The sequence below is a fragment of the Leopardus geoffroyi genome, chromosome D4 (genome assembly GCF_018350155.1).
Source record: "Leopardus geoffroyi isolate Oge1 chromosome D4, O.geoffroyi_Oge1_pat1.0, whole genome shotgun sequence".
Lineage (NCBI taxonomy): Eukaryota > Metazoa > Chordata > Mammalia > Carnivora > Felidae > Leopardus > Leopardus geoffroyi.
Genome location: NC_059342.1, coordinates 1,679,855 through 1,750,877, shown reverse-complemented (window position 1 = coordinate 1,750,877; position 71,023 = coordinate 1,679,855). Strand labels below are relative to the sequence as shown.

The following is a 71,023-nucleotide window of genomic DNA, read 5'->3' as shown; positions in this document are numbered from 1 at the left end:
GCATTTTCGAGAACCTGCAGAGGATTAGCTTGTGGGGTGCAAAGGTGGGTGGGGGCCGCCCCGCCTGCCTCAGCTCCCGCCCACCCAGCAGCCCCTCGGGCTCCTGCCCTGTGGCTGCAGTGGTGGCTCGCTGGGATTTTAATTTCCATTCGTGCCTTCTCCTGGGATTATTGCTGCGTGGACATCCTCTTCTGTGAAATGATCATGCAGGACTTCTGTTCTGCTTCCTTTAGGGTGGCCTTGTTTTGTTTCTTCTTATTAAATTGTAGGAGACCAAGGGTGTTCTAGATAGGATCCTTGGTGACAGGATCCAGGAGGACCTGGTCTGAGAAGTGCTGCACCCCTCCCTCCTCCCATCCTCAGGCTGCCCCTCGGGCAGGATGCACAGAAATGTGCCCCCACCTGGGTGGTGCAGTCGGTTAAGCGTCCGACTTCAGCCAGGTCACGATCTCGCGGTCCGTGAGTTCGAGCCCCGCGTCAGGCTCTGGACTGATGGCTCAGAGCCTGGAGCCTGTTTCCGATTCTGTGTCTCCCTCTCTCTCTGCTCCTCCCCCATTCATGCTCTGTCTCTCTCTGTCCTAAAAATAAATAATCGTTGAAAAAAAAAATTAAAAAAAAAAAATTAAAAGAAATGTGCCCCCAGACTTGCTGCCTCCTTCTCCCATCTTTTTGCCATCATCAATGGTAACATCAACGTAGCGCCTTGCAAATGTCCTTTCTACGGAGGCATTTTAGCAAATGTGCTCAGGAGCATGGGTCCCCCACTGCGGCCCACCCCTTAACCCTCCCTATCTAGCCATGTCCTGGACACTTGGCGGGAATGCTCCCCTGACCCCCTGGTCTGGTGAACTCCTGCTTCTCTTTCAGATTCAGTTAAGAAGCTGCCTCCCCCAGAAAGCCCTCCAGGATCTTCCTACCTGTATTCTCACAGCTTACTCTGTTGCACCGTCCTTGCTCACATACATGCCTGCCTCCGTGGCCAAGTGGGAAACGTGATTCCCTGACCCTCAGAAACTGCTGCCTGCACATGACAGGCCCAGCGCGCAGTAGGTGCTCATGTGTGACGTTTCATGTGCTGAAGAAGCCCGTGGATTTGGATCTTGGGGCCGTGTCCTCCCCCTGGTTGGGGAGCACAGGCTGAGTGAGGTCACTCATGTCCTCCCATGTTGGTAGATCTTTTCATTTATTAAAAAAAAATCATAAATTCTTGTTTCCATACTTCAGAAATTTTCAATATCTTCTTACAAAATAAACATTATTTTTAGGGCACTGTTAGCTTTACAGCAAATTGAAAAGGTACTGAAATGTCCCATATGCACCCTGTGCCCTGCCCCCCACCCCCGGCACAGCCTCCCCACCATCAGCACCCCACCAGGCGCGCGTTTGCTACAATGACAAACCTATATGGACGCGTCCTCATCACCCAGAGTCCACGTTCCCGTTCAGGCTCACCTGGTGGTGCATTCTGTGGGTTTTGACAAATTCCCAGCGTCACGCCTCCCCCACTGTAGTGTCGTCCACAGTGTTTCACTCCCTAAAAATCCTCTGTGCTGCACCTGTTCACCACCCCAAACCCCTGGCAAACGCTGATCTTTTTACCGCGTCCAAGGTTGTGCCTTTTCCGTGTGTCGCATAAGCGGAATCACACAGCATGGAGGCTTCCCGGGTTGGCTGCCCTGGTGGCGTGCACTCAAGGCTCCTCCACATCTTCATGGCTTGGCGACCCATTTCTTCTTAGTGCCGGGTTATGTCCCAGCGTCTGCATGGCCCACAGTTCTTTTATCCGTCCACCTGCTGAAGGGCGTCCTGGATGCTCCCAGGTTTTGGCAATTATGAGCAGAGCTGCTGTAAACATCCGTGGAAACGTGCAGGTTTTCGGGCGGACGTCAGTGCCCAGCTCCTTTGGGTACATACCGGGGAGTGCGACTGCCGGACGTCCCAGTTCTAGTACCCTCCAGATGGGACTATGTTTGGAGAGGGGTCTTTACAGAGGTGATTAAGTTGAAATGAGGCTGTCAGGTGGGCCCGGATCCAACACGGCCAGTGTCCCCGTGAAGAAGAGATCAGGACACAGACACGTATGGAGGGACGACCCTGTGAGGACACAGGGAGAGGACGGCTGTCTGCACACCAGGAGGCCTCAGGGGAAAGCAGCCCAGCCCGCGCCTGCCTCCCGGACTTCCCGCCTCCGGGAAGGGGGCGGAATGATGCCCCGTCTGTGGTGCTCTGTGATGGCAGCCCCAGCAAGGTTACAAATCCCCTGACGGTTCTTTTGTTTGTATAGTACTGTGGTTCAGAACTTGAAGAACTCTCCTAGCGGTTCTAGAAACAATTAAACACAAGTCTGGACGCTCACATCCGACAGCCAGCGCTCCATTTGCTGCGTGCTCATGCCCCGTGTGGCCCGGACCCTGCGGGCGGGTCACGGAAGCTTGAGAGGCTCCATTCGGCCTCCAGGGGAGCAGCCCCGAGGCCTGTCCCTCCACGCCTGCTTGGGGCCAGGCTCCGCAGGCGCCTGGGAGGTGAGAGTCCCAGCCAGGCCCTCAAGGGGGGGCACAGGGCAGCAGGAGCCAGGATGCACACCCAGCCCCTCACCCACCCACTCACTCTTTGGGCAAACGTCAGTCCCTACCTCGCGCGGTGTTAAACACACGGTAGAAAGTGGGTAGCCAGGCTGGTTCTCCGTCCCTCTGACCCCTTCCCCCCGCCTATGCGCCAGAGCACGGGCTCGTCCCGGGCACGGGGGGGGGGGGGTGTGTGGAATAGACCGGGCGTCAGGGGCTGCCTCTTCCCGAGGCCAGAGGGGTTGACAACCACACCAGCGGTCGCACCAACACCAGGGCAAGCTCGAGGTCTCTGCCTCGGCCAGGAGGAGGCAGGCACTGTTGGGAACCTGTGTCCCAGCCCCGGGTCACCTCACCAGCATTCCTAAGTCACTGGCACGCAGGGGCCCATCTCCTCCACAGGCTTTCCCGTCGTGAGAAGCAGTTGCGCTGAGCCGGTTTGAGGGTTTCTTACGCAGCTGTGGCTAGCTGCTGCGCCCCTGCCATTCAGGCCCCAGCCCCCCTCCCCCCGTCTCTCAGGGGAGACCCTGGCTTCCTGCGGGGCAGGGAAGCCAAGCTCCTCCTCCTCCCCATGCCCTCCTCATATTCACCCTGCTCCTGCCTGCTTCTCCTTAGGGAGGGGATGCTCCTGAACCATCCAGCCTCTGTCCTAATTGCCGGGCCTTCCTGACCTCCTCCCCAGGGGCGTCAGCTTCCCGGGGCGGCCACGACAAAGCACCACGCTGGGCACCTTAAACAACAGAAAGTCACCGTCCCTCAGTCTGAAGCCCAGAGGCCCAAGGTCCAGTGTGCTCCAGGCCTCCGTCCGAGCTACTGCTGGTTTGGTGGCTGTCCTCGGCTTGGAGAAGTGTCACCGGGATCTCTGCCTCCATCTGCATGTGGCGTTGTCTGTGTATCTCTCTGTGTCTGAGTTTCCCCTTTGTGTGCGGACATCAGTCATGCTGGATCAGGGCTCATCTGACTCCAGGAGGACCTCATCTTAACTAATGGCATCGACAACGACCCTATTTCAAATAAGGTCACATTCTGCTATCAGGACTTGAAGGTATGGGTTTGGGGGGACCCCCGTCACGCGGGGCAGTGAGTGTGGCGGTCAGGGATGTGACAGAGCCAGAGGCCTCTTGGCTTTGCCGGAAACCCAGCTCAGTGCAGAACGCTGAGGCCCCTGTGTCATTGGCACACCGACAGAAAGGGTGCGGCGCGGACTTCCCCGCATGTCTCCAAGGCACCTCAGACCAGCCGTTCCACAGCCGACTCACCGACTGCTCCCTCAAACCCCCCCTGCAGGAAGTGACAGCGCCATCCCCCAGGCCCGAGTGCCTTCGCCTGAGCTGCCATCACCTCCACGGGGACCCCGGCCTCCCCGGGGACTTCCCACGGCCCTTCCTTCGTCCCCCCATCTGCTTCCCAAACACCATACGGGCGGGATCTTCCCCAGGCACAGAACTCTTGTTCCCTGGCCCTGCTTACAGACCTCCAGCCACACCCTCCACATCTGCATGGACTCTGGGCTCACCAGCCCCGTTTTAGCCCCAGACCTGCAGGCTTTCCCACCCCAGGGCCTTTGTACAGGTTGCCCCACTCTGCCTGGAAGGCCTTCTCCTCTTCCCCCGCTTGGGTGATTCTTCTGTATCCTTCTACACTCTGCTGGAAGAGCACTTTCTGCAGCAGCCCTGCCACGCAGGGACACGGCGCCCTGCCCGTCTCCTCTCTGCACCCTGCCCGCCTCTGCGCCCTGTCCCAGGGCACTTACCTGTCAATTGTCAGAAGCTGACTCATCAGGCCTCGAGTTGTTCAGTGGTGCCTCCCACGCAGGGTGCCGTGGCCACACTGTCACATTCCCGCGTGTCCTCAGAGTGCAGCACAGTGCCTGGCACACAGTAGGAGTGCAGTGAGGACCTGGGGAATCTGGTGAGGAAGAGAGGCCCCATGGGGAGGACTGAGTGGGGGCGGGCAGAGCAGAGGAGCCCGATCAGGGAGGACAGGTGATGGCTGAGACTTGTGCAGGTGCCCTGGGGTCTCCTGCTGCTTTCTCCCCAGGGCCTCCTCCTCCTCCCTGTCCCACCCCACACCTCTCCCCACGGTCCCTGTCGGTGGGCGGAGGCCCGGAGCTTTCCACCAAACCCCCTGCGCCCGTTTGGTCACTGTTCTCCCAACCACGTCAGTATTGAACAAACAGATGTTTATAGTTAATCCCTAATTTTGCCATCAAAAAATATACAATCTTGGGTAGAAACTGAAGAGGAAAGAATTTTTTAATTTACAGTGTCTCCCCACTGCCCCACTCCTGAAATTTGAAATTGCTGAACTGCCTCCAAATTCAATATTCCAAGTCAAACAAATCTATGTGTTCTCCAGAAGGAAGTATTGAATGTCTGACCAAGATGGAGGGGGCGGGAAGTCAGGAGAGGAGGGAGAGGCCGCCTGCTCCTCCCGCTCCACAGCCCCGGAGCAGCTCCCAGGACGCCTCTTTTCCGGTGTTTGTTCGGTCTTCCTTCTGAAATGCCTCTGGCGGTTGGCTGCCCTTCCCCCCAAGGGGCTGATTGCAGTCTAAGAGGGCCAGAGGGCCAGAGGGCAGTCAGGCTGACCAGATCTGGGCAGTGCGGTGCTGGGACTTGGGCGTGTGTGTGGTGTGGCTGGTGCAGCCTGTGCCCTCGGGGCATGGTGGGAGGGGGAACAGGCAGATGGTGCTGCCCCTAGTCATGTCTGGGGACAGCAGGTGGCCCAGGTAGGGATGCACTCAGGGCGGTGGGACGTGCTGGGGCTCGCTGCTCTCACACACTTGGGCACAGGAGGGCACGTCCAGGAGTGGACTGCAGTCAAGACCCCACCCTGGAGCCTTCCCCACTCCGCAGGGGGAGCTGGCTTTGCCCCTTCCTTGTTCCGGGGCAGCGGTTTCTGCCGGAAGAGAAAATGCCCTGTATGCTCCTTCTGGAGACCCTCAGAGGCTTGGGCCAGGCAGGGTGCAGGTGATCGACTGCAGGTGACACGTCCCCGACTCCTAGGCATTGTCCTGCCCCCCTCTCCCTGACCCCCCTTTCCTGCTCAGCCTTGTTCTTGGGCAGCTGTGTGGCTCCTGGCCTCAGATCTGGGCCATCCGTGCAGCCGCCTCCCTAGCCTCTCGTCCGGGCCATCCAAAGGGCCGCCGTGAGTTGAAGCACGTAGGTGGCAGTGTGCGTGCCCCTAGCGCCTCTTGTAGAAGTCAGGGCAGCCTCCGTTTTAATCGATGGGGGTTAACATTAGTCCAGGCTCTCCTGGTTGCAGGTGACAGGAACCAACCCCAGTGGGTTTGAACACAGAAGGGAATTTGTTGGTTCATCCATGACTGAGAAGCCCAGAGGCTCAGGGGATCAGGGAAGGGAACAGTGCCCTCTGCAGAAATGTCCCCTGTGTTCTTGCTGGTCCCCTGTCATGGGGGGCGGGGCAAGCTGGCACCAGGCTTCAGGCTGTCCTCCCAGTCCAGCCACCACCTTACGGGAAAACATGCCTTTTTCCAACAGTACACGGGAATGCAGGGACCAGCTGTCCTGGAGTCCTGTGCTCCTCTAACAGTCACCATGGTGACTGGGGTGGGGCCTGGGCCATGGATCCACTCCCGAATCCCAGGTCCTGACCAGCCCATCAGACCACAGAGACCGGGGGCCAGGATCCCAAGCAGAGTCAGCGGATGCATCTGAAGAAGGACCGTGGAGGGAGGGGACCGCTGACCGGCTCCACTACAGCTGCCCAACCAGGGTGGCGGGACGCCGTATGCTCTGTCTTGAGCTCCAAGCGGGGCGCAGGCATGCGGTGCTGCAGGGGCCATTCCGTCCGACACCTTCGTACTGCCTCTTCCGAATGCGTGTCAGCATTCCCGTGGGGTTCTCCAGGCTGGAATGGAGGAGTGGGCAGAAGAGTCCCCTGAGGAATGCAGGCTGCACCCGTGGGATGGTCAGGCACCATATGCCAGCAGGGCCTTGGACAGGGATACCCCGCTGACCCACAGGGTGGTTCTCAGGGTTTACATGGTAGCAGCAGAGCTCTGCTGACAAGATGGTTTTTGGAGTCCCGAGGATGCATCTCAAAATTCACTCAGCAAATGTCTGCCAGGCACCACTGTCGTAGGCAGGATAGGAGCCAGGGAGGGCGTGCCGCAGGGGACCAGCTACCACAGTTCACAGAGGCGTGTGGATGTTGCAGAAACGCCAGGCGTGGAGCAGACCAGGGTGTGCATGAGCTGAATGGGTTAAAGCATTGGCTTCTTTCTACAAACAGAAGTTCCTCCAACGCTTTACTGAGCACGCAATCAGACTCAGATGCTGTGGGGTTTGCAGTCGGGAGTTGGTGTGCAGGCCAAGGGCCTGAACCAATGTGAGTGTGACCAGGCCCCGAGCTGCCCACTCACCCCTCGTGTATATTTGACCCAAGGTCCCGTGTCAGGCGCACGTGCTTTATTAGCACTGTTCCCGAGGCTGCAGCCATAGAGCCAGAGTTTGGGAGGTGAGGCTGGTGCCGGGCCTGAGCCCAGCATGGGGGTCTTCACGTAGCCCTGCAGAGGGGACAGAGGCAGACTTTCTGTTCAGAAAGGCCACCGTGGCCCAGAGCAGCCGGCGGTATGAGGACAGGAAGGCCTGCTACCCGGGTCCAGGAGGGGGCTCTGTCCAGGGAGTGTGTGTGAGCGCACGTGCCTGTAAGAGGAGGAAAGTCCGCTCCCCAAGGGCTGCTGGGGGCTGGGTGTGCCGCTCTCCTGGGCAGGATGGGGGTGCCGAAGTCCCTGCAGTTCTCTTGTTGGCTCAGGGCTTCACCTTCTGTGAAGGGCATGGTGCTATCGGCTTCACCTTCTGTGAAGGGCATGGTGCTATCCGTCCACCTGGCACAGGCCCAGGGACCCTGTGGGGGTCAGGATGTTTGTCTGAGTCTAGTCCGGGTCCCTCGTGTACAGAGATGAACCGGGAATGTCCTGAGGTGCCCTGTCCACCACCCTCGTCACCCCACGCCCCCCAGTATCTGCCCCCAACATGCCTCTCCCCATCATCAGTGCCCCATCCGCAGGTCCTGGCAGCAGCCTGGCCTCACTGCTGCATGTGCCTAATTACCACAAAACCCAATTCTTCCAGGCTGCGTGCTCTGCTCATGGGGACTCCTCTGTGTTTTCCTTGGCTGTCTTGTGACAACAGGGTTGGGGAAGAGAGAAGCAACTGGGGGAGGTTTGCTGTGGACAGTGAGGGCCCCAGCCTTGGCTCCACTCAGCAGACCCCGAGTGCCCAGGTCTGGGGCCAAACTGTCCCCTGCTGTGGGGGTGCCAGGGTGCTGGGCACATCCCTGCCTCCACCCACCAGATAACGGCATGACCCCCTCCCCCTGTGCTGTGTTGTCAAGTGTCCCCTGGGGCAGATGCTGACCTGGAGTCAGAGGGGCAGGAGAGACAGACCCAAGGGAGGGGGAAGGTGCATGCCAAAGGGCCAGGTGGCCCAGGGCAGGAAGGATGACCTTGCAGTTAGGGGGTGGGGAGTTCTACTAGAAACTGGGCAGGAGAAAGTCAGAAATTCTGGGGAGGGCAGGGAAGGGCATGAGGGGAGAAGGCCAGGCCCGAACCTGTCTGTGGGCTGGGGTCTCCGCGGTGGGGCGTGTACACCCGAGGGGCCAGGACGGGCCAGGCAGAAACAGAACCACTGCACTTTCAAATCTAATCCTGTGGGAGGCTGGGGTCCCCTCTCTGTCTCACCATCGGGCAGGTCCAGGGGGTGGCGGGGGCTCCACTGCTCGGAGGCTGAGGGTCGGCCTTTGTCTTCAGTCCTCTGCTTTGGGGGTGCGGCGACATGGCGCAGCGGGCCCATGCCCCGTGGGGAATTTCTGGGTGGCACGTCCCACAGCACGGTGTGCCTGCCACGGGGGAGGGGGTGGAGACCACGCAGGTCAAGTTCCCGCACAGCCAGGCAACCCCCCTCTCTGGGCTTCTGTCACTAGTCCATTGCCTTCTGTGAAAATCAATCACCGGAAACCTCATTTAGTGTCGAGCGGTGAGCTCTCGTGCAGTACGCCCTGTTGCTGCTGGCTTAAAGTTTTCTTTACCAGCGCGGCAGGATGAAGGAAGGTTTTCTCCACCCTGGCAACAGCCCAGCCAATGACAGAGGGTACAGCCAGCCAATGAGAGACCAACACAACCCAGCCAATGAGAGACCTCACAGCCCAGCCAATAGGAAGCCGCCACCACCCCGAACCCTGGCTGCCGTCTGTTTTGTTTCTATTTACTGAAGCTTCTTGGTACCTCACCATCCTACTCAAAATGGATAAAACATGTGATTCCCAGTGATTTGGAACAGCTGTTGGCAGACAGCGACCCTCATAGTTGAGACATTTTAGGGAATCCAAAGGCAAGATAGGTTCCACCTGGTCTTTGGACCAGGCTTTTGTGCTTTTCCGGAAAAATAGGTGAAACTTCCAATAATTTGTAATTGTAATGGGCATTCTAGGGAAACTTTGATTTAGATAAGTCCACCTTAAGGGGCACCCTCTAAAGAGAGGATCCCAAACCTCTCTGGGACAATTGAATGCATGGGTTTGATTGGTAGGCAGAAGCTTCTAAAAAACAAAATGACTTCAAAAACAATCCTAAAAGGATCTTTACAGCATGCAAATAAAGAGTCTTTGCATTGAGTAATGACTAGAATTGTTGAATCAGTATGTTGTACATCTGAAACTAATATAACATTGTATGTTAATTGTACCTCAATAAAAAAAACACTTTGGTAAAAATGTTGGCCATCCGAGCAAGTAACCTTAACTTAGTTCATCTGCCAGAAACACAATTTTGATCTAACTATTCTTTTGAGTTTTGTAGCTGAGACATGCCTAAGAAATCTATAAGATTTCTGTGTCTGTCTATATGCTTATGTAAGTCTGTGTATGTGTATGATATTTTTTTACCCTCCCTCCCATGGTATCACCAAAATTAACTTGTAAAGAGTTCTCTTTAGTTGGCTTAAAGAAAGTCTTATATAAATTAAGTAAACTAACCCAAATGTTTTTCAAGTTCATATGATCTGGGATGATCTTTGATAATTAAATGCTAGTTTAAATTTCTTGATTTCAGTAATACAGGCATGTCTTAGGATTATCAACTTTGAATATAGTGCAAACACAAAACTTTGATTTTACCTGGGTTTATTACTCACCTAAGTGCATGTTATCAATGTTGCAAAATTTGTCAGCAAGAAAATTTGCTTGAGATGATGCTAACTTGGTCTAGCATCACGTCAAGTTTTTGTGAATAATCTAAACATAATTGTTGGGAACGGTGTGATTTAGGTGGATGAATGGAAATGGGATAAGAGTTTTAGGGGCAATAATTATAGTATGTTTGCTTAAAACAAGTAGTTAGCCTAAATCTTTTTGTGGTGGCTCAAAACTTCAGAGTTTTTCTAAATTAAATTAAATGATGGAATTTCATTAAATATCTGGATTTTCTAAACAAGATAAAATACTAAAACATTAATTACTGAACATAGGTTTATCCACCTTTGACTTCTTATTTCAGAAAAACTAAAGATATTTGAGTCTATTACTCAACATGTTTTATGCCACATTGAGAAAATTTTCTGTTTCTACAAATTATGAAATGTATTTATAAACTTGCCAGTGCACAATAGCTTACTCCTTAGTTTTCACTAGGAATTAAGGATTTTGATTGATATATGTGAAAAATAAAACTACTAAAAACAATAAGGATGAAAGAAAATGGCAATATGTGAAAAGCAGACAAGATGTTTTTAGTAAAAGAAGGTATGAAGAGTGGAAATGCATTTTGTTGAGGCAAATAAATGTGATTTTGTCCCAAAGTAGAGCTGGTTGTTTTGGAAAGGGAAAGAGAACAAGAGACAAACTAAAATGGACATAAAAAGTTATAGAAGATTTGTAGGAAAAGAAACTTGGGAAGGGAATTTTATGTGTGATCAAGCTGGCTAAGATTAAAATAAATTTACTTAAAATGAATTTTAATATTAAAAAGTACAAAATTACAGTAAAGTACAGTGCAAAATTAGAATTTAGTTTTGTCATGTTACTTTCAATTCTATTTTGTATAATTATTTTTAGGTTTTGCATTTTATTGCCGGTCAAACTTTTGTAAAACAATGTACCCAATAAGGTCATTCTAGCACATGCTTCAAGGTGACTTCCAACACTTAACAACCTTGAGAAGACAGAGACTTTAGTCCTTAGATCAATTTCTTGTGTGTTCAGAATGAGTTGATATCTATCTAGCTGGGGATGAGGCAGGCTTAGGGTCCTCCTACTCCTAGCCATCTTAACTCCAAAACATTTCCCTTTTGTTAGCAGATGCAAAAGATATTAAAACAAATGTCTGGGAGAGGAGGGTGTTAGCCTGAGCCCAGCAAGGGGTACAAAGAGCACCCTGATTAATCCTGGGGTGTGCTTGGAGGGTGCACCCTAGGGGAAGTTTTTTAAGACAGAGACTTTAGTCAGAAAGCACCCGAAGGTCTCTCCTTCCTAACCTTCCTCGTTACTCAAACGTGGCCTGAAGTGGTTTCCAACTGCTATGCATTTTCCCTCCGATGAAGGACATGACAACCAGCAAAGGTCCTCCCTGCCACTGAGGGACTAAACCACTAAATACAGAAAACCTGACTCGGGACAGGTGCTGCTTTTGGGGAAAGCTCTTGATTAAAAAGGGGAATGTGAAAATGAGTAAAGGAAACCTTACTTAGAGTGGAGTTGGGGGTCAGACGGGGTGGGGGGGGTACTCTCATGCCCCCACCCCCACTCCTTGCAGCCTTTGAAGATGCAACAGGAAGAGCCCTACCTTGCATTCAGTCAGGACCAAGTTCGCTTTACCACCCCTGCAGGAGGAAGAAAGATTTTCTTCTGACCTGGCAACAGCCCAGCCAATGACAGAGGGCACAGCCAGCCAATGAGAGATGGTCACCACCCTGAACTCTCGCTTTCATCCAATGGACTTTTGTTCAAAGCAGCCCCTCACAACTTCCTCCTTTTTCTCTATAAAGAGACATTTCTCTGCTTTGTTTTCCAGACTTGCCCATGGGTTGACATAGTTTGTGTGTCCCCAATTGCAGTTTCTCTGCTATTCCTGAATAAACCCATTTTGCTTGTGAAATAGCTGGCTATCTGGTTTTTAAGGTTGATACCAGAGCAGCTCGGGGAGGCAGGTCTGATCATGAGCATCCTGCCACATAGATGGGGAACTGAGCACAGACTGGTTAAGCAACTCGCAGAAGGTCTCGAGTAAACTTATGCGAGGAGGAGGCATCCAGGTGCAGAGTGAGGGGGTGGGTGGGCCTATATGACAGGGAGTGGCCTGTGGTGGGGCTGGGCCGAGGTGGGGAGGGGCCACAGTGGGCGGTGCCTCGGAGGGGGTGGGCGGGGCCTGGGGATGGGGCTGCTGGGGTGGCACCTGTGGTCGGGGAGCCTGTTTTGCAATGGCCATGAGGGACTATGGGCCCGTCGTCGTCGTCAGAGGCTGGTCACGAACAAACCTGCTGGTCCAGGAGGTGACAGGCCAAACCCAGCAGAGCAGCCCATTCCCAGCCAGGTCGTTTGTTACCTGGCATGGCCGCAGTGGTTCCTAGAGATGGGTCTCGTCAAGGACCCCCCCCTGGAGCCACCTTTAAATAATACCATTTATCCCCTTGCGCTGAGGACCCCCGTGTGCCAGGTCCCGCTGTGCGGAGGAGCAGGCTGTCCCCAGAGAGAGGCGAGGCCACTTGGCCCAGCCCACACCGGGGGAGGAGGCCTGTCCGATCCCAAAGTCTCTGCACTTCCCCACCTCCCTGGGATTCTGGGGTGTGCGCCAGACCCTCCGGAGCTCTGAGGTGGCCTCCTAGGGCTGCCACAACAAAGCAGCACAGGCTAGGGGCTTCACCTGCAGAAGCGTGTCCCCCACTGTTCCCGGGGCAGAGGTCCCAGCTCCAGGTGTCTGCAGGGCTCACTCCTCCTGGGGGCCTGAGGGAGGTCCAGGGGCCCCCTGGCTCTCATGGGTCCTTGGCTTGCAGATGCATCCCAGCCTCTGCCTTCATCATACTCCAGGCTGACCTCATCTGGACTAATTACCCCTGCAATATCCCAGTTTCCAAAGAGGTACCGGGGGTTAAGGCTTCGACAGGCGAGTTTGGGAGGGACATAACTCAACCCGTAGCAGCCTCTCAACGTGGACGTCAGTGCTGTGGCTCTAGCCCTGGCTGCTTGTTGGCCACCAGAGGAGTGGGGGGGACCGCTTGGTGTCCCCAAGAAGCCAGAGCCGCTCCCATGTCTGCTGAGGGCTGAGCTCGGGTGTGGCTCTCAAGGAGAAAGGGAGGGACAGTGCTGTGTGTGCACACGCTTTCCTGTAATGACCCCCTGGAACTGCAGAAATCCCTGTTTCTGGGGCAGGGACTCTATCAGGAGTGGGGGGAGACCTGCTCCTGATCACCCACCCACGTGTAAAGTTCCATTGTGGATCACGGAAAGGAATTGCAAAAACGATTTTTAAAAATCTTATTAAAAATGGCTCTAAACCTTAAAAAACTGGACCTACCTGGTAGGCATGGGAAGGAGCCAGTGAGCTAATGGATGGAAACAAGGAGAGCCGTGCTATTATTAGCTCCAAAGCCCGCGTTGGCCTCTGAGCTGGTTCCAGCCTCGGCTGCCTTGGCTGAGCAGAAACAACTGGGTCCTTCCAGCCCCGCCCCGGGGGAGCCCTCTGAGCCCGCCTGGCCTGGCCTGGCCCGATGAGGATGGACTCGGGGCACAGGCCCGATTCAGAGGCCTCCAGATGGGCGGCCCCGTCCCCGCCTGGGGCTGCTCCGGCCGCCTCTGGACAGGTGTGAAAGCCCCAAGGCCTCCCGCCTCCAGGCAGCCTTTTCCGGCCCTGCCAGCCCGCAGTGAGGCCAGGCCGCCCTTGGGCCTTGGCAGCCGGGCCAAGCCTCCAGCTGGGCGGATGATGGATGGGGCGGCGTCAGCGCTCGCCAGAGAGTGGATTTTGTGTGTGTTTGACATTTATTTACTGTCCGTATAAACACTAACACCTATGAAGCATGCTCCCCGTGTGATAGCTTGGCCGAAGGCAGCTCTTAAATACATAAATTATGCACACCTCGCTAATGAAGGGCCTGACAGCCGGGAAGGTCTATTTACCGCGGCCCAGTTTCCATATAAAATCCGGGCCCCAGCGAGCCGGGATTTGCGCATGATCACAGCCCTGCCTGTTCAGACTCCAACTCGTTTCTTTCTTCTTTCTAAAAAGTTTCTCCTCGGTCTTCTTTTTTATTTCCCCTTTTAAAGGTTTGACATAAACCTGAAGCCGCTGTGTAACCGTGCTGCCTGGAGCACACGTGGGGAGCCGGCCCATCTGGCGCGGGCTTTGCCGACGGGCGTGTGCGCGAACAATATGTGGTTTGACAAATTTCAAGGCAGGCTTATGAAAAAATAACAGCGGCGCTGCCGTCGCGGCGAGCGCCCGTCCACCTGTGGGCGCGGCGGGGGTGCCCGGCCGCGTGAGTCAGGATGCCCGGCGGGGATTAGGAGGCCCGCGTCAATCACCGTCGTCCGCACGTGTTGACACAGCAGTGTCTCGGCCGCGGAGACCTGGGTCGTGGCCATCCTCTGGGGGTGGGGGGGACGCACACTCCCTCAGGAGCCTCAAGACCCTCTAGGCAGGTGGTCCTCTGGTGACTCAGTCTGCTCAGCTGAGAAAGGGGTGTGTGCGGGGCCGCCGGCCTCAGATGAGCTCCACGGCAGAGCCTGGCCTGCGTGCCCAGTGCCAGGGCGTAGGGGTTCGGTCCTCAGGCAATCCTGCCCCGCAGGCCCTGGCCGGCTGCTCAAACATGGCCTGGGGCCATGCGGCCTGCTGCGGGTGGGGCTCTTGCCGTCTCTGTGCCTTGGCTCCCTCACAGGAAAAGCGGAGGCTCTGAGGGGCCAGGCAGAGGGTTGCCAGAGGTTCTGGATGCTTCCTGTGGGCTGGGGGTGGGGGGGTGGGGGGGGCTCTGCCCGCAGTGTGACCAGCCTCTGTGGGGGCCTTGCGTGTGTGGGGCAGGGCTCCAGGCTCCTGGTGCCAGCTGACCCTGTCTTTATGGACGGCACAGGCCATCCTGAGCATCCCAGGAGGAGATGCAGGTGGTCCTACGGCTCTGGGACTCCTGGCCACTTAATACCCCCTGGACTGGTCCACAGCCTCAGACACACCTTTCCACCACATGCATCAGCTGTGTCTGGGCCCCTACCAGGGCAGGGACTGGTCTGCTTCTGTCTGGTCTCTGGCCTTGTATACAGAAGGTGCTTACTAAATGCATCAGGCGGGGGTGGGGGGGAGGAGGCAGGAGGTGTATTGTGAGCAGGTGTGGGGGCACGGGGGTTCCCTCGCTTCCTGTGGGATAGGGCTGCCCTGCCTGGGACTCTCCTCTCCCGGGGGTGAGCTGCTTTCTTCCAGAGTCCCGGGCTCACCCTCTACCTGGCGCGGGGCAACAAGGCTCCCCCTGGAGGACCGCCTGGCCCAGGGCGGGTGTGAGAGGCTGTGGGCCAAAGTCATGGAGGGCTTCCGGGGGAGGGGACATGCTGGTCGTAGACCAGAGGATGTGGGTGGGAGGGGAGACCCAGGAGGGACACTCCAGGGGGAGGGGGTGGTGTGAGCAAAGCCTCAGAGCCCAGCGGCCTTGAGTGGTGGCGGCCTTGGTGGTGGCTCTGGGGCTCTGGGGCAGGCTGTGGCGGGCCCACAGCTCCAGACTTGCCTGCAGAGAGTCCGCAGACCGCTCTGAGGCTTGGAGGGGATGCGAGTCGCTCAGGTCACAGAGCAAGTCAGTGGTGGGGCCGCCCAGCCCTGCTCCGAGTGGCCCCGGCTGCTGGGACACTGACTCTGAGGCCCACGGAGCAGGGCCACGTGCCGCCAGCTTCATTAAATTCATATTTCCACCTCCGTTCTGCACAAATATCTGTATTTACCATCAAGTTCGGCAGTATTTATTTTCTAAAGTAGTTCTGTTTAAACAAGGAGTTTCTCTCTTAAATTCATCGACTCCAATTTCCTGTGGACCCCGGCCCTCCAAGGAGCTGACATTAATCATTTGCATGACTGCAGGTCCTGTGGTCTCAGGGGGCCTCCGGCAGGCGGCGGCCATGACGCCAGGCTCCACCGTGGCTTCTCCTGACTCTTCCAATTAGAGGGGGGGATCGGGCACTGGGCCCCCACCCTGTCCAGGTCCCCACTGTGCTGGTCACACCCGGGGTGACCAGAGGTGGACCGTGGCTGGGCAGCGCGGGGCCCCCCTGGGCTGAGTGGCTCCAGTGAGCTCCTTCCCTACAGGGGCCTTGGCTTGGACCTCAGGCATCGAGACCTAGTGCCCGGACAGTTGTCTGCCTCCGATGCTGACCCCGTGTGCCTCTGTTTGCTTATCTGCGAAGTGGGACGCTACCCACCCCTCCCACTCCCGGCGTGACCCGGGTGAAGTACTGGGGTGGCTTGTGCTATGACTTCGTTGTTGTGGCTGGCGGGACCCGAAGGCACAGGGCTGGCACAGGGAGGATGCTCGGTGGGGGGTCATTCCCGTGCCTTGCCATTCTCTCCACAAGACTTCCTGCAGATGGAAGTTCTGGCCTCTTCCTCCCCAGGGGTGGGTGGTGCACGGGCACTGGGAGTCCTGCACCCCTGGAGCTCGGCTGCCAGCCGCAGCAGGGAGGGCACGCGCGGGAGGCTCGCGGGTGAAGGGAGGCCCCGAGCGCTGGGCTTGGAAGGAGACAGTAAGTAGGTCAGCCCCGAGGGATCTCAAAGGTTCCACAACAGCTACAGGGCTCAGGCTTGACCAGCGCTCGCAGTCTGCTAAGCACCCTGTGCTGTGTGTCGATCCTCTGACAGCCCTGTACAGTTGGGGAAATTGAGGCACATCGTGGGCAAGCAGATAAGTTGCCCAGCTGGTGAGTGGGGGAGCTGGGTGCCCTGACCCCAGACTAGGCAGCTGGCTCTGCCCCTGCCAGCTGCACGGGGCCCCCCGCCCCGGCCGTGGGGGTTTCAGGTAGGACGAGCCATGAGAGCTGGGCTAGGGCCCTAGAACAGTGGGCCAAGTTGACCGTCCCCAAGGGAGCAGAGATTTTGGAAGAGAACCCGGTGCTACCTTCAGAAGCAGGTGCCAAGATCACCCATGTCCCCTAGAAGGGCCACATAGTGCCTGGAAATCTGGGTCCCATCCACAGCCGAGGGAAACCGAGGCCCAGAGCTGGGGTAGAGTCCAACCAAACTCCCAGGGCTCCTGCCCTCACGTCCGGCGCACCCCGTTTCCCTCCCGAGGCTTCTCTTCAAGGTGCCAAGGGTCTCAGCTGTTCGTCCTCGTGCACCCACCTCAGGTCTTCCGTCAAAGCCCCAAAGATGAACGGAGGCCCGCAGCAGTTCAGTGTTGCTGTGTGACCACCGCCCCAGGAGCTGGCATCTGAAACAGCAACAACCTTTTCTTTTATTTATTTATTTATTTATTTTTTTTCAACGTTTTTTAATTTTTATTTTTGGGACAGAGAGAGACAGAGCATGAACGGGGGAGGGGCAGAGAGAGAGGGAGACACAGAATCAGAAACAGGCTCCAGGCTCTGAGCCATCAGCCCAGAGCCTGACGCGGGGCTCGAACTCCCGGACCGCGAGATCGTGACCTGGCTGAAGTCGGACGCCTAACCGACTGCGCCACCCAGGCGCCCCAACAACAACCTTTTCATTGCCCAGCTTCTGCCACTCGGGGGTAGCTGGACAGGCGCAGGGGTAGCTGCTCCAGGGTGGTCTCGCTGGGCTGTGCGCCTGTCTCCACCACCCTCTCCTCCTGGGCGCCTCCCCCCACACGGTTCCCTGCCTCACTGGGGTTCAGGAGGGCCTCCAGGAGGTGGGCCAGGGAGCACAGGCCCCGACAGGCGCAGTCTGCAGGGATGAGGTCCCTCCCGCCACCTTTTGTTGGTCAGGGTGAGCCACCAGGCCGGTCCAGATGCCAGGGGGGCAGAGGAGGAATCCTTGGCTGTCTCTGCAGAGTCTGTGCAGCCCGCGGGCCACATCAGCGACTGTCCTGTCGAAGACAGAGGTGGGGACGGCCTTAAAGAAGGTCAGGAACAAGGTCAGGTCTGGATTCGACAGAGGGGGTTGACGAGGTCCAAGAGGTGGGCGCCCTGATCCCATGGCACTGCTCCCCTTACAAGGGGAAGAGACACCTGGGCTCTCTCCCCACCACACGGGACACGAGAAGGCCCATGTGCAAGAGGGAAGAGTGCCCTCCCAGACCGCACCACATCGGCTCCGGCCTCCAGGACCAGGAGGGGTGTCTGGCACTTGTTACGGTGGCTGAGCCCACTGAGACAGGGACCAGAGGGTGGGCCTCCTCGCCTGGCGTCGTCCCTGACACCATCACATAGGAGACGTTTGCTGGTCCGTGGCCACAGGAGGGTGTGGGGACCACATCCTTCTCTTTGGCTTCTGCGTTCCTGCTCCAGGGCTGGAGGAAGTGACCTTGGCCCACACCGGTCAGCAGCTTCATCCCTGAAGATCTCCCCTCTTTGCCGATTCCAAGTGGGCAGCACAACTTACTCATCTTAGAACAGAAGCGTGTTACCCTCTGCCCGTTCTCTTCTCTTAGTTATTCCGTCGGGAGCAGCGTTCAAGTGCATGAGTAAAGGCGAGACAGTGGCGCCTGGGCTTTGGCTGGAATAACCCCCTGGGGGAGGGGGCACAGAGGTGCCAAGAGCGGCCCTGACGGGGGTCTGGAGGAGCCGTGTCACGGGCGCGCAGGCTCTTTAAACCGTTCTGTTTGAAAATCCCAACAACATAGTTAAGGCCTATAAAGCAATTCTATCTATTCTCTCTGCAAAACAATGAAAACCTGGCAAGTTAAGATGCGCGTTCCCATGATGGCCCCCACCTCCTGATCCCCTCCGCGGGTGTCCACTTTGCCTGGTTGGAGCACATCCTTGCAAACATTGAAACAGGCCTCGTTTACGTGCATCTGCGTGTGCAGAAAGCAGATGGGTTGCTTCACGGGCCTTAACTACATTGTTGGGATTTTCAGACAGAACGGTTTAAAGAGCCTGCGCGCCCACGACACCGCTCCTCCAGACCCCCGTCAGGGCCGCTCTTGGCACCTCTGTGCCCCCTCCCCCAGTGGGTTGTTCCAGCCAAAGCCCAGGCGTCACTGTCTGGTCTGCAAGCACCTCAGCGTGTCACCATCCCTGTGTGCCCGTTACCGGCACCGCTCCATCAGCGGTGAACAGAGTGAGCGGGCGTTCCACAAATGTCCTCCTGTGATCCGCGTGTTGACTCAGGATTTGCTGGGCTGTCAAGGCGCCACGAGATCATGTTTCTGCACCTCACCACGCAGGCCACTTCCTCCAGTGTGTCTCAGAGATCCGTCCTGTCCAAACCTGCAGGAGGCCTCAGAGGGCTTCCGAATTTACTTAGCGACACCTCTATTCACGAAGACACATTTAGGCTGCTCTGGGGTTTTGCTACAAAAACAAGGCTGCAATTAACATTCTTGTCCCACTCTCTGCACCCTCGGAGTGTTATTGTAGGGATGATGGCTGGCTCTTGGGCAAACCACTTCTCTCTGAGCCTCGGTTTCCCCTTGGCGAGGGCGGGAATGCAGGGATTGTGTCGGCACCCAGTGTTCTAGGATGGCTCCCTGAGGTCACACCTGCTGAGCCCCCATTGTTCTCTGTGAAGGGAGAGAAGGCGCTTGGCTCTGGCTTGGAGGCAGAGCCAGCAAACGGCCTCGTCTTCCTTTGCTCTGTGGCAAAGATCCATGGCCGATGAGGCTCCTTCAATTTTGGGGTGTTGTCTGTCCCCCCCTTTCCTGGCTGACCCCCTCGAGGGCAGACCTGGGAGGGCCTGGGTGTGGGGCCAGTATGGCCTGACAAGGCCCCACAGGGACCTTGGGTCTGTGCTGGTTTCTCATGGCCGCCAGAGGAAAGCACCCACAATGGGGCTTACAACAGAAATGTCTGGGGCCGGGAATGTGAGATCGAGCTGTCAGCGGGGCCATGCTCTGTCCGGAGGCTCTCTGGAGGATCTTTCCTCTGGCCTCTTCCTACCTGGCTCCTGGTAGCCCCAGTTCCCTGGGCTTGTGGCTGTATCCCTGCAACGTCTGTCTCGGTGGTCACATGGCCGCTGTCTCCGTGTGTGTGTGTCTGTGTGTGTGTCTGTGCCCTCATCTCTTCTACAGACACCAGTCCCTGGATTTAGGGCTCACTGAGATAATCCAGGATGATCTCATCTCAAGATCCTTAGCTCATTACACCTACAAAGACCCCATTCCCAAATAAGGTCACATCTACAGGCACCGGGAGGGTGTGACTTTGGGGGACACCATTCCTCCCCCACTGGAGACCCAGTGAGCGGCAGCCTCACCCTCTGGGGAATCTGGGGCTGCTTGGGAGGCAGAGGGGGGCCTCTGTGTGTCTTCTAAGCTACAAAGGTGCTGCCACATACCTAGTGACCGAGACCCCGTGGTCTTGTCCGGGGCCCAGGGCCTCTCCACACCCCCTGTGGTTGGCAGAATTCGGGCCTGTGCAGCGGGGGGATTCAGCTCCGGGCACCGAGCTCACTTCCGGAGGCCACCCCTGTGAAACAATTCACACCATGCTGTCTGTGCTCCCCAGGCCACGGGGGGGGGGGCATCCCTCTGATGCTTCACCTTCTTGTAAGTCACCGCCACCCCCCCCCCCCCATTAGGCCAGGCCCACCCAGCACAGTCTGCTTGGGGATGTGCTTAGTTACAGGTCCTGTCAGGTCGCAGGAGGGGATATGGGTGCGCTCTGTAGGGGGAGGAGGGGCTGTAGAACTTCAGGAGCAAGGGCAGCTGGGAGAGGTGGCCGACGAGGTGGCATGACCCGCCAGAGAAGTCACAGACAGGGTGTCTCCCACAGGCCCGTGCCCCAAGCTGCCGGGCTCTGATCAGGCCATCCGCAGAGGCCTCCCTCTCCCTGCCCTTCCGTCCTCCCCGACGAGGCTCCCAGGCACCTGGGGCCAGAGGTGGTGCCAGAACTGGCAGTGTCGTGCACAGTGGGCTGCAGGTTCCCCAAGTGACACTTGTTTGTAACTAAACATCTCCATTCCCGAAGGAAGGACCAGTGGTTACAGGACACACCCAGGTGCGGTCAGAAAATTCCTCGTCTTCACCCAACCCCTCTCCTTTCCCCTCGGCCTGGCCTCGTGCCGTCCCAGGACCCGGGAGGGGCTCTCACCAGCACTCAGTGGGCAGGAGAGATGAGTGTCTTTCCCGGCTTGACCCCAAAACCCCTGCAGCCTCCATCTCTTTTCCTCTCTGGTCCCTGCAGGAACCGGGGTCGAGAGTGCTGAGGCCCTAGTATGTGTTGTGAGCACCGGAGGCTGGGTCCCCGGGCACACACAACTGAGGGAAGGAATCTCAGCAGACACGAGGGGCCCCAGAAGCAGCCAGAGATGAGGCCTTGCAGGGGGACCACCAGTAGCAGGGACGTCCCCAGGCACACAGCCATGGCCCCTGAGTCGTCCCCCTCGCTGTGCTCTGCCCCTGCGGAATGAGATGACCCAAGAGTGACCAGAGATTAAGGAGCCTGCCTGGCGTTTCCTGGGCTGGTCGGAGGGCAGTGGGGGCATGTTAAAGTTGCTTCAGAGATGGGGAGACCGGGGCCCAGGGAGGCCCGCGCCAGCCCCTACTCGGAGCCCAAGGGACAGCAGGTCCCCCACGCTGCCGAGTCTTGCCACGGAGACTTGGAAATCCGAAGTAAGGTCGCTGCTCCAGAGAACGTGTCCACGCCTAGCTCCACAGCTGTGTCTGGATGTCCCTGGAGCCCCGCACACAGATGCCCCTCCTGTTCTGTTTCCAGGCGCTGGTTTGTAACCACGAGCCAGGCAGCATACCTCCCTTTAACAAGGCTCCAGCAGCTTCTACGACTTTTGCATCCTTGACCTCATGGAACAATGTCTCCTGCAGGACGGGATTATGCCTGAGGCCCATGGAGAGGGTGGTCCATTGACGTCCTGCTGTCTCCTGCAGCCCCCAGCCCACCTGCAGGAAGCGGGGGTGAACAGGCCGTTCTCCAGGACTGCTCCTCACCTGCCCCACCCGCCACATTCTCTCCCCATGACATCACCTGGCACGGGCAGGTGGCAGCCCAAAGCCTCAGTGGCAGGCTGACAAAGGGCAGGGATTAGATCTGAATGACAGGCCCGACAGCGCCTTGGGTAAATCCTCACGGGGGCTGCTCACGCCCTGAGAGGCGTCTGTGGTTGCTCCCTCCCAGGGTGGCCCCAGCCTCCTGGAACACTCATGTTCTCCTCACCGGGCCACCTGCTGCCCCCGTGGTCCTGCCACCTGTGCGGGTCGCCTGGCTGGAGACGGGCAAGGCCAGGACCTGAACCCAGGGTCCACTCTGAGTGCACATCCCTGGCTGCCCTGATTCCTTCTGGAGGCCCCCGGGCAGAGGGCCATTGTACATTGTACAGTGAGCCACCAGGTGACTGTGATTCCTGTTGAGCAGAGGCCAGGAGCCGGGCATCGGGGTGCTGAGAGGGTCCTGGCACGTCACTGGGAGGTGCCCTGGAGCATGTCCCTCCAGCCCTGGGGATGAGAGGGAAGCTGGGGAGCCCGGGAGGCCTCTTCAGCACCAGTCGTACCTGGAGCCCACGTCAGCCTTTCCATGGGCTGGAGCCCACATCAGCCTCTGGAACCAGCTGCTGCATTTGGGGGGGGGACTCAGAGTCCACTCACGATAGCCTGGGAGCTCCCGGGTGTGTGTTCTTCCATAAGGGGGCGCCATTCCTCCTTGCTGGGCCTCGGTGTGGAGACCACAGACTGCGGACACAGGACACAGGACACAGAGGCAAACAGGTGCCTGAGAGGTGATGCCTGCCCACCACACCCGGGTCCTCCTGCTTCTTTCCTTCTGCCCTCTGGTTCTTCATTCCTTCCTCCCCTGACTCCTCCTTTTCCTCCTCTTCCCTGCCCCTCATCCCACCCCTTGCGGCCAGTCTTGGACCCAGAATTCCTCCTGGCTGAGCAACAACCCCAGGCTGCTTGGTTGAGTCCCACTGTCTATGGTTGAGCCCCACTGAGTGTGGTTGAGCCCCACTGTCTATGGTTGAGCCCCACGGAGAGGGAGCAGCCAAGCCAGGGTCTGGGGGCAGGCGTGGTGGGCACAGGCATGTCCTCCCAGGAGCCACATCACAGCCTGGGCCAGTGGTGCCCCACGTGGTCTTCAAGAACCCTGGCTCTGTCCCCACTGAGGCTCTCTCTCTGCCATCCCTGTGCTCAGCCAGCAGATGAGACACGTGGGGTGTGTGACTGAGCCGTGGAAGGCCTGGCTGTGCCCTTCAGGGGCCAGACTGCCTCGCTCCCGCTGGCCACCTCTGGTACCAGTGACCGGCCTTCTCCGTGTGGGCCCAACAGCTGTCTGGCAGGGGCGTTGATGCCCGTGGGCTGCCGGAAGGGTCACGGGGTCCACTGATTTGACTGTCGTGATCCCACCTCCCTGGGATCCCACTGGGGGACACCTGTGCTCAGGCCGCTCCAGTACCAGCAGGTGGCCCCACACCCAGGGGCCATGCCCTCTGCTTGGGACAGGAGATGTCCCACTACAGGGACCTCAGGCCTGTAACCTCATGGAACTGAATTCTGCCGGCAAAAAGGACGAGCTTGGAGCTGGGTTTTCCCTGGCACCTCTGGACGAGAATCCAACCGGGCCAACACAGGGCAGAGGACCCAGCCACACCGAGCCCCAGAACTGTTAGCGTTGTGAGAAGCTGCTAAGCGTGGGGTGATTCTTATGCAGTGTAGAAACTGAATACGGATCCCGAAACACACACCTCAGCGGGTGCAGCCGGGGTCAGTCCAGACTGCAGCAGGGGCGCTAGCGTAGACTTACAAGCAAAATGAACCCTTGTGGTTTAGACCATCAAGGTGTAGCTACTTCGTCTGCAGCAGGAGCTGGTATGGCTTGTCAGCACCTACAAGCCAAGAGAGGATGGGACAGCCAGAAGTCTATGGGCTTTGAGAGCGGTGTGGGACAGCCAGAAGTCTATGGGCTTTGAGAGCGGTGTGGGGGTGGTCAGGAAGCTTCAGGTGGTAAGTCTGAGCTGAACAGGTAGGGAAGGAGGGAAGGAAGGAGGGAAAGGAGAGAAGGAGGGAGGAGAGGGAGGGAGGAAGGAAGGAAGGAAGGAGGGCAGGAAGGAAGGAGGGAGGGAAGGAAGGAGGGAAGGAAGGAAGAAAAAAAGAAGGAAGGAAGGAAGGAAGGCAGGAAGGAAGGAGGGAAGGAAGGAAGGAGGGAAAGGAGAGAAGGAGGGGGGGAGGGAGGAAGGAGGGAAGGAGGGAAGCCTCGAGGGAAGGAAGGAAGAAAAAAGAAAGAAGGAAGGGAAGGAAGGAAGGAGGGAAGGAAGGAAGGAGGGAAAGGAGAGAAGGAGGGAGGGGAGGGAGGGAGGAAGGAAGGAGGGAAGGAAGGAAGGAGGGAAGGAAGGAAGAAAAAAGAAAGAAGGAAGGGAAGGAAGGAAGGAAGGAAGGCAGGAAGGAAGGAAGGAAGGAAGGAAGGAAGGAAGGGAGAGAAGGAGGGAGGGGAGGGAGGGAGGAAGGAAGGAGGGAAGGAAGGAAGGAGGGAAGGGAGAGAAGGAGGGGGGGAGGGAGGAAGGAGGGAAGGAAGAAAAAAGAAAGAAGGAAGGGAAGGAAAGAAGGAAGGAAGGAAGAAAGGGAGGAAGGGAGAGAAGGAGGGAAGGGAGGGAGGGAGGAAGGAAGGAAGGAGGGAAGGAAGGAGGGAAGGGAGAGAAGGAGGGAGGGGAGGGAGGGAGGAAGAAAGGAAGGAAGGAAGGAAGGAAGGAAGAAAAAACAAAGAAGGAAGGAGGAAAGAAGGAAGGAAGGAAGGAAGGAGGGAAGGAAGGGAGAGAAGGAGGGAAGGAAGGAAGGCAGGCAGGAAAAAGGAAGGAAGGAGGGCAGGGCATTTCTGGCAGAAAGATGAGCACCTGGAGGAGGGGAGGGGAGCACGGCTCAGACAGGAGCAGGGGGACAAACACGGGAAGAGACAGGACTCAGGGACTTGGAGGACTTTGTCTCAAGGGCGGCTGTCTCAGTCTCACGGGGACAGTCCCCGCCGGGAGCTGGTGGTCACCGTGGAGCATGGAGTTGAAGGGGAGACAGTGGGTGGGGGACCAGTCAGAAGAATGGGGTGCTCATCCTGACATCCTCTGCTCCAGGCACCCTGGGGTTGTCAGTGGTAAACTGAGGCGGAGAGCCGGGGCCAGTGGGGGTGGAAGAGAGAAGGAAGCCAACCCTGAGGGCCCCTGGGGGAGGGCCTGGGCATCGAGGGACATACTCAGCCTCCACCTGGGCATCGAGGGACATACTCAGCCTCCCACTCAGTGGGAGGGAGGGAGGGGGCTGCCTTGGGGGGTCCCGGCTGAGAGGGGGCCAGTCCCAGCTCCACGTGGACACCCCAAGCCTGGGTCCTCCCAGATGAGCTAAAACGGAACAGAACCCCCCGCCCCCCACCGCCACATTTGAGACCCTTGGTCCCAGCTGGGCTCACTCACAGAAGCCCCAGCCAGGAGTTTACAGTCAGGAGACTGGGGTTTGGAGGTGGGGACACCAAATACGGCCCAGAGGGGGTCTGGTGGGGGCTCGCATCCGTGGGCTGGGGGTGAGGTAGCAGTTTTATGGGAGGAGAGGGCGGGAGCCCACTGCATCCCCTCCTCCCAGGCGGCTCCACCCCAGCGGTAGGAGCCGGTGAAGTGATGGCTTGGAAAGCAGGAGACCACACGAGAAACCAATTTTTGCCTCCACTTAGTAAAATAAAATAACACGAAATAACCCAAAGCTTTTGAAGTTCTGGCTGCCTTGGCTGCTTTCCTCAGGGGCTGGGTTGGTGTGGCCTCAGACGTGGGTCCCCGGAGCACCTGCCCCTGTGACCCGCCGCCTGCTCTGTGGGCCCCCAGCAAACCCAGCTCCTGGTGCAGGGATGCACCCTCAGTGTCAGAGAGAGGTGTGCTGGGAGCCTCTGAAAATTCGCGGTTCTGAGAACTCCCCCGCCTAGTCTGCGATGGTTCGGTTCCTGTGCCGTGATAGTGGTGTCCCCCACCCTGTGGGCAGCTTCATGTGGACCTCCACCCTGGACACACTCCCCAATCCTCTGCCTGCTCTGGGCGCCCATGTGGAGGACACGGGGAACAGGGGGAACAGGGGGAAGGTGGGGGACGGGCTGACAGGGAGACATGGTGGATATGGGGGACAGGGGAGACATGTGGGACAGGAGGGACACGGGGACATAGGGGACATGGGGGACACGGGGGTCATGGGTGACATGGGGACATAGGAGACATGGAGACACAGGGGACGTGGGGACACGGGGGACAGAGGGGACATGGGGGACAGGGGAGATGGGGGACACGGGGACATAGGGGACATGGGGACACAGAGGTCATGGGGGACATGGGGGACATGGGGGACATGGGGGACACGGAGACACAGGGGACATGGGGACACGGGGGACATGGGGGATTCGGGGGACATGGGGATATGGGGACACGAGGGACATGGGAGACATGGAGACACAGGGGACATGGGGGGCATGGGGACATGGGGGACATGGGGGACACAGGGACATGGGGACGGGGGACACGGGGCTCATGGGTGACATGGGGACATAGGAGACATGGAGACACAGGGGACGTGGGGACACGGGGGACAGAGGGGACATGGGGGACAGGGGAGATGGGGGACACGGGGACATAGGGGACATGGGGACACAGAGGTCATGGGGGACATGGGGGACATGGGGGACATGGGGGACACGGAGACACAGGGGACATGGGGACACGGGGGACATGGGGACACGGGGGACATGGGGGATTCGGGGGACATGGGGATATGGGGACACGAGGGACATGGGAGACATGGAGACACAGGGGACATGGGAGACACAGGGGACATGGGGACACAGGGAACACAGGGGACACGGAGGACACGGGAGACATGGGGACATGGGGGACTCTGGGGACATGGGGATATGGGGGACAAAGGGGACATCGGGGACATGGGGGACACGGGGGACATCGGGGACATGGGGGACACGGGGGACAGGAGGAAGTCAGCATCTACATACCAGGAGGGAGGCCTCAGGGGAGACCGGCCCTGCCCACGCCAGTCTCCTGACTTCCAGCCTCTGGGACGGGGACAGAACAGTCACTGTGGTGTTTGTTTCGCGGCCCCAAAACACATGCTCTCTCTGCTCTCTGCTCTGTCCTGTGGCACAAAGTTCCCGGGGTCTGATTTCGCATTATTCTGGCCAGAGGCAATTGGAGGCGTTATGGATTTTCCGAGGCCTCACCCCTCCGAGGCATCCTGGGTTCAGAAGCTTCTGGTCCTGCCGGACTTGGAGGCAGACTTTCTGGGCACCCTCTGCTCCTTTCTGTCCTGCCAGCTGTCCGCCCAGCACCCGCCTTCCTTTCCTGTGGGCACTGCACGCGGGTCCAGCCCCGCCCCCACGATCGCTCCCCAACTCCTCACCCGGAGCCGCTCACTCGGGGCGAGCCGGCCGCTTGATCACATGGGCCGCCGTGCCCCAGCTCCACCTGCCGCCTGCCGGACCCCCACACCGGCCACGCATGCCCGAGGGCAGCACCGATGCCGTCCGCGGTGTGAGCCGGAGAAGCGGGTTCTGCCCCAGACACAAAGGGTGGGATTTTCAGGCTTCATCGCAGAAGTCTTATGTCTCACATACGGCTCACTGGGGCCCTGCACCCCACAAGTCACCCGGGGCCCCAGGCCTCCAACAACGGCACCATGAGCGGAAGGAGGAACCGGGAGGTGGGGCTGGGCGCTAGCATGCTCCAGGCCGGAAGTGACACTGTCCCTGCCCATAGGCCATGGGCCAGAACAGACGCCCACAGGGGCAGGAGGCCGTGGGGACACCAGGGTAGCCCACCCCCCCTCTGCACCTGCCCAGTGCAGGCCGGGCCCAGGACTGCACCTGTCTGTGGCCCATGTAGCTCACCTTGGGCATCTGGGCATCGGGTCCGGCCGTCAGGGGCCTCAGCTCTGGATCAGGCTCAAGATAAAAGCGAAAACCAAAGGCCCCCACAGGGTCTGCTTGCTGAAGCCCTGGGCTGCCCACCAACTTCTGCCTTAGACCCGCAGGCAAAGGCCTCTGTGAGGAGGGCGTCGGCAGGCCTCCAGTCCTCCTCCCCCCGGGGGCTGCCACAGGTCTAGCTAGCGCTGGCTTCCACGGGGGCCTCGTGCTAGTCCCCACAGAGGGGCTGTGACCCCACCCTGCAGAACCTTCCCCTGGGAAGCTCCAGGGGCCCAGCTGGGTGCAGGTCTCTCTCTTCTGGCAGCTGGCAGGGAGCTTGCTGTGAAGGCTGAGGACTGGGGGTGGGGGTGGGGCTGGGAGGGGTGGAGCTGAGCATGGCCCAGGCCACGGTCAGATCTTCAGGCCTGTTCCAGCACTGTTCCCAGCCTGTCCACCCAGGCGAGGACATCCAGCCTGGAACCCCTGTGAGGGACCCTTGCCCCCGGCCACACACCTCAGCAACCCCCCAGGATGCTGAGGTGTGTCAGCCCCTGTGCCGGTTCTGTGCCCCCAGAGCTCCGACTGTGGGGGGCAGGGCTGCTCGCAGTCTCCGTGCCAGGAGGGCAGAAGTGGGAGCTCCTGGGCTGGCCCCTGGAGGGCTTCCTGGAAGAGGAGGTGGTGGTAGGCTAAAGCGAAGGGTGAGAAAGAGGGTCCCCGTGCAGGGACGGGGCAGGTGGGAGAGAATTGGGAGAGAAGCAGAGAGCATTGGAGAAAAGTGCTTCCAGGGAGAGGCCCCCCCACCCCCCCCCCCCCCCCCCCCCCCCCGCCGCATCTTGGCAGAGAGCTCCTCCTGTCTCGACACTACCTCCCACCAAGCCCCGGGACCCCCCAGGTGCCCCCTCCCTAGGTGGCCCTCTTAGCTGCAGACTCACCTGCCAGTTCCTCTACCTTCTGCTGCTGTGGGCCTGGCGCCCCCCATTCAAGGGAGCCGTGGCCTCCCCCGTGCCCCTGCGGGCACCTGCCAGGGCAGGGACTTCAGCCCCGTCCTTCCCCTGACCGTCATCCCACCCGGCCTGGCCCCCACCTACAGAGGAGAGATGCACCCAGCCCTCACCTCCACAGGCCTCCCCCCGGCTGCGGAAACAGCCCATTACACCCGGCCGATAATGGCCCCTCAATTGAATTAAGAGAGTTCACGGGAAGCCCAGGCATGAAATCCGTTTCCGTGAAAGTCCAAATTTGGGACAGCGGTAGGAGCGGGGGGTGGGAAGGCACTGTGGATCCACCAAAGAAAACACCCCCGTGCATTTGTTTCCAATTCCCTTCCAGCACGCTCGCCCTCTCTCCCTGCTCGCCCGAGGACCTTGGGCGTGGGGCCAGACGCCGCTTTTGTAATTCTCTCTCATTAATGGGTAATTTCCCCTCGAGTGGGGGAGGAAGGAGGAGAGAGCCTTGGGAGAGGCAGGCAGCACGGGCCCTCCGCGGGGAGCCTTGCAGACCGGGCGGGCACAGCCGGGTCGCCTCTCGGCCCCCTCCCCCCGGGATCCCTGTGGGCATCCGGGAAACTGAGGCAGCAGCTGGCCAGGCTGGCATTCTCTGAGTTCTGTGCTGTCAACAACGCCAGGAAACGGGAAGGCGAGGCAGGGAGGGAACAGGAGCCCAGGAAAGGTGCGGAGCGGTCAGATCTCCAAATTCCCGGCCTCGGAGCCTAAAATCATTCTTGGTGTGGGATGGAGAACAGAATGGAGGCCTGGATGGGAGTCCTGCCTCCCCACAAGGGCTTTGGGCAGCTGGCTTGGGTGAGTGGGCCCACCATGAGGCTCCTGCCACCCGGGACGGGACGCCCTGTTGAGCTCTGGGACATCTTCCCCTGCCCGCTGCTCCCCACCCTTGAGCCTCACTAGCTGCTTTGCAAGTGTCAGCTCCAAAGACGCTCAGGAAATGGCCACGGGTGGCCCTGTATGTATCCCTTGGCGGATGTCTTGTGAGCTGGAAGCAGGCCAGGGACACCCTGTGGGGGAGGCAGCAAGGGGCGCGGGGCCCAGAGCCTCCCTGACATTGGGGGACCAGGCCGAGCCCCGGGCCCTGGCGTCCCACCCCGAGCGGGCCTATTTTAGGAATGAAGTGGGTGCTGTGGACGCTGTGCCCAGAAACAAGGGCCCTGCCGGCCTACGGCCAGTCTGGCCTGCTGATTCACTGGCTTCTGGGCCACAGGTAGGTCCCCGGTGGGAGGCACGTGGGACATGTAGGGAAGCAATTCCCCCCGGGGCGCCGGCCCAGCCCCGCTCAACCCAGCTCCCAGGGTGGCCCGGCTGTGACTCCAGACAGAGGCAGCGGCCCAGAGCTCCTGGCAGAGCCACGCTCGCGGCCGCTGGCCGCGTCAGGGGACACTTTGAGCCCCGCCGTGTAAGAGCAGGCTCCCCCCCCCCCCCCCCCACCGGCCGGCCAGATAGACCGAGTGTGACTAACGGGCAAAACGTGAGGCTAATGGAAAGCAAACAGGGCCGGACAGGCAGCCCACACGGTGTTTACTCAGCGGCTTGCTGCGTGGCCCAGCGGCCGGGCCACGGGCTGCGGCTGTCAATCACTCGCTGCTGTTTGCCTAACCTCCGCGAGTGTGTTTCTCTTTATTAGCAGAACACAGATAGGGAAGGAGATCTCCCCACAGATGCGCGGCTGCAGGAATGCGCCCTCCCAGTGGAGCAGGGAGCAGGGCCGCGCAGGAGGCACCTCCGAACAGGGCACCGATCACCAGCCCCGGCTGCTCTGGGGGCCCGTGGGCTCTGCTGTGCTGAACATTCACCTGGCCAGGCTCTGGGAAGGGGTTCGACAGGCGCTCCGCCTGCAGCCTGCAGACCCCCAAGGGGCCGTCACTCTGACCGCTTATAAGCACGATGCTGAGCTTGCCGGTGAGGTGCCCCCCCCCCCCCGCCAAAAACCACGACCCCCAACCCAGTGACACACATCTGGGAAGAAGTGGGGGGGCACTGGGGTTAAAATCAGCACTCTGTTCCCAGTGCCGCCGGGCTGACTCTGGCCCGAGTCAGATGCCTCCTCGGTCATTCTAGGTGCATCCCAGAGGGCCTCTGCACCGGCGCTGGGGCAGGGCGGGCGCGACGCTTTTCGGTGCCCTTTGTGCCTGGCTCTCACAGCCACACACCTTTGTTTTTGTAGCATGAAAACAGCCATAAGTGACTGAACAAAGGGGTATGGCTGTGCCCTGATAAAACTTTATTTATTTGTACAGTCAACCATGGTGCTAGATTGATGGCAAAAAAGTTCTTCAAACACAGATTCGAAGGGGCACGTGCACCCCAATGCTTACAGCACTGCTATCAACAATAGCCAAATGGAAACAGCCCAAATGCCCATCGACTGAAGAATGGATAAAGATGTGGTATATATACACAATGGAATATTACTCAGCCATCAAAAAGAATGAAATCTTGCCATTTGCAACGATGTGGATGAAACTAGAGAGTACAATGCTAAGTGAGATAAGTCAGTCAGAGAAAAACAAATACCATATGATTTTACTCATATGTGGAATTTAAGAAGCAAAACAGATGAACACATGGAAAGAAGGGGGAAAGAGAAGAGAGGCAAACCATGAGAGACTTAAAAAAATTTTTTTTTAATGTGTATTTATTATTGAGAGACAGAGCACGAGCAGGGTAGGGGGAGACACAGAATCCGAAGCAGGCTCCAGGCTCTGAGCTGTCAGCACAGAGCCCGATGCAGGCCTTGAACTCACAAACCACAAGATCATGACTTGAGCTGAAGTCAGATGCTTAGCCAACTGAGCCACCCAGGCGCCCGACCATGAGAGACTCTTAAAGATAGAGAACAAACTGAGGGTTGATGGAGGGAGGTGGGTGGGGGATGGGCTGGATGGTGATGGGTATTAGGAGGGCGCTTGTTGGGATGAGCCCTGGGTGTTGTATGTAGGTGGTGAATCCCTGAAGTCTACTCCAATATCGCACTGCATGTTGACTAAAATTTAAATAATGAAAGGAAAATAAATGAAAAAGAAAAGTTCTTTAAGCTTTCCTGTATCCGCACCCTCTGCAGGGTGGCTGATGGTTAGCTCTTCCCATGGGGAAGAGGGAGTCTGAGCTCCAGCCGGGAATCTGGGCCGCCCTCACGTGCTTGGCTGACAGAAGAGCCAATGGTGTGTCGGATCCAAGCCGAAGCCGCAGGGATTGGCACACGTCCACCAGCGTCCTCGAATCCTACCCACACGATCATCACTGTTGGGGTTGGTCACCTGTTGGCCACCTGGCTGAGTTATCATTCATCAGCTTTCTTTTCTGGAAAGCTGTTTTCCCCCTTTCCACACCATGTTCTTAGGAAGGAAGTCATTTTGTGCAGCTCACACCTGAAGGTTGGGGGCACATGCTCCTGTCCCTGAGGTCAGTCTACCTTCATGAGTTATTTGAAATTCTCCTGCACGGAAGGTTTGTATCTTCTCCCATTTACTCATTTGTTCCCTTATTTATATTGGTACGATCCCATGGATATTTCCAGTGTTACATTCTTTATTCTGTTGTTCAAGTTGCCATGGCTTTGGCCATTGGGAACTCTTCCGGTTGGCTCCTGTGCTGCATGCCTTTGGAACATCCATCACTCTGTGCGTGGCGTGTGTGTTTTGAACACCTCCTTATTTTCTGCCCCTGCAAGATGCTCCAGCTACATCTTGTGTATTTCTCGCCCCAGTCTTAGGATCACTCATCTCTCCAGGGAGCCCTGGTTCTTCATCTTGGAGGATGGCATTAGAAACCAAGATCTGAGTGCTGAGTGTGCTCGTTGATGCTGGGGTGTCTTTTCTCTTTGGCCCCCTAAGCTAACAGAGCAAAAGATAGATGCCTTCATCCAAAGTGGCGTGGATGCACGTGCCTCTACGTGTTTCTATGTGGAGACATCGTATCTATATCAGGGCAAACATGAGTTTTTACTGATGGTTTCCACTCAAATCTGTCACCACGTGGGCCATTACAGTAGCCACCCCTTGCTTATCTGTAATTCACCACCAGTGAGGCTCCTGCTCCCCACCCCCCACACCCAGTTAGTCAATACACCTGGCACTCACACAAGGACCCCTTGGGAGACGCCTGTACCTACCGGAGCAGGGGGCTCACGGGCACTTCCTCTGCCTTAGTCCCACCCACTCGGCTCCCTTCCAAAGTTACTTAGGTCACACCTCTCCCACCCCCTCAGTGAGGTTGTTTCATGCATTTGTAATACAATTCCCTCATCAAGTCTGTCTTCCATCCTGTAAGTTTTGAAATTGAGAACTGTGAGTCCTTCAAATTATTCTTTATTTTCAATTATTTTGGATATTCATGGCTCCTTGCAATTAACATGAAATTGAGGATCAGATTTTTCATTTCTGTAAAAAGAATGCTGTAGAATCTTGATAGGGATTGTGTTGACTCTGTAGATTCATTGGGTAGTATTAACATCTTAAAAATATTGAGCCTTTCTGTCAATGAACACAGGACACTTTTCATTTGCTGGGCCTTCATTAATTTATTTCAGCAATGTTTTATAGTTTTCAGTGTACAAGTCTTTTACTTCCTTGGCTAAATTTATTCCTTGGTGTTTTATCCTTTTAGGTGCTATTATAAATGGGATTGCTTCCTTAATTTCCTTTTTTGAATTGTTCACTGCTGGTATATATAAACACAACTGACTTTTATGTATTGATATTGTACCCTGAAAGTTTTGCTGAGTTTTTCAATTAGCTCTAGTAGCTTTCTCACGGATTCTTTGGGATTTTCTATATAGGATCATGCTATCTACAAATAGAGATAATTTTACATCTATCTTTCTAACTTGAATGTCTTTTTATTTCTTTTTCTTGTCTATTTGTTCTGGTTACTCCAGTGTAATGTTGGGTAGCCATGATGAAAGTGGGCTTCCTTGTCTTGATCCTAGGTTGGATCAGACTTTCACCATTGAGTATGATGTTAGCTGTGGGTTATTCACAAATGTCATATATCAGGTTGAGGAAATTCTCTTCTATTTCTAGTTTTATGAATATTTTTATCATGAAACTGTTGGATTTTGTCAAACGTCTTTTCTGCGTCAGTTGAGATGATCACGTGGTTTTATTTTTTTCTTCTATTAATGTGATGTATTATACTGATTGACTTTCTTATGTTGAACTAGCTTTGTATTCATAGGATAAATCCTACTTAGTGTATAATGTGGTGTGTAATTTTAAAATTATTCCGTTAGATTCAGCTTGCTAGTTGTTATGGACTTTATGTTTGCATCACCTCCCTACCACCACCAAATTCATATGCTAAAGTCCTAACTTACAGTGTGATGGTATTTGGAGGTGGGCCTTTGGAAGTAATTGCGTTTAGATGAGGTTGAGGGCAGGACCCTCATCATGTGATTAGTGCCCTTATCAAAGAGGAAGGGAAAGAGTTCTCTCTCTCTTTCTCTCTCTCCGTACACATGCACTGAGGAAAGGCCACGTGAGCACACAGTGAGAAAGTAGCTATCTGCAAGCCATGAAGTAGCTTCCTACCAGAACCCTAACATGCCAGCACACTGATCTTGGACTTCCAGCCTCCAGAACTGTGAGAAAATACCTATCTGTTGTTTAGACCACCCAGTCTATGGTAGTTTGTTATAGCAGCTGGAGAAGACTAAGACATTAGTGTTTTGTTGAAGATTTTTACACCTTTACTCATAAGGGTCATAGTCCATAATTTTCTTTTCTCATGATGTCATATCTAGCACTGGCGTCAGGGAAATTTTGACTTTATAGAAAAAGATAGGAAGTGTTCACTCCGCTTTTTGGGAAGAATTTGATATAAATTGGTGTTAAATCTTTAAATGTTTCATAGAATTCACTAGTGAAGCTATGTGGTTCTGAATTGGGCGGGGGGGGGGAGAGTTTTTAATCAACTGATTTAATATCCTTAATAGCTATAGGTCTGTTTAAATTTTCCATTTGAGTCAATTTTGATAATTTCCGTGTTTCTGGAAATTTGTCTAAGTTATCTAACTTGTTCATGCAACATTTTCATAGTATTCTCTTACGTAATTATCTTTATTTCTGTAGGGTTGATAGTAATATTCCCACTTTCATTTTTTATTTTATTTTTATGCATTGACTCTGTTTCTTTGTCAGTCTACTTAAAGGTTTGTTGATTTTGTTGATCTTTTTATTTTTATTTTTTTATTTTTTTAACGTTTATTTATTTTTGAGACAGAGACAGAGCATGAATGGGGGAGGGTCAGAGAGAGGGAGACACAGAATCCGAAACAGGCTCCAGGCTCTGAGCTGTCAGCACAGAGCCCGACGCAGGGCTCGAACTCACGGACCGCGAGATCATGACCTGAGCCGAAGTCGGCCGCTTAACCCACTGAGCCACCCAGGCGCCCCTTTGTTGATCTTTTTAAAGAACCAATGCATTAATCTACTTGGGCAATCATAACAAAATACCACAGACTAGGTAACTTAAACAATGGACATTTCTGCTTCTGTTCTGGATGCTAGAAGTCAATAATCAAGGTGTTGGAAAACTCAGTTTCCGATGAGAGCTTTCTTCCTGGCTTGTAGAACATAGCCTTCTTGGTTATTCTTCACATTTTCTGTCTTCTGTGGGCTTGCTTCTGTTCTCTTCTTATAAGGATACCATGCCTATTGGATTAGGCTCCCACCCTTATGACCTCATTTAACCTTAATTATCTCCCTAAAGGCCCTATCTCCAAATACAGTCACATTGGGGGTTAGCACTGTAACATAGGAATTTGAGCGGAGGGGAACACAATTCAGTTCCTATCAATCAACTTTTAGTTGGATTGATTTTCTTTGTTGTCTATTTTATATTCCATTTACGTCTTTTTGAATTTTTATCATTTCCTTTTTTCTGCTACTTTGGTTTTGGTTTGCTGGCTTTTTCTAGTTTATTAAGGGGTAAACTTTATTGATTTGTGATCTTTCTTATTTTTTAATGTAAGCATTGACAGCCATAAATTTCCCTCTTAGCACTGCTTTCACTGCATGTCACATTGGTATGCTGTGTTTTCTTTTTCAGTAGTCTCTGTTTTCTAATTTCTTTTATTATTTTTTTCTTGACTCCTTGGTTAAGAGTGTGTTGATTAACTTCCATTTTTTGGTAAATTTCCAGATTACCTGTTCTTGATTTTTAGTTTCATTCCACTGTGGTCAAAGAAGATACTTTGCATGGTATTTATCTTTTAAAATCTACTGAGACTTGTTTGGTGGTCTAACATATGAAGTATCCCAGAGAAAGATCCAGACAAAAATGTGTATTTTACTGTTGTTGGGTTGAGTGTTTTATATATGTTTGTTGGGTCTAGTTGGTTTAGAGTATTGTTCAGTTCCTCCGTTTATTTGTTAATCTTCTGTCTATATGTTCTCTCTCTCATTGAAAGTGGAATTTTGAAGTTTCCAACTATTAATATAGAACTATTTCTTCCTTGAAATCTGACAAAGTTTTTTATATATTTTTGAGCTCTGTTTTTTTCCAGCTTTATTGAGACAGAATTGATACATAACATTGTGTAAGTTTGTGATTTGATACACATATAAGATGATTACCACTATGAGGTTACTTAACACCTCCATTACCTTACAGAGTTACCTTTTTTTGTGGTGATGAGAAATTTTAAGACTTACTCTCTTAGCAACTTTCAAGTATATATTACAGTATTGTTAACTACAGTCACCAGACTATAGTTTAGATCTCCAGAGTTATTCATCATATACCTGGAAATTTGTACCACTGATGACCTTCATCCATTCTCCCCAGCACATGCCATCCCACCCCTGGCAACTATCAATCTACTCTCTGTATCTAGCTTAGCCTTTTAAGATTCCACATATAAGTAAGATCATATGGTATTTGTTTTTCTATGATTTATTTCACTTAGCATAATGTCCTCAAGCTTCACCCATGTTGCTGCAAATGGCAGGATATCCCTTCTTTTTTTTTTTTTTTTTTTTGAGGGGGGAAGGAGCAGAGCAGGAGGGAGAGGCAAAATCTTAAGCAGGCTCCATGCACAGCATGGAGTTCACTATAGGGCTTGATCTCACGACTATGAGACTGTGCTGTGACCAATACTTGTTATGTCTGGTCTTTTTGATAAAAGTCTAATAGGTATGAGGTGATATCTTGTTGCAGTTTTGATTTGCATTTCCTTGGTGATAAGTGACATCGAGCACCATTTTATGTATCTCTTGGCCAGTTGTATATTTTCTTTGGGGAAAAAATGTCTATTCATGTTCTTTGCCCATTTTTTAATCAGGTTTTTTTTTTTTTTGCTATTGAATTGTATGTGTTCCTTATATATTTTGTATATTAACCTCTTACACATGGTTTGCAAGTATTTTCTCCCATTCTATAGTTAGCCTTTTCATGTTGTTGATGGTTTTCTTTGCTGTGCAGAATAATTTCAGTTTGATGAAGTCCCACTTGTTATTTTTTGCTTTTGTTGCTTGTGCTGTTGGTATCATATCCTACCCCCCCCCCCCAAATCACTCTGAAGACCAACATTAGGATGACTTTCCATATTTTCTTCTAGGATTTTTACAGTTTTGGTTCTTATATATAAGTCTTTAGTCCACTTTGAGTTAATTTTTGCTAGTGGTGAAAGATAAGGGTCCGATTTCATTCTTTTGCATGGGAATATCCAATTTTCCCAACACCATTTATTGAAGAGACTATCTTTTTCTCATTGAGCATTTTTGGTACCCTTGTCAAATATTAGTTGGCCATCTATGCATGGGTTTATCTCTCAGATATTAATGCTATTCCATTGGTCTATGTGTCTATTTTTATGCAATACCATACTGTTTTGATCACTACAGCTTTGTAATATAGTGTGAAATCAGGAAGTATGATTCCTCCAGCTTTGTTCTTCTTTCTCAAGATTGCTTTGGCTATTGAGGTCTTTTGTGGTTCTCTACAAATTTTAAGATTTTTTTTCTTATATCTGTAAAAAATGCCATTGGAGTCTTGATAGGGACTACAATGGATCTATGGGAGGATTTGGGCAGTATGGACATTTTAACAATATTAATCCTTCTGATCCATGAACACAGGTTATAATGGCATTGCCTCTTGACTTCCAAGGTTTCTGATGAGAAATCAACTGTAGTTATTATCAAAAGATCGCGTGTATGTGATGGGTCACTTCTCTCTTGCTGTTGTCAAGAGTTTTTCTTTGTCTTTGTCTTTCAGCAGTTTGATTATGATGTGTTTCAGTAAGTGTCTTTGAGTTTATCCTTCTTTGAGTTTGTTGAGCTCCTTGGATTTGTAGATTTATCAAATTTTGGCTTATTTCTTCAGAGTATTCTTCCTACACCTTTCTCTTTCTCTTTTTGAGACTCCCATTATGCCTGTGTTGGCCCACTTGATGCATTCCACAGATTCTTTAGGTTTCATTCACTTCTCTGTGTATTTTTTGTCTCTATCTCTGCTCTTCAGATTCAATAATTTCAATTGGCCTATCTTCAGGTTTGATATATTTTTTGCCTGCTCAAATCTGCTATTAAGCCCCTTTAGTGAAATTTTCATTTCAGTTATTGTACTTTTCAGCTCAAGAACTTTCTACAATTTCTTTGTCTTTATTCAAACTTTTATGTTGTTTTTATATTATTCTTCTGATTTTCTTTCATTCTTTGTCCATGTTTAAATTCTTTGTCATCTGGTAAGTCTGGTGTCTGGACTTCTTCGGGGACAATTTTTGTCAATATATTTTTCCTTTGAATAAGTCTCTCTCTTGTATGCCTCGTGATTTTTTTGTTGTTGAAAACTGGACATTTGAATGTTGTACTGTGGTAACATTGAAGATCCGATTCTTCCTCTTTCTCCGCATGTGCTGTTTTGATTGTTGAAAGATGTGGCTTTAGTAGTGTATTTATTTAGGGGCTCTCCCAAAATATTTTTGCAAAGACTTTAATTGAGCTCTTGTTTCTTTACCTCATGCTCAGCTAATATTTTGACAGAGATTTCTTTGCATGCCAGGAACACAAAGAAAAGGAGAGAAAACCCACGAGCACAAACAATAAACAAAAGCAAGCACCTCTCCCAGTCTTTGCGAATCATCTCCGGGCCGGGGCCCTCCAACACTCGGGCAGGATGGCTGAGCCTCAAGGTGACCCAGCCTGAAAGCGTACGGTCTTCTGATGTCATTTCTAAGCGAGTGTCTTGTCCTGGGTATCTGTGTGGCTTTCAAAGTCCCTCTGTATTTTGGGTGCTTTTGAATATCCTATTTTCCCAAAGAATCAAGCATCTCCCAGTTTTTCCTCTTGGGCCTTAGGCAGTTGGTTCCATGTCCTCACCGTGTTTGCCCGAGTCACCTGTGGGCTCTTAGTTTGCCTTGCAAAACTGAAGGTGGTGCTCACCCCGTTTCTGGCCTGAGGTCTGAGTCAGGGGATCAGAGCTGGGTTCCTTATGTCCGTCCTCCAGGTGGCCCCAGACCAGTTACAACAGACACACACAATAATTTTCAGGTAAAGTCTTTCTGCTCCCTGGAGCCAGGGACCAGGATTCCAGCCTGGGAATTTGGGCTGCTGCCCCTTGAAGGCTCTCACTGAACCAGGGAGAGGTAGGTAGGCCGGGGGCAAGTGAAACGCCCCAAAGCTTTCCTGCTGTTTTCAAGTTGTCTTTTTCTTGATTCATTGCTCATTTGATGGCTATAAACCTTTGACTGTTTTCCGGAGTAATGGCAGTTTCTGCTTGTTTCTCAACGTTTCAGTAGAGGGACAGGCGTTCGGAGCTCCCGTGCACCATTTTGCTGACGTCCCTTTCCTCGTGCTTTCCTGACCTCGTTGGATTGTGTATATCAAGTCCTACCCTCATGGCCCCCTCGTTCCGCTCCTCCATGCACAGTGATCTAGCGGCTGTTGCCAGGACCCTCCTCGGTGCAGGGGAGCCCAGGGTCATGGCGGTGTCCCGATTCACAGCGGTTCCTCATCCTTATTGCTTCAGGGAGGAAACGTCCTCTGAATCCTTCCCAGGAGCAGGGTCAGCTGGAGGGTTCTCGGGACGTGGTAGAGGTTGTTCCCGCACACCCGCTTCTCAAGGTACCTGATCCCGACCCTGTCACTGAGCCAAAGCAGTTCTGACATCTGCATGTCATTTGATGCCGGCCACCATTTCTTCCAAGCTTCCAGAAGCCACCCAATAGGGCATTAAGACCAGTCCTGGGCAGCCTACCTGGTGGTGTCTTAGTCTGCTCAGGCTGCTCTAACAAAATGCCACGGGCTGGGGGCTTAAACAGCTTCAGGAAGGGGTGCAGCCTGGCTGGCACCATGGTTCAGCCCAGGAGACCCTGGGAAGAGGATGCGGCTGCATCCCACTGACCTGGACTTCTGCCCTTCTGGTCCATGCGATAGTGAGAGGAAGAATTTGTGACCCCGGGCCTCAGGGTCCCGTACGGAAGTGGAGATTCAGGCTTCCCTCCACTCCTTCCAGTCCCCTGTCCAGCTGCAGGCAGCGAGAGGCTCTTGACACAGACAGGAGGCCTGGTGTATCCCGCAGGGAGCAGAGGAGACGGATGGACTGTCCTCCAGAGCCCTCTGGTGGGGACGAGGGGCTGGGTGGCTGTACTGCCCCAGCTCCTCGAACGAATAGAAGGATGTTGAGCCATTCTCCCGTTGAGTCGCTCGCTCACCTGAGCACACCTACCTCTTCCGCTTCAGTGCCCGGCTGTGCACATCCAGCCTCAACAAGAGGGTGCTCCGTGAGTCCCTGGGTTGGCGGGGAGGGGGCGCTGAGGAAATCTTCCCGGAGGTAGAGGTGGCTGAGGGGAGCTTTGGTGTAAAGACGGCAAATTAACCATCCTGCAGCAGCAAAGGGGGATCCCTTTGCACCAGAAGCCGGGAGAGGCCTGTGAGCCTGGCGGTGCTGGCCAGGTCAGTCACCGGTTCCCGGGTCTCAGTCTCCACACCCAGAAGGGGAAGGAGCCGGCTGAGTGGACCAGGGGGTCAGAGGCCCCTGGGCTCAGTCACAGGGCTCAGTGTGTGGCTGTGGCCAGGCATCCCAGCCTCACATGCCGAGCCCCATGCCGTGGAGGGCTGAGAACGGCCTGCCGGGGGGCTGGGGCTGCCTGGAGGCTCAGTACTATGTGAGTGTGCATGCATGTGTGCGTGTGGAGGGGTCGTGTCTGTGTGTGCATATGTGTTGTACATACATGTCTGTGCGTGTTGCAGGTACATGTACGTCTGGATGCATGGTGTGTACATGCACGGGTACATGTGTGGTATGTGTGTTGTGTGTATATGTGTGTCGTGGGTACATGCATGTCGTGTGTACACGCGCGGGGGGTGTGGTGTCTACGTATACACGCATGTGTTATGTGTGTCTGTGAGTCATCCCTCCCCCTCCTCCCCTCCCCCAGGAAGCCCTACAGGCTGCAGGATCTCGGCTGGGCAGATGCTGGGCCTGTCCTCCGGGGCTGCTTCTGCCCCGGTCCCGGCCCCTCAGGCGCAAGCAAACAGGGGGAGCCTGGTGTCCAGGGCCTGGTCTGGGACTCTCGGAGGAGGGAAGGCAGGGCACAGGGGCCAGGCGGGGCCGGACCCCAACCTGACGGGTCGGCTGGCCCCTCCCCCCCACCGGGGCGTCCATCAGGACAAGGGGCTCCCCCATACCACCCCCACTAACGTGTGGTGGTCACGGGAGCTCCGGGCTGCTCCTCAGCCCGCCCCACCGCCAGGCCAGGAACAGGGTGGGGGCTCACAGAGGAGAAAATGGCCTCGTCTCCTGTGTACTTCCCAGAGGTCTCCATCCACAGCTCCAGGGCAGAGGGAGCCCAGGGCACGGTTTGGATGTGGGGGGCTCTTTCCCTGAAAACGTGCCCACTTCTCAGGTCCCAGAGGCCTGCGCCGGGTCCGAGGCGCTGCTCCCTGGAGCCAGGACTCCTGGGAGGCCTGGGAGATAGGGAAGCAGCAGGAGCGGGCCCCACTGTGCAGATCACATCCCCCGCTGCACGCTGCCTGGTGGGAAAACCCTCACGCCTCACTTCAACAGAGTTCACGGGTTTGTGTCTTTCGTGCAGACGCTGTGATTATTTGTGCGGAAAATGGTCATTTTACCGGGGCAAGTTAACCTGACCCCCGTGCGCGGCCGCCCCATCGCAGAGGCTGGCTCTGATGTGCCTGGGGTTCGTTCTTGGAACACTGTTTTATGCACGAGAGTGTTCACTTTGGGTTATTATTCCTCCACTCAGCCTGCTTCTGTAAGGCTCGGCCGGCCGTGCCTCCTACTGCTGCCCGGCCAAGCCGCCTCCCACTGAGTGCACCCCCCACCCACCTCCCCCCACCCCCTGCTGCTTCTCTGCTCTCACAGGCTGTCCCCAACACCCTCCGCTGCCCCAGGACCTGTGTGAAATGGGAACATTCTTAAAAGTAGCAGAGGGGGGCGCCTGGGTGGCGCAGTCGGTGAAGCGTCCGACTTCAGCCAGGTCACGATCTCGCGGTCCGTGAGTTCGAGCCCCGCGTCGGGCTCTGGGCTGATGGCTCAGAGCCTGGAGCCTGTTTCCGATTCTGTGTCTCCCTCTCTCTCTGCCCCTCCCCCATTCATGCTCTGTCTCTCTCTGTCCCAAAAATAAATAAACGTTGAAAAAAAAAAAAAAAAGTAGCAGAGGCTCTCGGTGTCTCAGCCAGCTCAGACTGGAGCCCCAGTAAAGACTGCATGTCCTTTGGCTTTGAGCTCATGGCAGCCAGGCCCCTGGGGAAACGTCTGAGACAACGTGGGCTCTGGAGCCCAAAACCCACAGGGCTGGTGTGATAAAGCGAGCGGTGAAGACGCACATACACAAGTACTTGCATATGCACATTGCACACACAAACACGTGCACACACAACAGAAGCACACACGCACACACACACATGTGCACACACGCTTGTAGACACATTCATAGGCACACAGTATGCGCAAACATACATGCACACATAATGTAAGCACACACACGAACACACATGCACTCACGGACACACACATGTGCACACACGTGTAAGGACACAGGCACACAATACACACACAGGCAGGGCCACCCACAGCCCTTCACCATTGTCTTCCCTGTCCCACACCTGCTGTGTGAAGGCCAAGCACTGTCTGCTTCATCTCGCTGAGTCCCCCAACAAGTCTGGGGGAGTTTATGACCCTCTGACAGATGAGGAAGACGAGGTTCCCCGGGGACTGAGGCTCAGGGCCGAGGGCCTGTCCTCAGAGGATCCTGTCCGGGGGACACAGGCAGCAGGTGCTGGGCAGGATTCCCTGAAGGAACGAGCGGTGGTCTCAGCTTTGTTTGGGGGAATTGGGGAACCATGTAATACCTCTGATGCAGAGGAGGAGGGTGCTTCGGGGACTCTGGGTCAGAGGTCAGAGGTAGGGTGGGGAGATGCCCCCTGGCCAAGCGGCCTCTGGAAAGGAAGGGCGTCTGCAGGAACTTCCCCAGGAACAAGAGCACTTTCTAGGCCAGGCCAGGTGCCCAGGAGCCCTGAGGAGAGGCGGCCCCCAGACTCTGCTGTCCTCCGGGGATGAGGGACGAGGGGGGACGGGCCTGGACCCAGGCCCCTCAAGAAATCACTTTCAGATCTCTCTCCAGCTCACTAGAGTGAGTGCTGCTGGAGAGCTGCCTTTTACCTAAATTGCCTCAATTTTCAATTTGCTTGACATTTGAGCAGCATGAGCCCTTCTGGCTCCCTTCCTGGAGCAGCCCCTGCCTGGGCAACCCCCAAGCCCAGCAAATGGGGTGCAGCGCACCCGGGGGCCCCGGGGCCATGGGAAGGGCACAGATCCCCAGCCCCCCCTGAGCTCCCAGATGGAACTCAGGTCGGCACCTCAGCCTGGCCACCAGGCCTGCGACACCTCCCCTCCCCCTCTGGGGACTCCCCCAGGAGCTCCCCACCCGCCCCTATCAGCTCCTTTACTGCTGAAGTTAGGGAGTCTGCAGGAAGGAGCAGGCTCACGTGCTCCACAGACCACGTCCAAGGCCGGGAGAGAGTGGCCGAGAAATAAGCAGACTGCGTGCCCCGTGAGGGGGAGGGAAGGAGGGGAGGGGAGGGGAGGGGAGGGGCTGAAGTCCGGTGTCTGGAGCTCCAGCAAATTGAGCAGGTGGAAGAGGGGCAGGAGGTGGCCCTCTGAGGGGCTGGTGGCCCTCAGGGCAGGGCAGGATTGAGGGCAGTGTGCACTTTTAATGTCCTGCGGTATCTCATGGACTGAGAGAGGTGGAGGCCAGAGGGAGAAGAGAGGGAGGTGAGACACAGGGAGACAGAGTAAAAGAGAGAGAGACCAACTAGAGAAACTTCGGCTCTCCCCCTAGGAGAAGGAATGGAGAGGAGTGGGGGGAGGAGGGGAGGAGGGGAGGGAGGAGTAGGGAGAAGGAAAGAAGAGGAGGAGGAGAGGAGGGAGAAGGGGAGGAGGGGGGAAGGAGAGAGAGGAGGGAGAAGGGAGAGGAGGAGAGGAGGAGGAGGGAGGAGGAGGGGAGGAGGGAGGAAGAGGGAACCAGGGGAGGAGGGGGGAGGAGGGAGCAGGATGAGGGAGGAGGGAGAGAGGGGAGGGGGAAGGGAGAGGAGGGAAGGAGGAGGAGGGGAAGAAGAGGGAGTGGCAGGAGGAGAAGGGAGGAAGAGGGAGGAGGGAGGAGCGAAGAGGGAGAGAGGAGGGGGGAAGGGAGAGGAGGGAAGGAGGAGGAGGGGAAGAGGGAGTGGGAGGAGGAGGGAGGAAGAGGGAGGAGGGAGCAGGAGGAGGGAGGAGGAGGGAGGAGGGAGCAGGAGGAGGGAGGAGGAGGGGAGGCGGGGGTGGGGTGGGGGGGAGGAGAGCAGGGAGGAGGATGGGGGCGGGGAGGGGGGGAGGCAGGAGGCAGGCTGGGGCGGGCTGTCTCCCGGGAGCCCTGACCCCGCTGGGCTGCGGCTCCCCTCCTGTTGGCGCTCAGGTTTCGGGCTGAGCGCAGGCAGATTGAGTAACAAATGCATGTGCTACGCATTATGAAGAAAGCCTTAAAAAGCCCTCGTTTATCGCTGTTTACGTTCCGTGATTGAGGGGAGAATTTGCCAAGACCAAAGGTTACTGCTGGTGTTTCTGTGACCAATATTACCTCAAACTAAAGCAATTAGCTTCAAGGAAACGTGCGTTGTCTTTGGGGGCCTTCGTGAGCGACCTGCAATGCGCGACATGGATCGCTGCGCTGCCCAACCAGCTGCCCGCGCGGCCCCTGCAGCTGAGCGGGGCCTGGTCCCCTGTCCGCGGGCCTCGGTTTCCCCCTCTGTGGGATGGGCTCCCGGCCGTGCCCCTAAAGTCCTTAGTTTAGCTCCCAGGGCCTGTGCTTTTGGCTTTTCTCCCTGAGGCTGTTTCTACTCACATTTGGCCACTAAACTCCTGTCTTGAGACAATTACAGAGGAGAAAGCGTGAAGGGTAATTAGCGCTCGCCTTCCAAGGAGGAAAGAGTGAGAAACCCGCCCTGTGTGTTTGCTCGGCTTCCCAGGCCAGGGCTCTTGGGGGGAGGGGGGCTGGGGGCGTGACTGGGGGTGCCTCGGTCCCCCCATCAGTAAGCAGGGTAACGATGGCACGTGCGTGGGGTCATGAGGGGGGAATGGAAAGGGTGCCGAGGGCGCAGAACAGTTCCCGCCAAGGAGGCAGCACAGACCAGCTCATTACCACGGTACCCGAGAATCCGGAGAGACTGGCCAGTGCAGCTGCAGGGAGAGAGGTGACGGGGGCAGACACCCCCGTAGAGGGAGAGGAAGGAGGCCGGAACCTGCTCTTGGGGCCGGGGGTGGCCCTGCCGGCTGCTTCCCACCACCTGTCCCCAGGCTTCTTGCAAACCAACCGGTTTAAGTCACTTAGTAGCTGCCACTGTGTCCCCCATCACAGCACATCTCCCGTCTTGCAGTAAGCCAGGCACGGCAGCCCCCAGGAGGCACCAAGAGCAGGACTGCCTTGAAGACACAGACAGCAGCCAGGCCCTGGGCCAACCCAGCTCTGCCCCTCGCCCTCTCGGCACCATCCGGGTGGTGGGGCCTCACGGGGAAACGGGGCTAGCTGTATCTCCCCCTCCTCGAGCTGTGAGAAGTCACAGCGGGTTCTACAGGGAGCACGCTCAGAAGTGCGCCTGGAGCAGTGTGGGCAGCAAGGCCCGTGAATCCTGCCCCTGGGGAGGGGCTCAGACCAGGCACCGGGGGCCCACTGAGGCACACAACCACTCGGGTGTGCGTGCTGGTGAGGGAAGCCTCAAACAAGTGCCTTGTCACAGCCGGATCTGGAAACAAAGCAGCACCCAGGCCAGATTTGAGGAGGGGTCTGCTCCGTCCCCCAGGAGGGCTGGCGGCTCCTCCCTGCAGAGGCCCCAGGACAGCCCAGGGGTCACGCGCTTACACTTTGCACGGCCTCTGGGCTGACCATGGAAAGAGCAAAAGGGCCCTCAGGCTGGCCAGGGGCCTGAGCCTGCAGCCCAGGAGCAGAGGTCCAGAGGTCACCGGGAGGCAGGAGTCCTGGTGGGTCCGTGCCAGCCCGCAGGACCTCGGGGCACTCATCAGTGTGGCAAGCGTCCACTCAGAGACAGAGCCGTGGTGCAGGCGGGTAGAGCCACGAGCCGGACAGGCAGGCTTCACGCCCCGAACAGCAGGAGGGACGTTGCGGCTCTCTCCAGATTGGCCCCTTGTCATTTGCTCCTCGCCTCTTATCGCCCATTTTAGAGGTGATGAGGCCAAGGCTCAGAGGTGATGCAACTGTGCATTCAAGGCTCGAAAGGACATTTGCCACAATGCCGGATGGCATCAGGCCTCTTTGTACCCGTGACCCCGGCTTCTTGGAGCGCGTCCTCCCCGGAAGCCCGGCTGACCCCTTCCTGTCTTCTCCACCTGCACATTCAACGTCACCCTGGCTCCATCAGTCCAGAGCCCAACTGCGCCGTCCCTGACGCCTCCTCTCTGACATATCAGGGCTGGGGGGACAGCGGTGCGGGAGGCCAGCACCCAGCAGGCTTCCCGCTCCCCACCGGGTGCTTTCCGCTGGGCAGGGCCCGTCTTCGGCCGCTCTCTGATGCACCCGGCCCAGGGCAGCCTCGGAGTCCCCAGCCCTCGGGGGGTCAGCGACCGCCAGCCCTGTAACCCAAAGATGCCCCCAGGGACCCCACAACCCCTCACACCACTCCACTCGGCTTCCACCTCCGGAGAGACCCGCTAATTCTTCAAGGACGCCACTCACCCTCAGCATAAAGCACCCATTCTTCCCCAGTGTGGGGCTGGGGTGGGAAAATATTTTCCAAAGGTCAGTTTTCCAATTATACTTAAAATTCGAAAGCTCATTTTTTTCTTTTTTGCCTCCCCTGGTGCAGCCGCGTTCTGCTAATTTCATAAAGATACCATTTAGCTGAGGTAGGTGGGATTCTGGGCATCAGAACAGCTTCCCAACGTCAACAGCCAGCCGTAACCGTAACCACCAACTTCCCATCATTTGTGGGGGAAAAAACGTTTCTCTCCCAAAAATTATGGCCTGTAGGAATCAGACAACATCCCCATTGCCCGGCGGGAAATTACAGAGATTTTCTTGCGTACTTCACTTTAAGCCACGTTTATAAAGTCCTGCTCTGTCTTAATGACTCTCTCATGGTCCGCTGGAGAGGCAGGGTGTTTGAGGAAGTCACTTGGGTGTGTGATGCAGGTGAGTGCCCATGTCACGTGGTCCCGGGTCTGGCATGCAGCTGGGGGCTGGGAGCCCGGGCCTACACTCCCTGGCACGCGTGTGTGTCTGAGGGCATGGAGCAGGGTGGACGGGATGGTCTCGGCCGTGCCCTTCAGATGAGGACAGGATGAAGGGTTCACAGGCAACAAGTGGGGGACTCGGCCAAGACGCCCCTCTCCCTCTGCTGTCTCCATTGACCCCAACGGGAACAGGGAGCCTTCTCCCCGCCTCCACCACATCCGCCCCCATGCTCCATTCTCCACCTCAGCCAGACCTTGGCCCTCCCCGTCCAAACCTTCAAGGCCCCAAATGGCTCAGAAGGAGGGGGCTCCTCCCTGAGGCCTGCCAAGCCACGCCCCCTTGCAGGTCGCTCGGCCCCTCCCTCCCAGCACAGGGCAGCCAAGTCGCTAAGGGCACCAGATGATAAGGCAAGTGACAGAAGAGTGTGTGTGTGGGGGGGGGGAATGTGAGGGGCCCAGGAGCTCATGCCCCTCCCAAGAGAGGAAGGCCGGTCTTTCCCCAGGGTGGGGAGGGGGCAAGCCACGGGGCAGGGCACAGCCTGTCCAGGATGCCTCCAGGGATGAGGAGCCTGTGGGCCTGCGGGCCTGCAGGCCAGAGCTGAGCTGAGCTGGGCTCAGGAGGCGGAGGAGAAGCAGCAGCGGGAAGGCAGAAGCAGAGGGCAGGCTGGGGCCTGCTGGGTGGGTCGGGTGCAGGAGCAGTGAGGGCGGGGGAGGGGGCGGCACAGGTGCCTCGAGGGGCAGGGGCCTGGGTTCAGGGCCTGTGTGGGCAGAGCCCACCCGTTACCCACGACCAGGACCAGTGAGGACGGCAACGAGGCCCAGCTGGGGGAGGAGGGAGGCCGGTGCCCAGTCCTGGGGGAGGGGCAGGGCTTCTCATCTCCAGCCAATGGGCCTGAGGACACCAGCAACGTCCAATTCTAGGAGACGATGGGAATCTGACTTTTTGACCTGAAATACCCCAGTTTTCCAACTTTGGCCACTTACTTTATGCTCTTAAACCCTGGGCACGTCAAACCCCGTCCTTCCCCTCATTCCCAGGCTCCAGTCACCTCTTGCGAGTGCTTGTTCCTGCCTCACCGTCTCTGCACTGCTGTTTCCTCTGCCCAGGACACCCCTGACCCAGTGACTGCAGGGCTGGCTCCTTCTCCACTCGGAGGGCCCTGACCACTGCCCCATTTTGTCTTCCTCCCAGCCCTGCCCTGCCCTCCCTTTACATTGTGTACTCATGGGTTCCCCTGTCTATTGTCTGCCTCCCTGACAAAAGTGAAAACTCCTGAAGGCAGCAGCTGTCTGATTTGTTCACTACTTTACCCTCGGTGCCCAGGACAGTGTCTGATACGTGGTAGGTGCTTAGGAAAAGCATAATCAATGAACAAATGGGTTATAACGTCCTGCCCCTTTACCACGTGGCTGGCCAGCACCCTCCTGCCCCTGTGACTCCCCACTCCTCCTGGGACCCTGGGCACCTCCCGCAGTGGGTCCTCAGCTGGATCCTACAGCAAAGGCCTCTGCCCTGGAGAGAAGGAGGGGCCTAGCCTGGGGCTGATGTTGCTGGAAGCCCCTTCTGCCTGACCCCTCTGCCCTATAACCCCGTCTTATTCTGCTTGCAGGACTGTCCACCACCTGAAACGACTGGGTTAACCAAGCCCGTCTGCTCAGCTGTCAAGAGGCCGAGTTGGGCTAAGCATACCTGGGGACAGCAAGGATGTCCATGACTCTGGGTATGGGCATGTGGGCTCCAATGGGGTGGTGAGGTCCTTGGCCTGTGGGCAGGGTGAGGAGCTGGGATTCTATTCTAGAGTGTCACTGAAGGGCCTACTGCAGACCCTGTGGGGGGCACAGAATGAAATCTGGTAGATGAAACCGGTGTTCTCAGCTCCCAGATGAGATGGTGAAACAGGGAAATGGAAGCCCATTCCTTGTACCAAGGCTCCTGCTGCACAGGACAAAGGAGGTGTGGCCCTGCCTCCAAGAGCTCAGACTCTACAGAGGCCACCGGGCTGCACATTCATTAATTCCCCCATCTATGCATGCATCTGTCCGTAATCCACCCACCCACCGTCCTTCCACCCAGGGGTGTGCCTGCAGGGCCTGGATGGTCTCCTGCACCCACTCTCTCAAGGTGAAGATTGTAAAGAGAGAAAGGTCAAGCTCCAGGCTTGGACTGGGCTCTCCCTTGCTCAAGTCCTGGGTGAGGAAGAAGAAAGGAAAGGAGAAAACTCTCTGGACACCTGTACTGTAGCCTGCACTGTGGTAGGCATTTGAGAGGAATGATTTCTTCTGCTTTTCAAAGCTACCTGATGAGGGAGGTATATTTTTCCCAGAAGAAACTGGAGATTAGAGAGAGTAGGCAGCTTACCCAAGGCCACAGAGCTAGTAAGTGGCTGAACCAACACTGGCACTAAAGGCTAGCTCATTCCAAACTCCCAATGAAAAGGAGGGATTCAAGGCAACCCGTGTAATTGCTGATAGGCAAGCGGTCTGTAAGCCAAAGCACAAGCCAACAGGTGCTTTGCACCGAGTGCTGCCTGCACCAAGATTTTGTATGCCATCATTAAATATTTGATATAAAGATAATACATGCACAAGGTGAAAAAAAAGAGGTTTCATGTACAAGATGAACAATAAAGAGAAGGTCTCAATTTCCAGCTCCGGTCATGAGGAAGTCCCGAGTGGAAGATTTACCCCTCCCCCACAAGCAACTATAAAACTAGATAAAGTACACATGAGGCAGCTGTTCCGAACACTAGGCCTCAAAGGAGAACTGTAATTCTCAAGAGAAGGAGAGCACACAAGGTGAGCTCCACAACCTGGCTTTCTGTCTGACGCACTCACCCAGCTGTGGCACAGGGATATGGAACCTACACAGACAGCGTCCTGGGAAGGGGGGACACAGTGGTGCTCGGGACTGCTGAGGTGGAGAGAACTGCAAGGCAAGGAGTGGGAAGGAGAAGACGGTGCAGGGACGCGCCAGAATTTTTCCCAGAGCACCTCAGCATCTCGGCAGAATATACTGGCTAGAAATGCACAGGGCTGCGCTCCGCTGTGGTTAGCAGAGAACGGCTGGTGGGTAGTTGAGAGCTGAAGGGGGGATCCAGGAGGGCTCAATGACATGGTATTCTGCCTCACTGTTATGAGGGGCTACTCTAGGCCCTCCCTAAAATGCCTACCAGCAAACCTCAATGAAATCAAGTTCATCTGCTGATAAACTAATGGCCTGTCAGAAAACCAGTGAACACTCTCTAAAGAAAGAGAACATCCAGGTTCTCAACAGCATAGCATCCACAATGCTTGAAACACAATAAAAAATTACTAGACATACAAAAAGCAGGAAAAGGGAACCTACAACCAGGAGCGAAAGAAAGAAAGAAGAAAGAAAGAAAGAAAGAAAGAAAGAAAGAAAGAAAAGAAAGAGTAAACAGACATAGAAATAAAACATATGTTTAACAGACAAGGACTTTAAATGATTGCGATACTGTATTATCTATTATACTACAGTCAAGAACTTAAAGTAGAAGAGTGAATGGGTGCCTGGATGGCTCAGTTGGTTAAGCATCCAACTTTCGGCTCAGGTCATGATCTCACGGTTAGTGAGTTCAAGTCCCGCATCAGGCTCTGTGCTGACAGCTCAGAGCATGGATCCTGTTTTGGATTCTGTGTCTCCCTCTCTCTCTGCCCCTCCCCCACTTGTGTGCATGTGTGCATGCAAGTGCATGTGCTCTCTTGCTCTCTCTCTCTCAAAAATAAATAAACATTAAAAAATTTACAGTAGAAGCATGAAAAAAAGTGGAATGTCATCAGGGAACATGAAACTGTAGAGAAGAATCAAGTGAAAATTCTAGAGCTGATAAAATACTTGCAAGGTGAAATTTATTAGCAATTGGATTCTGCAGGAGAAAGATCAGTAAACTTGAAGACAAGGTGATAGAACTATCCAGTTGAAGCACACAGAGAACGAGATGTCAGAAAATAATCAGAGTCTCAGAATTGTGCGGAAAATATCAATTAGTCTAGCGTGTGTAAAATTGAAGTCCCGAAAGAAGAGAGAGAGATTGGGGTGGAAAAATACTTAAAGAAATAGTGGCAGAAAAGTTTCAAAATTGGATGAAAACCATAGACCCAAAGATGCAAGAGGCACAATGGAACTTGAGCAGGATAAACAGGGGGAGAAAAAAAGAGGAACCCACGCTAGGACTCCTCATATTTAAATGGTTAAAAAGCAAAGTTAAAGACTGATTCAGTTGGTGAGCATGTGGCCCTTGATCTCAGGGTTGTGAGTTTGAGGTCCACATTGGGTGTAGCGATTGCTTCAAAGTAAAATCTCCCACTGAGTTATCATCAGAAACAAGACAATAAAGTGACATCTTTGAAATGCGGCAAAAAAATTCAATCTAGAATTGTATAGCCAGCAAAATCATCCCTTAAAAATAAAGGGAAAATAAGGACATTCCATGCAAACAAAAGCTGAGATAATTCATCTACAGCAGATTTAAACTACCATAAATGTTAAAGGAAGCTCTTTGGATTCAACAGCTATAATAGCAGATGCAAGCCTACTTACCTGAAGTAGTGAGGAGTGCCAACAATGACAAATACATGGGAAAGTAGAAAGGATTTTGACGTGTCTGTAGAGAAAGAGAATTGATTCATAACGATAAAAGTAGATTCTTCAGGAAGATACAGCCATTCTGAACATGAATGCCCCAAACAACCAGATGTTCAAAATGCAGAGAAGCAAACACTGAGGAACTAAAGAAATAGACACACCCACAGATCACAGATATAGAGACGTAACCTTCCTCTTGGAGTAACTGAGGAACCATCAATAAGGAGATGGAAGATCTGCACATCATAAGCCAAATTGACACAGTTGACATCTATAAACCACAACACTGATGAACACACGTTTTTTAAATGCATATGGAAGTTCAGCAAAATGAGTCATACTCCGTTAAAAAGCATTGCAATAAGAGTATGTTCTCTAGCCATTACTAGAGATTAAGAAATCCGTAAGAAGTTAATAAGAAAATCCCCAGATCTTTAAAAGTAACACACTTCTAAATAATCCATGGGTCAAAGAAGAAATCACAAAGGAAATCAGAAAACATTTTGAAGTGGTGAACACTAAAACATATCAAAATCTATGGAAGGAAGCAGAAATTGTCCTTAAAGGGAAATTTGCAGCTTGAAATGCCAACAGAAGAAATACATACAATCATCTAAATTCCACCTTAAGAATTTAAAAAAGAACGAATTAAAACCAAAATAGAAAGAAGGGTATAATAAAGACAAGAACCGAAGACAATAAAGTAGAAAATAAACAATAGAGAAAATCAAGAAAATAAAAAGTTGGTTATCTGAAGATCAATAACATTGACAAAACACCTAACTAGCTCAATTAAAGAAAAAGAGAAAATACAAGCTGCTGTTATTATGGATGAAAGAGGGGATGTAATTACATGTCCTGAAGACAGTAAAACAGCAATAACGGAATGTTACGGACAACCTTATGCCAATATATTTGACAACTTAAATAAAATGGACAAATTCCTCAAAAGGCACAAAAATTCCATATTTCATGTGCATGTGCACACACACACACATACAGTACACATGAATAGCCCTATACTTACTAACACTTTGAGATTTGCCCACAAAGAAAACTCTAGGCTCAGATAGCTTCACTAGGGAATTATATCAAATATTTAAGGAAGAAATAATACCAATCTTACACGAAGTCTTTCAGAAAATACAGGAGGAGGAAAAACTTTCTAACCATTCTAGAAGGTATCATAACCTTAATAAAAAAACTAGCAAAGGACATTACAAGAAAAGAAAATTACAGACCAATATTCTTTAAGCATATAGACACAAAATCCTTAGCAAATATTAGCAAATCAATTGCAGGAAAAAGTGTGTGTGTGTGTGTGTGTGTGTGTGTGCATATGTATACAAGTGCACACATGTCAATACCAGGAATGCAAGGTTGCTTTAATATTTAAAAAATCAGTATAATTTACCACATTAATAGAACGAAGGAAAAAATATATGATCACATCAATAAATATAGAAAACAACATTTGAAAAATTCAACACCTGTCCAAATCCCATGATTTGGAGGACATGGAGGAACCTCTCAGCAAATTCTAGAAACAGAAGGAAACTTCCTCAATCTGATAAAGAATATCTATAAGAAACCAGCAATTAGCATCACATGCAATGGTGAAACATTGCATACTTTGCTTCTTAGATTGAAAAGAGAAAAGGGATGTCTGCTCTCATTCCTTCTTTTTAACATTGTACTTGAGGTTATAGCCAGTGCAATAAGGTAATAAAATAGAAATCAAATACATAGAGATTGGAAAGAAAGAAAAAAAAAAAGTCTATTTTTCAGAGGACACATTGTGTAAATAGCAAAGTCTAAGGAATTTACCAAAAAAATCTACTAGAAATAGTAAATGAATTAGGCAAGATTTCATGATACAAGGTCATCATATAGAAATCAATTATATTTCCATATAATATCAATGAATAATTAGAATATGATTCTTAAAAAAACACAATACTATCTATGAAGCATCAAAAATGTACAATGACTAGGGGAAAACTTAACCCAAGTTGTACTGGAACTGTTCACTGAAAACTACAAAACATGGCTAACAGAAATTGAGGAAGACCTACATAAATGTAGATAAATACCATGTTCTTGGGTTGAAAGACAACATTGCTAAGATGTTGATTCCCAAATTGATCTATAGATTTAATACAATCCCAATCAAAATCTCAGCAGTGCTCTTAGAAATTGACAAGTTTATCCTAAAATGTATATAGAAATGTGACATAGCTAGAGTATCCAAAGCCATCTTGAGAAAGAAGGCAAAGATTGGTAGACTTACACTATGTCAAGACTCATTATGACATTGGCAAAAGGATGGAAAAACTGATCAATGGAATAGACAGTAGTCCAGAAATAAATCCACCCTTATAGGGTTAACCGATTTTTTGACAAGAGCTCCAAAGGAATTGAAGAAGAAAGAAAGACTTTTCAGGAAATAGGTCCAGACCTTTTCCACAGTGAGTTTGCCACCAGAACACAGGTGTTGTGAAAACCACCGCTAAACCTACAACAAGATGGGAAAGGAAAAGACTCATGTCAACATCGTCGTCATTGGATATGTAGACTCAGGTAAGTCTACTACTACTGGTCATCTAATCTGAGGCCGCTGAGATGGAAAAGGGCTCCTTCAAGTATGCCTGGGTCTTGGATAAACTGAAAGCTGAATATGAACGTGATTATCACCATTGATATTTCCCTGTGGCAACTTGAGACTAGTAAGTGTTATGTGACCAGCATTGATGCCCCAGGACACAGAGACTGTATCAAAAATATGATTACAGGCACATCTCAGGCTGACTGTGCTGTCATGATCATTGCTGGTTATGTTGGCAAATTTGAACCAGGCACCCCCACGAATGGGCAGACCCATGAGCATGCCCTTTTGGCATGTAAAACAACTTATTGTTGGTGTTAACAAAATGGATTCCACTGAGCCACCCTACAGATACGAAGAAATCATTAAAGAAGCCAGCACTTACATTAAGAAAACTGGCTACAACCCCCACACAGTGGCGTTTGTGCCAATTTCTGATCGGAAAGGTGACAACATGCTGGAGCAAGTGCTAACACGCCTCAGTTCGAGGGATGGAAAGTCACCCGTACAGTGGCAATGACAGTGGAACCACACTGCTTGAAGCTCTGGATTGCATTCTGCCACCTACTCGTCCAACTGACAAGCCCTTGCGTCTGCCCCTCCAGATGTCTACAAAATTGGTGGTATTGGTACTGTCCCTGTGGGCTGAGTGGAGACTGGTGTTCACCAGGCATGGTGGTCACATTTGTTCCAGTCAATGCTACAACTGAAGTAAAGTCTGTTGGAATCTACCATGAAGCTTTGAGCGAGGCTCTCCCTGGGGACAGTGTGGGCTTCAATGCCAAGAACGTATCTGTTAAAGATGTTGGTCGTGGCAATGTGGCTGGTGACAGCAGAAATGACCCGCCAATGGAAGCAGCTGGCTTCGTGGCTCAGGTGATTGTCCTGGACCATCCAGGCCATCCCGCTGCTGGATACACACCTGTGCTGGACTGTCACCCAGCTCACATCGCCTGCAAGTTCGCTGAGCTGAAGGAGAAGATTGGTCGTGGTTCTGGAAAAAAGCTGGAAGATGGCTCCACGTTCTTGAAATCTGGCGATGCTTCCATTGTTGATATGGTTCCTGGCAAGTCTGTGTGTGTGTTGAGAGCTTCTCTGACTATCCTCCTCTGGGCTGTTTTGCTGTTTGTGTCATGAGACAGAAGGTTGCTGTGGGTGGCATCAAAGCAGTGGACAAGAAGGCAGCTGGAGCTGGCAAGGTCACCAAGTCTGCCCAGGAAGCTCAGAAAGCTAAATGAATATTATGCCCATACCTGCCTTGATCAGTGGCAGAAGAACGGTGTCACAACTATTTGCGCCAGGTGGCCATTTAAGTACAATAGTAAAAGACCGGTTGATGATAACAATGCATTGTAAAACCTTCAGAAGGAAAGGAGAATGTTTTGTGGACCATTTTTTTTTGTGTGTGTGTGTGGTGTGTGTGGCAGTTTCAAGTTATTAGTTTTTAAAATCAGTACTTTTTAATGGAAACAACTTGACCAAAGGTCTGTCACAGAATTTTGAGGCCCATTAAAACAAAAATTTGATGAGAAAAAAAAAAAAAAAAAAGAAATAGGCCTGGAACCACTGTATTTTTATATGAGGAATCACTGCCAGCCATCAAGATTGTGCTGGCAGCCTTAGGTGAGAGCTGGAGCATGCTGGTAGTTCCTGGCTGTGGCCACACCGTTTGCCAGGCCTTAAGATGTTCCCGTCTACCACAGGTGGGGGACAGAACGATACCTGGGAGAAGATATGCCTGGGAAAGTGCTTTGTTCAGATGCCAAAGGGGCCAGAAACAGGTCCTTTGCCCCAGGGATGAGACAGCCATAACTCCTACATAGAGCTCTTCCTTCCAAGTCTCAAACAACCCTGAGCCACAAGACTGGGACACTGGCTGCAAAAGCAGAAACCTTCCTGGACTAGGAATCATGAGTCAAATCCCAGTGTGCCTGAATGGAGATCTCCTGGTCTCTCTCTTCTTGCCTCCACACTCATCTCTGAGTCTGATCCAGCCCCTTTAAACTCCAGCCTTCCAGCCCACCCTCCTTACCTCCCAAGGTGATTCTTTTCTTAATGTTTATTTATTTTTGAAGGAGAGAGAGAGACAGAGCGTGAGTAAGGGAGGGGCAGAGAGAGAGAGAGAGGGAGACACAGAATCTGAAGCGGGCTCCAGGCTCTGAGCTGTCAGCACAGAGCCCAACATGGGTCTCGAATTCATGAGCCATGAGATCATGACCTGAGCTGAAGTCAGACGCTTAACCGACTAGGCCACCCAGGTGCCCCATCAAGGTAATTATTTTTTATGAAGATTAACTTATGAAATTGAACAATGAAAAGACTTCTGCTTCTGGCCAAGGTAGAGTAACAGAGTCCAGATTTACCCTCCCATATGAAATAACCAAAAAATAAATACCACGTATGAAAAAAATGGTTTTTTCAAGACATTGGACATCAAGCAATGAAGAAAAGTGATTGATCTCTATGAGCCAGGAAACAAAGGAGGTGAGCCCCATGACTACTCCAGCTTACTGCCTTTGACAGTTTCTAGGTCATGGTGCAGGGAGAGGGAAAAGATAGACTCCAGCGGTCTGAGTTGAGAGACAAAGATGAGACTGGCGAGAGTCGTAGCACAAGATACTAGAGAGTAGAGATCTGCATGGAGAATGAACTTCAGAGGGCTCCCTTCCAGGATGTACCAGAGTATGGATCAGTATACACATGTGAAAAAGCTATTCAAGGATGGAGAAAGAGCCACCTGAGAGGATTAGAGGCAATGGTGTCCAGAGATTTCATAAGACCTGGGAGAGTGTCTGTTTCCGCCAGCCTGAGTGGAAACCCTCATGATTTACAGGGCTCTGTGAAGACAACACAGAATAGTCTTGGCTTGTTGCTAGGGAGTCATTTTCCCTAGACTGAACGCTGTTCTGGCCTCAAGACCCCAAATCATCAAACTGTTTCTGAGTAACTTAACTGTGTTCCAGAATGAAGCTCAATAATATTTGTAGAAATACAAAATCATTGGGGTGCCACCAATTATTGCTGGTTTAGTCCGTTAAGCATCAACTCTTGGTTTCAGCTCAGGTCATGATTTCACGGTCCCTGAAGTATTAAGATGCTTTGGGTACAAAAGTGAGACTTTTTTGTACTTGTGCTTGCATTCAATCTACCTACAATGTAACAGACTCATATTCCATTTCTAGGAATATTATTTGTTTTTTCAAATTAATTCAAAATAAATACATTTTCTTCTCAAAAATTAAAAAAAAACTGACCAAGAAGTGAAACATATTAATGTTAGCAGAGAAGAATATTAAAGTAGTTATTGTAATTGTATTCTATATGTTTAAAAAGTTAAATAGAGACATGGAAGATATAAAAAAAAAAGACCCAAAACCAAACTTCTTCTCTAAAAAATAAAAACAAAGTTGAAGGACTAATACTAGCTCATCACATGACTTGTCATAAAACTACAGTAATCAGAACGGTAGGATAGGGGCACAAAGATAGCAAAGCACGTTAATGTCCAGAAATCAATTCTCACAAATATATAAATACAGTTAGCTAACTTTTAACAATGCTCAAAGGCAATTCAGGAAAGAAAGATAGTCTTTTCAACAAACTACACTGAAACAATTGGATGTCAGTAGGGAAAAAAAATTGACGTTCCATCCCAAATTCGTATCTACGATTGAACTCAAAGTGGATCATGTACTTAAAAGCAGAGCCCCTGACTATCACACTTTTAGGAGAAGCCTAATGATCTTGGGATAGGCAAAGATTTATTAGCTACAACACCAAAAGCACCATTCATAAAAGAACAAATTAATAACTTGGACTTCACCAAAAGTAAAGACATCCACTTTGCAATAGACACTCTTAAGAGAATGAAAAGACAAGCTACAGACTTGGAGAAAAACTTTGCAAGGCGTATATCCTATAAAGAACTTGTAGTGAGAGTAGATAAGGAATTCTCAAAACTCAAAGAAAAATTCAACTTAATAATGGGCAAAAGCTTTAAACGGGCACTTCACCAATGAACATATATGGATGTCAAATAGACATATGCAAAGATGCCCAACATTATTAGCCATCAGAATATAAAGTTAAAAGCATAAGGAGATACCACTACATACCTATGAGAGTGACTAAAATTGAAAAGACTGACCAGAGACTGAGACTGTAGCAGAACTGGGACTAGTTGGGACATAACACGGTACGAACACTCAAAAAACAATTTGGCAGTACATTAAAAAGTTATGGCTGGATGTTAGCATGAGGAGCTCCACGGACTCACTTACCAGAGGAAAAAAAGCAAATCTGGTAAAAGCTATTAAAAACCCCAATTATTGGGGCATCTGTGTGGCTCATTTGGTTAAGTGTCCAACTCTTGATTTCAGCTCAGGTTGTGACCTCTCGGTCATGAGATAGAGTACTATCTCAGGCTCCACACTGACAGTGTTGAGCCTGCTTGGAATCCTCTCTCTTCCTCTCTTTCTCTCAAAAATAAATAAATAAACTTTAAAAATACAATTATTTAAAGTCTCTGGAAATTGTCCTGAGGGCATATAATAAATGAAGAAAAGTTTATTCGAGGAAACATACTAAAACTTGGTAAGAACAGCAAGAATCTGTGGCATTTGAACCATGGCCCATTCTTTCTTTCCTTCTTCACTCTCGGCTTGATAGAAGCTCTACTTTGGGTAAATGTGGCCAAGAAGATGGTGCCCTCCCTTCTTTTTAGCTCCCAAACAAATCTTAATATACCTCGCCAGGAAGGGCAGGCCACCAGCATTTCTAATGCCCTCCAGTTTCAAGTTGAGGAATTCCTGGTGAGTGTGGCCAAGGTATCAGGAGCTCCTTCCTCCACTAACCTCCACTCATAGTAAAAAGGCTCTACCTTAAGTACAGCCAGCCAAGAATACTAAGGCCCTCACCACCCTTGCCCCAGATTAGGGCAGAGCTCCCAGACCAAGAAAGAAGAGTCGTGCAGAGCAGAGGCTACTGCCCCAATTGGGGTCCAGAGTAGTGGGTCAGAGACATCGTTTAGGAGAAGAGGCTTCCCATAAGAAAAGAGAGCTCCAAAGCTCTCCACAAAGGAACCGATGTTATTTGAAAAAAAAAAAAATAATCATGGAGAAGTTTAAGCTTAAGGTGGCTTTCAACAACAGCTCCTCTTAGGAGCAAAAAGCTAAACCACAGGCCATCTAGTTCATAAGCCTAGAGAGAACTAGAGAAATAAATGGCTAAGAGACAGCCTGAGGACAAAACAAACCTCAAAGACTTGCTTCCAAATCTAGTCCTGTCTACACTGAATTGGATCAGATTGCTGAGGAGCACATGGCCCAGGGCATTGTCAAAAACTATAACGCAAGCTGTTGGTGATTAGTTGCACCGAAGAAATGGGGAGTAACATCACATGAAGACAGCCTGACGGAACTTAGAGAAGGAGGTGATCAGAGAGAGCCCTGCCAAGGCATTGCCATTCTAGGGGAACTGTGTACACACTCAAGGCTCTGTCCCCAGAGGAGCAACAGCGATGGCTTCATTCGGTGAAAGCAGACTTCACTAAAATTGCCTAGCCAGATCACAAAACAAAGAGCAAAATAAGTCATGAGAGGAGGAAGGGTGATCCAAGTTGCTGTAATATATCACCTAAAGTGTCTAATTTTCAACAAAAAATCATGACATACAAAGAAACAAGAATATATTTACATAGGATATAAAGAAAAAAGAAAGTGCTTCTAAGAAGGTCATTATGTCATATGCAACAGACTAAGACTTCAAAACAGCCATTATAAATATGTTCAGAGAACTGAAAGAAACCATGCTTCGGAAACTTAAGGAAGATATAAAGACAATGTTTCTTTCACCAAATAGACAATATCAATAGCCACGTAAAGTATTAAAAAGAACCAAATGAAAATTCTGGAGAAGTATAATAAAAGAAATGAAAATTTTTCTTAGAGGGGCTAAATAACAGATTTGAACCAGCAAATGAAGAATTAGTGAACTTAAAGACAGATTAATGGTATTACACAATCCAAAGAAGAGAGAGAAAATAGAACGGAGAAAGTGGAAGAGTCTCAGAGAAAATTGAGACACCTTTAAGTACACGAACATACATGTAATAGAATTCTAGGAGGAGAGGGAGAGGAGAAAACAGAAATAATATTAGGAAAAATAATGGCCAAGAATTTCCCAGTTGCTGAAAAACATTAGTCTACACATTCATGAAGCTCAGACAAGTCCAATCAGGACAAGTACACAGAAATCCACACCAAGAGTAAAACTGCTGAAAACAAAGACAAAGAGAAAATCTTGACAGCAACAAGAGAAATTGACTTATCACATACAAAGGAATCCAAATAAGATAACAGGCGACTTCTTATCAGAAACAATGGAGGCTAGAAGGCAGTGGTATGACATATTCAAAGTGCTGAAAGAAACATACTGTTTAACTCAGAATCTTCTATCTGCCAAAACTATCTTTCAAATATGAGAGTGAAATAAAAACATTCTCAGGTAATCAAAAACTGAGCCAATTTTCTTCTAGCAGACCCATCTTATAAGAAATACTAAAAGAAGCTTTTCAGGCTAAAAGGAAGTAAATCCAAATGAAAATTCTAATCCACATGAAAAATAAAAAGGCACTGTTAAAGAGTAATTATGTAATTATTTACCAAAAAAAAAAACCAAACCAGAATACATATTATTTTCTTCTTTCTTCTTTTAGCTGATTTAAAAAACAGTTGTATGAAACAACACATGTGGGGTGCCTGGGTGGCTCAGTTGGTTGAGCGACCAACTTTGGCTTAGGTTATGACCTCACAGTTCGTGGGTTCGAACCCCACGTCGGGCTCTGTGCTGACAGCTCGGAGCCTGGAACCTGCTTCAGATTCTATGTCTCCATCTCTCTCTGCCTTCCCCTGCTCACACTCTGTGTCTGTCTCTTTCTCTCAAAAGAAATAAACATTAAAAATTTTTTAAGTAAAAAAAAAAAAAGAAACAGCACATATATAAATGCATTGCTGAGCCACAGATGTCATATATTTGACAATAATAACATAAATGAGGTGGATAGGAGGGGAGTTACATTGGAGTAAGGAAATGACACCAGATTGTAACTCAAACCTGCGTGTACCAATTTAAAAAACAGAAATGGTAAATAATAAGACAAATAGAACAACTCAGTAAATACATACTCGCTTTCTTTTCTCTTCTTAGTATAAAACAACAATTATAACAATGTACTATTTGATTTGGAACACATATAAATTTAATATGTATAGCAACAATAGAACAAAAGGGTAGGGAGGGAATAGATTTATTTAGGAATATTATTTCTATATCACACTGGAATGAAGTTAGTAGAAATACAAAGTAGATTTTTATAAGATATGTGTGGTAAGCCCTAGAGCAACCGCTAAAGTAGTAACCAAAAAAAATATAGAAAAAGAGTCATTAAAAAAAGGAAAATGTGATACTAGAAAACATTCACTTCATGCAAAAGAAAGAATTAAGAGGAAGAGAGGAACAAAAGTAGTAAAGCAGACATGGAGTAAACAAAAAGTAAAATGGCAGATGTAAGTCCAACTATATCAACAACAACATTAACTGTGAATGGATTAAACAATCCATTCAAAAAGCAGAGAATGTCGTAGTGGATAAAAAAAATCATCCAACTATATGTTGGCTATATGAGACACAGCATTAGATTCAGAGATTCAAATAGGTTAAAATCATAAGGATGAAAGGCTCTATCATGTGTACACCAACTGTAAGATAGCTGGAGTGGTTATTTAATATCAAGTAAAGTAGCTTTAACATTTTGTACTAGGGACAAAGAGGGACATTTTATAATGGTAAAACTGTTGATCCATAAGGAAATTATAACAATTATATACATACCTAACTATGGCCCTGCAATATATAAAGCAAAGGTTGATGGAGAGTAACATAGACAATTCAACACTAATCATCAGAGCCTTCAAGACTACACTTTCAATCATGGATAGAACAAGTAGGCAGAAGATCAACAAGGAGACAGAAGACTTGAACAAGAATACATACAAACTAGAGTTCACTCATACCTATAGAACACTGTATCTAACAGGAACAGAATATGCATTTTCTTCAAGTATACATGGAACATGCTATAGGATGTATATATATTCACAAATATATACAAATTAAAGAACACACTACTAAATGCCAATGGCTCAAAGAAGAAATCCCAAAGGAAATTAGAAAATACTTTGAGATTAATAAAAAATTAAAAATAACGCATGGGTATTTCTGGGATGCAGCTAAAGTAGTGTTTCGAGGGCAGTTTACAGGTATGACTTACAGGAAAGAAGAAGAAAGATTATAAATCAATAAACTTCCACCTCGAGAACCTAGAATAAGAAGTGCCATCTGAACCCAAAGCAAGCAACAGGAATGAAATCATAAATACTACAGTGAACATTAATGAAGTAGAGAACATAAAGACAATAGAAAAATCAACTAAACCAAGTGTTTGTTCTCAGAAAAGATCCACAAAATTGACCAATCTTAAGCTAGACCAAAGAGAAAAAAAGAGAGAAGACTCAAATTACTAAAGTCAGAAATGCAAATGGGGACATAACTACTAACCTTATAGAAATAAAAATAATTATAAGAGAATGCCGTGAACAGCTGCAACTATATGCCACAAATGAAATGGACAAATTCTTAGAAAGAGCAACTAAAAATGACCCAAGAAGAAATAAATCTAAATACACCTATACAAGCAAAGAGATTGACTTAGTAATCAAACAACTTCCACAAAGAAAAGTCCAAGACCAAATGGCTCCATTGGTAAATGCTTCCAAACATTTGAAAAGGAGCTACTATGAATTCTTCATGAATGCTTCCTAAAATAAAATGGAATGGGGCAGTTTCCAACTAATTCTATGAGACTAGTATTGCCCTTATATCAAAACCAGACGAATATCACAAGAAAAGAAAATGATATACTATTCGCTTACATTTTCTTATGAATATAGACATAAAATCCTCAACAAAATACTATTAAATAGAATCCAGCAATGTATGAAAAGAATTATGCACCATGACCAAGTGGGGTTTATCCCAAGAATGCAATGTTGGTTTAACACCTGAAAATCTGTTAACATAGTATACCACATCAATAGAATGAAGGGGAAAAAACCACATTATCATTTCAATTAATGAAGAAAAAGCATTTGACAAAATCTAACACCTTTTCACCATAAAAATACTCAACAAACTAAGAAGTAAATTACTTCTTTTTAAAAAATTTTAAAAGTTTATTTATTTTGAGAGAGAATGCAAGTGGGATAGGATCAGAGAGAGAGAGAGAGAGAGAGAGAGAGAGCGCGCGCGCGCTAATGCCCCAAGCAGGCTCCACACTGTCAGCGCAGAGGCTGATGCAGGGCTCAAACTCATGAACTGCAAGATCATGACCTGAGCCAAAGTCGGACACTCAACCGACTGAGTGACCCACATGCCCCAGAAGTAACTTACTTCAAGTTAATAAACACCAAAATGAAAAACTCATAATGAACTACATAGGTAATGGTGAAAAACAAGTATTTCCCGCCTACAATCAGAAACAAAACAAGGGCGTCTGTTCTCACCACTTCTATTTAACTTGTATTGGAGATTCTAGCTAGGGAAATTGGACAAAAAAGTTAAATAAAAAGCATCTAGGTTAAAAGGAAGAAGTAAAACTATCTCCAGTTACAGATGGCAGGGTGTGGTGTGCATAAAATCCTAAGGAGTCCTCTCAAATCTATTACAGCTAATAAACAAGTTCAGCAAGGTTGCAGAATACAAGATGAATAGATAAAAATCAAATCTATTTCAAAATGATTCTATTTATAATAACATCAAAGAAAGTAAAATATTTAGGGTATAAGTTAAACAAAAGTAATGTAAAACTTTTATTCTGAAAATTGAAAAATATTGCTGAAAGAAATGAAAGAAGATCTAAATAAAAAGATGTGTTTTGCACCAAACCCATCCATGTTCGTGGGCTGAACGACTTAATATTGATACAATGCTGATATTCAACACAATCCCTATCAAAATCCCATCTGAGTTCTTTTCAGAAATTGACAAGCTGATCCTAAAATTCATATAGAAATTCAACAACAATCTTGAAAAAAACAAAATCTTGCCCATTTCAAAACTTACTCTAAAGCTATAGCACTGAAGGCAGTGTGATGCAGACACAGAAAAGACCTATAGATCAAGGGAACAGAATTGAGAGTCCAGAGGTAAATCTTCACATTTTAAGTCAACTGATCTCCTACAAGGGTGTTAAGATGATTCAATGGAGAAAGAATGGTCTTTTTAACAAACGGTGCTGGGAAAATTGTATACCAACACATCAAAGAGTGAAGGGAGACCCCTACACCTCTTACCACATACAAAATATAACTCAAAATGGACCAAAGATCTCAACATAAGAGCTAAAGCTATATAAGCTGTAGAAGAAAACATCAGTGTCAGTCTTCCCAACCTTCTATAGAAAATGGTTCCTTAGATATGATGTTCTAAGACTAAGCAACAGAAGAAACACAGACTAGATATCATCAAAATCAAAATTAAAACTTTTTGGGCTTCAAAGGGGGCACCTCAAGTGGTGCCTACGTGGTTCAGTTGATTAAGTGTCCAATTCTCGATCTCAGCTCAGACAGTGTGGATTCTCTCTCTCCCTTTCTCTGCCCCTTCCCTGCTCACGTTCTCTCTCTTTCTCAAGGCAAATAAAAAACATTAAATAAAGGGCACTATCAAAAAGGTAAAAAGACAACTGCCAAGTGGGATACAATACCTGCAAATCCCGTATCTTACAAGGGACTTGTATCCAGAATATATAAAGAACGACTACTACTCAGTAATAAAAAGACAAATAGCCAATTAAAAGATGGGCAGAGGATCTGAACAGACAGATATACAAATAACCAATATAAATAAAAGGATGCTCACCATCATTGGCCACCAGGGAAATGCCAATCAAAACTACAAGATACCACTTCTCACCCACTAGAGTAGCTCTAATTGCCATGACAGAGCAGCAGTCATTGGCGAGGACGTGGAGAAACTGAAACCCTCTTACACTCTGATGGGAATATAAAATGGCAGGGCTACTTTGGCAAACAGTTTGTTCCTCAAAAAAGCTAAACACAGAATGTGTTTATGACCCGGCAATTCCACTCCTAGGTATTTACCCAAGAGAAATGAAAATAGAAGTCCACACAAAGACTTACATAGGAAATGTTTAGAGCAGCGTTACCAACCAGAAGTAGCAGCCAAAATCTGGAAATCAACGTAGATAAGATGTCCTTCAATGATTGAATGGTACACAGACTCTGGTATATTGCTCCCATGGAACGCTGCTTGGCAGTAAAAGGAATGAAGCTTTGATACATGTAATATCATGAATGAATTTCCACATAAGTATATAGAGGAAAAAAATGCTGCACACAACGAACTTTCCAGGGTGCTGGACATGTTCAGTATCCTGAGTGCAGTGAGGGTTCCACGAAGATAGACAGATGAGGGATAGAGAGACTGAGATGGAGACAGAGAGACAGACAAACAGACAGATGTGTACGTGCATGTCAAAATGTATCAACTTCACCAAGAAGGTAGAAACAGAACCTACAGAATGGAGGAATATATTTGCAAATCATATACCTGATAAGGGCTTTGTAGCCAGAATATATAAAGAACTCCTACAAGCTCAACAATAAACAACAAACAACCCAAGTGAAAATTGGGCAAAGGACGTCAACACACATTTCTCCAAAGATCTACGAATGGCCCACAAGCACCTGAAAAGACACTTAACATCATTCGTCGTTAGCGAATGCAAATTAGAACCAGAACGAGACCTCGCCTCACACTTCCTAAGACGGCTCTAAGCAGCAAATGGAAAACGACGAGCGTTAGAACGTGGAGAAGCTGGAAGCTGGCATAATGGGAGATGGCTCAGCCGCTCACAGGTTGGCAGTTTGTCAAAAACACTGAGCAGGGTCACCGTATGGTGCAGCAATTTCAGTCCCAGGTACACACACAAACTGAAAACAAGGACCGGAGCAGACACGTTACGCCAATGTTCTGAGCAGCATCGCTCGCAACAGCCGCAAGGGGGAAACAACCTGCTGGCCCTGACGGGTGGATAAACAGGATGCGGTCCATACGCACGACGGCCTCTTACTCAGCCTTAAAAAAGGAGGAGATTCAGACACCTGTTCCAGCATGGATGAACCTTGAGGACATCGTGGTAAACGAAGTGACTACAATACTGCGGGATTCCACTTGGACGAAAGACCCAGACGAGGCAAATGTACAGGGACAGAAAGGGGACTACAGGTCACCAGGGGCTGGGCAATTCATGTGTTTAAAAAAATTTTTTATGCTTATTTTTTATTTTCGAGAGAGAGAGAGAGAGAGCGCACGAACGGGGGAGGGTTTCTGTGGCCACAGGACACTAATGTAAGCAATGCTACTAAATCGTGCACTTGAAATGGCTAAAATTGCAAATTTTACGTTGTACATACTTTGCCACAATTAAAAATAATTAGCAATGTAATAGACCAAACCTCACTGAACTCTACACTTTAAATGGGTGAATTGTTTGTAAAGGTCATCACCTTTTACACTTTACAGATGAGCATTTTACTGTATGTCAATTCTATTTAAAGCAGCTAGCAAAACTATGCATGCGTTACTTGGATAAAAATAAAAATTGAGTTTTAAGAAATAGTGAATGCAGTCTCCTAAGAATTCCACCACACAGATCTCTACGGGGCAAAATCTGCCGCCTCTCGTCACATCCCTGCTGCCCAGGGATTCGTTCCCTCAACTGAGAAGCGGGTGTGACCTTTGCCGGCTCCAGGAGGCAGGGATGGAAGCAGGCGGGACTTGTTCCTTCTTCCACGAGGCGGGAATAGCGAGAATGGCCACTTCAGAGGACTTACAGAGGCTTCTCAGACAAAACTCAGCAGCATCCTACCACATCAGCTCTGAGTCTGGGGGGCTCTCACCCCCCCCAGTAAAGGACAGGTGGACAGAGCCAAGAGAGGCCACGTCTCCCACGTCAGGGGACAGAGGGGAGAGGAGATGCTGGGCCAGGTGGCCTCTGAAGGTCCCAGAGAGGCCAGCAGGTGAGTTAACCTGGGAGGGAGTGTGGTGGTGGGGGCGGGGGGAGCTGTACCCTGCAGACCCCAGGTGGAGACCAGGGTCCCTGTGATCACGGGCTTCTCAAAGTGCCTCAGGCCATTCCTGGCCTCTGCCCCCCATGATGGGCCCCCACGGGCCACTACCGTACTCCATGGGGTGGGGGCCTCGGGTCCTCCTCTAGAAATGTGGTGGGAGCTACCTGGCCAGGTGATGAGGAGGATCCCCTCCTGCAGGGCCACCGACCCTTTCCCCCAGTCTGGTGCTCTGGGGTGTCCCCTGTGCCCAGGGACCCAGCCACGCCCCCTGCTGCCCTCTCGGATCTGACCCCCCAGCCCCCCCAGTCCCACCTCTGGACAGCCAGCCCAGCTATGAATAGCACACGGCCCTTTTCCTTTCCAAATATAAAATGTTTGCTTTCAATCAGGGGCGTCTGGGGAAATGGAAATTATAGGATTGGAGAGTGTCCTTGGGTAAAGAAATACCTCGAATGCCGAAGCCTCGCAGGGCCTCTGATTAGGGCTGGAATAATTCCTGCTGTAATATAAACAAGTTCTGCTCAGCTAATGGGGGGCGGGGGAGGGGCCGGAAAACAGGGGCGCACGCCGCCTCTTTGTTCTCTCCCCTCCTGGTGCGCCCCAGCCGCTGGACCCAGCGGCGTGGGGGCCTCAGGACAGCAGCAGCCCAGGCTCCTGGGGTGCCTGCCGAGAGACCGTGGGCGAGACCCTGACTTGGGGGGCCTGCCCCCCCACCGTGGTGCGTGGGATGCTGTGGGTGGTGTCAGTCCTGGCCCCACAGCCCTGTCCTGGCTTTGGTGCCCTGGGCCTGCTCAGGGGGCTGCTGGGTGCAGGGGCGGAGGCCAGCTGGGCAGAGAGAGAGAGAAGGGAGGAGCCTGGGGAGAGTGGTCTGAGCGGAAGATTCCCCAAGAGTCGGTCAGTCAGTCCACAACCCTCGTCTGAGTCCCCTGGAGGTGTGAGGGCGAGAAGGGGGTGAGGATGCTCCCCCCACCCCCGAGGGGCACAGGGTCTGACGGGGACATCACCAGCACACTGGCCCCAAGCCTGGCAGCCGTCGCCCCGACTCCCAGGTCAGGGATGGGCAGGATGGCCCCTGTGGCTGCGAGCAAGGAGGCCGGGCCACGGAAGCTGTCTGTGACTTGAGCGCCCTGCCATTGCCCTTTGCGAGGGCCAAGCATGAGGCGGACTCTCACGACACCACGAGGGGCCCTGTGCAACTAGTGCCCTGGTGACCCAGAGCGGGGGAGCGTCCTTCCTCCCAGTTACCCGGAGCGGGGACCCGTTTCCAGTTACCCATGTTCCGCACTAGCAAAGCCAGACGGATTCTCTCCTGTGCACAGGAACCTCTGGGCTACTACGGCTCCTCCCGACCCTGTTCTAGAATGTTCAGCCCTTCATGGAGGCGCTCAGACAGCACAGAGGGCTGCTCATGACCAGGGACGCTGGACACCCCAGGAGGCGTTTGTAGACTCACAAATCACAGAGAGATGCGTGGCCACCTGTGGAGGAGTCCAACCGGGCTTCAGTTCTCCCCGAGGAACCAGCCACAGGGGCTGCGGGTGGGCTCTTGGTGTCTCCCTGGCCACAGTCTCGCATCTGTAAAATGGGTGCAGATGGCAAAGAAAACCAGCCCAGGTGGCACCGAGGAAGGAGGGTTGCGGTGCTTGGTCAGTGATCAGGTCTCACCTCTGTGGGGCCCTCCAGCGCACCCCACAGGGAGGCTCCCGGCCGCGCCCAGGTCGGCCCCACGTGGTGGGAGGCCCACAGCGCCCACTGCATCCCTGGAGGGAAGAGAGAGATCGCCGGGAGGGCCTGAGCTGGCCTGAGGTGAGGGGCTGGGGTGGCCCGCCCGTCGCCCGCCCTCCCAGCGCCCAGACTCAGGCCAGGTCTCAGTGGGTGCAGAGCAGGGAGAGGAGCAGAGGGGAGGGGGACAAGGCGGGGACGCGCCGGCCAAGGGGTCCGGGCTGCTGCCAGACCTCTGCTGAGTGACGGATGACAGGGACCCGACCCTCACGTCCTGCTCAGCGTCTTAGGTGAGAACATGTTGAAAGCCCTGTCTGTGAGGGGCCCGTGGGGGGCGGCCCTGGCAGCGGGGCATCACCTGCAGCCCCCGGGGCTGGGGGCCCCGGCCGGGAGGGCGGACCGGGCCCCAGGAATGCGGCAGCCTCCGCCCGCGCACATGGCCCCCACCCGCCCGCCCCGGCCGCCAGCGGTTCCGTATTTACACTACATTAATAATGGTTTAAACGTTCTCATAAATAAATGCTGATTAATTGGCAATCCATTTGCCGAAGCCCAGCCTGCCAGACGGCTTCCTGGAGGCCCGCTCCACACCCTGTGCAATTTACCATCAGGGAGCGGGCGGCGCGGCTGCGGCCGGAGTCCCCCGCCCAGCAAGGCCGCAGCCGCTGGCACTGGGGCCGGCGCCCCCCGCAGGCCGTGGCAGGCGGCGCTCGTCCCCCCGCGCCGGCCCTGGGCGACAGTGTCCCTGTGCTGGCCAGACCCTGGCCCCTCGGAAGAGATGGGAGGTCCAGGAGCCTGAGCGGGGAGGGCGGACCGCGCCCCGCTGCTTGTTTGCGCACGTTCACTCATTCGTTCAGCTGGCAGTCATTTCTTCGTTTGGTCGGCCCTAGGGCAAGCCCTGGACGTGGCCAGGGAAGGGCCTGGGGCCTGGCAGCCCCATCATAGGCCCTTGGGCTCCAGGGAGGCCATTTCTGGAGGAGGCCTGGTGGAGGTAATCCCCAGGCAGGGGTGAAGCAGGGGTTCAGCTCAGCGTTACTGCCCGCGAGGGTCCTCTCAAGGCCTGTCCACCCTGCTCGGTCAGGTCTGGCACCTCTGCTCCCCCAGCCCGCATTGGCCCTGTCCTGACCGCCCAGCAGACACCCCTGTATGTGCAGCTGAGCCCCAGCTCTGCTCTGTCGGTGGGGGCCATGCTGGGCCTCATCTTGGCCACGGGGGGCAGAGGGAGGGCCTGGTCCGCTGCCCACCCCCCCCCCCCCCCCCGCCCCCTGCACTATAGCCCGAAGCCCTGCCTCGTGCTCCAGGACCCGAACCGCACTCACCAGTGTTTACTGAACGATGTCCTCATCAGGCCACGGGTGCACATTCTGCGGACGGGAACTTGGCACTCCCAGTCACCTGCCCCAGGCCACCTGACTGGCAAGTGCCGGTCAGGACGCAGACTCCCGGGCGGTTCCAGAGGGCCCTGACCACCAGGCCATGCTGCCTGATTCTGGGCCGTTGAAGGCGTGGCAGAGGGAGGGGTGAATGAATGAATTCCCCCGCCCAGGTCCCCAGAAGGCAGTGGGGGAGGGCCCTCCTGGTGATTGGTTTTTAAAGCTCCGCAGACCCGAGCCCAGTGGGGAGGTCAAAGGTGACCGCTGATGGTTGTCACTCAA

The 71,023-nt window shown here is 52.1% G+C and overlaps 2 long non-coding RNA genes and 1 pseudogene across 2 annotated transcripts in view; 2 read left to right on the top strand and 1 right to left on the bottom strand.

Moving 5' to 3' along the window:
• The window catches only part of LOC123593220, a 20,338-nt gene extending 8,666 nt beyond the window's left edge, over positions 1–11,672 (top strand). Inside the window, exons 2-3 of the long non-coding RNA XR_006710194.1 lie at positions 8,619–8,975; positions 11,335–11,672. This is a non-coding gene — a long non-coding RNA (uncharacterized LOC123593220). The remainder of the gene's footprint in view (positions 1–8,618; positions 8,976–11,334) is intronic.
• A 19,623-nt stretch (positions 11,673–31,295) lies between these two features.
• LOC123593178 lies at positions 31,296–55,072 on the bottom strand. Its single transcript, XR_006710169.1, has 4 exons — positions 54,960–55,072; positions 40,214–40,221; positions 36,627–36,630; positions 31,296–31,326 (listed from the first exon to the last, which is right to left on the bottom strand). It is a non-coding gene; the product is annotated as an uncharacterized LOC123593178 (long non-coding RNA).
• LOC123593177 lies at positions 54,310–55,697 on the top strand (annotated as a pseudogene).
• Positions 55,698–71,023: the final 15,326 nt, after the last annotated feature.